General features: G+C 41.0%; 2 protein-coding genes across 2 annotated transcripts; both read right to left on the reverse strand.

Annotated features, from left to right (window-relative positions):
- Positions 1-26,077: 26,077 nt before the first annotated feature.
- LOC311054815 (uncharacterized protein) lies at positions 26,078-39,134 on the reverse strand (the record flags this gene model as incomplete). Its single annotated transcript, XM_084070817.1, is given in 6 exon segments — positions 26,078-27,491; positions 31,528-32,718; positions 32,996-33,819; positions 33,915-35,913; positions 38,011-38,414; positions 38,418-39,134. Coding segments are annotated over 6 exon segments (6,549 nt in total).
- Positions 39,135-41,777: 2,643 nt separating this feature from the next.
- Positions 41,778-51,522, reverse strand: LOC311054816 (uncharacterized protein; the record flags this gene model as incomplete). Its single annotated transcript, XM_084070818.1, has 4 exons — positions 41,778-42,965; positions 46,321-47,638; positions 47,940-48,109; positions 50,149-51,522. The coding sequence occupies 4 exons, from the start codon at positions 51,520-51,522 to the stop codon at positions 41,778-41,780; spliced, it is 4,050 nt and encodes a 1,349-aa protein (XP_083926944.1).
- Positions 51,523-72,089: the final 20,567 nt, after the last annotated feature.

Below are 72,089 nucleotides of genomic sequence, written 5' to 3' on the forward strand. Positions count from 1 at the left end.
GCTGTTTAGTTTGTTCTTTAGTTTCTTTTGAAACACTATGTTGTTGCACAGTCGTGCGGACATAATGCAGTAGGCTACCAACATTTGGTTATTCCTATACCTGTATGAGTGAGCTGGTGACAAATAAAACCTCCCTGACTATTCTTGAAAACAGTGTTGATTTGGTTCATGCAGCAACACTGAAATAAATGGAACCAAATGGACCCTTCCATTTTGTACACACTCAGTTAAATTAACACTGAAGATTGTTCAGTGTAGATTTGGGGTCCCAGAAATTAAAAAAAATCTTATCAAATGGGGGATCGTGACCTAATGCATATCAAACAGGGGATCCTTGATTCTGGGAAACTACAGTGCCACTACAGTGACACTTTTCTAGTGCACTGGTTCTCAACCTAATTTGGGGTCCCCAAATTATTTTGGGAGGTCCCCAGATGATTAGCTTAATATACAACATTGTTCTCTCACTCAACAGTTAAAAGGTAGGGTAAGTGATATTTTTGGGTAAAATGTTTTTTTTTGTTAAAAAGGTTACTCTAAAGTACTCTAATCATTGCTACAAGCGTTTGTTCGGTCACAGGGGTCTCTCCAGCTCTTTAGTAAACAGAATATACGTACATTTTCGGGTAGGTGACAACATTTAAGCCAATCAGGAGAGCACTGAGAATGTCCCCAGTTGAAATGTGATTCTTTTGGGGAAAAGGTTGAGAACCACTGTTCTAGTGGTAGATGTGAGAGTGTCAGACTTTTGTCTTTCAAAAGTATTTTCAAAGTCTTCTATACTATAGTAGACACACAAACACACGTGCACGCACGCATATACCAGTGTGTGGGACGGGGACAATAATTCAGGCCGGGAAGTCTCCCAGGCATGCGCACCACCTTGCCAGCTGCTACAGGACGAGCATCGGAGATTTGGAGACAAATCACCGCCGAATACATTAGGAAGTAGAACAGCAAATGATGTGCATGCATGACTCTCAAGAATAATTAAAGTTTTCTCTCAATTTTGCACCGGCACAATCCTCAAATGATGATGAATATTTTTCAAAACAACACGTGCAAAAAAAAGAATAATTCTAAACCAACCTGGCACTCGTTCACAACAGTTTTAGGATTCCGTCATTCGTTTAAACAAACGACAAAATGTTTTAGCACATTATACAGTATGCAAATGGATAAACGATTATCTACAATCAGCACAATTACCGATTGATAGGGGGTTTAGTAGCACACATTTCTGGGTCGTTGTACAAATTAGTCTCTGTGGGCCCCCTACCCATCTCTGGACAGTCTTCCAAAAACAACTTAAGTCAGCTAAACATTGCGAGAAAGGAGTGTCTGTATCACGAGTGTTTAGGAGAGTGATTCTCAACCTGTGGGGACCGGGGCCGTCTGGTGGGCTCTGAGGGTACTGCAAGAGGGCCCCCAAATAATAGGCAAAACACTAAGGGCCCTATCCACCGCCCTGCACTATCCCTTGGCACTATACCGTTACCCGTTAATTAGGCACAAGGCAGCTGGCGCTGTCCCCAAACGGTATAGCGGCCGCAATGCCCGCTATACATTATGCCGACTCCGTTATTTGTGTCTGGAGGTGTGGCCATGGGCGTGTTGTTGCGCAATCCCTAAAATCTAAAAGCTATCTTGCCCACACACGTTTGGGAAAGCGCATAGACCGCTATGGCAGATTTGTTTGGCAGAGCGCGCCTGCAATGGACATGTTGGGAGTCGGGCCGGGCGCACAACATTCAGAGGTCTCCCTCACTCTTAGTTCTCAACGAATCTCTGTGATTCAACCTTTCCTATATCAGCAGAAGTGAGAGTGTCAATTCGGTTCCCATGGTGATGATGCTGATAGTCTACTCTACTCACTATGGCAGTTTTAGTTTTAAAAAGCCTCTGAGTGTTCGTGTGTTTCCCCCTGTCTGCATGCACCTACATTCAATACAACTTTTGTCTGGGTGTGGGCTATGCAGTATGTGTCATAAGTATACATACTCTTCTGTCTGAGTGTGTCTGTGTAATATGCAGATATATAAATGTGTCTGCTCCATTATGTGCATGGGCTGTGTAACCTGCTGTTAATGCAAGCGTCTATGAGTTGCATTGTGGGAGGAGGTGAATTGCATTGTGGGAGGAGGTGCTCTGCTGTCATCCCTCTAACAGTGTCTTTGTAAATAGATTTCTGGTTCAAATGAGGTGGAACCAGTACTCACATATATTTACTTTAGTACAAGTACCAATACCCTATTGTGGATATACAAGTCTGTTACAGTGCACGTCCAGTTTTTAAAATTTACTTGAGTAAAAAAAAGTACAAAAGTATTGGCATCAAAATATACTAAAAGTAAAAGTACTCATTATGAAGAAGGTCCCATTTCACAAGTTTTCAAATGTATAAAAAATCTTTTGGAAATTTGAAAAGAGGGCTTGTGGATTATTTGAAAACTAAAGTTTTCAAATAATTGTAGTGGAGTAAAAAGTACAATATTTGCCTTCGAGATGTACTGGAGCAGACGTAAGATTATTGGAAATTAGAAATACTCCAGTAAAAAAAAAAAAGTTAAGTTAAGTACAGTACTTAAGTAAATATGCACTTAGTTACTTTCCAGCACTGCTTCAAGGGGACCTGCATGCGTTTCTCTGACTGAAACCCTCTGAGACACCCAGGCTCCGGGCTGCAGAGCAGAGCGCACCGCCAGGTGCTACATCACACAGCGCGTGTGTTCACACGTGCACACACACACACACACACACACACACACACACACACACACACACACACACACACAGCGTGCACGTACGTGCCAGCATTGTGTAGTAAAGTGTCTGTGGAGTCTCTGGGCCCAGGGTGATTAATGGTAATGACACTCATGTGCATAATGCATTATAGTTTATAAGGCCTGCAGCATACTACAAACAAAGTCGTTTTTTGGCTTGGACAGCCGGGCTTCTCGAACCCAACAAAGTTCACCGAGGATGAAAACTGTTCTGTACTCGCTGTTTATTGACCTGCCAAAGCTGAAGGAAAAGTTATGGTTGAAAAAACATTAAAGAAAGGGTCTGGAGTGCTTGGAAGTAAAAAAAAAGTATTGAAGGTGCTCTTTGGTCGGGGACTCAAAACTTGCAACATAAGAAAAAGAAAAACATGGCGAAAAAGTAAAAAAAAAACTATTTTTCAGATCATCATTGAAATGGATTACAAAAAACGTGACGGGGATACAACCCACCACGTAGAGCGGCCCACAGCCTTCTTCAGGGTGTGAGTTCTGGTTCTGGTTCGTTTGGAGTTTGCTGCAGCCTTAAAGGACAACTTTGTTTTTTTACAACCAAGGTTTATATTTTAGCTTGTAATTAAAGTAAATAAAAGATGAGTGTTATTTTTTTTTCATTTACTGCTTCCTATAGTTTTAGCAATTTTCGCGATATTTTTTACAGTGGGCGGGGGCATTCTGTCCGGCATTCTGCCCGCCGTGATCATCCGTTGCATAGTTGTGGCCAGTTGAATGTAGGCTATTTCCGCCAAAAAGCCACAGAAACCCCGGAAAGCCATTCTTCCAGATCGAATTACAAGGGAGAGAAGGGTGTCTTTTTTTGCGATGACATCACCCGCCGCTTCTCTCCTTCACAGAGAGCCAAACAGTGATCCATAGGCGAGCGAACAACGCCATTTAGTGGAAAACCACCGAAACCACAAAATCTCGTCAAACTTGTCAATGGCAGGCTGCCATACCATAGCAGAATCTGGTCACAGAAGCTTGTAGATCAGCTATTTTCACATGTTTTGCCTCTTTCTTATATTATTTGACAATTTGGCCAATGTTTGACCAGTTTTTATAGCATAGTTTGTTGATGCAGTAATGGTCTTTTTCTTGTCTTTCTTTATTTCTTTAGGTATAACAAAAAGGTCTTACAAGTCCTTAAACTGTCACTTCACTGTCATCTGGTGACCCCCCAAAAATCATGTGGGGACCCCCCTGGGGGTCCAGACCCGCAGGTTGGGAACCACTGCTCTATAGTGACCATGCATAAACACAAGGGAACCGTTAAGGATTCGGACCGTTAAAAGAGGGAATCTTTAAGGAACTGGTATCGTCAAAATCTCAAAGGAACCCAACTCACAACATGTGGCAACGCAACATGGTGTGAGCTTGTAGATCTGCTATTTTTGGCACATTTTTTTCCCCCGGAGTAAGCATGCTGGGGCGGGTCAAGTGGTTGAGACATGTATATGACATCTTTATCAGTGTCAAAATGTACAGGGGGAAGCACAAGGCATATTATACATAACACACCTAATACATCAAAACCACTTGTCTAACGTACGGACACGTGCAAGTAACTTATCTGTGGATGACGCTGACATAAATCTGAAGTAAAAGACTTGAGAGAAGATGAAGGTGAGGGGAAGAAAATGAGGGAGAGAGAGATGGAGAGAGGAGAGGAATATCCCCTCATCCCCCCCCTCCCCGTCCTTGTGCAGAGTCTTTTAATAGAGTCATAAATACAGTCAGACGTTCAGGGCCTGGGCGGTGGGTGCTGATGGTGGCTCACTGTGTTCAGCTGCAGGGCTGACATACATTCATGTCACACGGATGGAGCCTTGTCCAGCAGGCAGGCAGACTTGGCCGCTTAAATGGCTGATTTATAGGCTATATACTTGGGTTATGTGCATTGTGTCCATGCAGGCGGCCAGGACTCTGCGCTGGATTTGAAGTCCACTTCTTGAATCTCTTAAGGGTGCAGTACCCATTAATGTTCCAGCAGATGTCGTTATTTTCACCTTAACACATCACCCGCCAAGATATTAAACATAGTTTTGTATCCCCTTGCCAGCGTTTATTACCTTAAATAAACGATCTTTGAAACGCTGTGGAAGCCACGTTGTGTACAAACATGTAAAGGAAAAAAAAGTCTCAGTGGTTTGGGGGAGGAATCCGTGTATCCACTGGAACAATAACATTTCTACCGCGAACACCCATTTTGGGGCTATGGCCCGTTGAAAACTCATTAAAAAAAAAAAAAATGGGGCGGACGGACGTGACAAGGGGTCATTCCTACGCTGTGTTAGAGTGCCCTCTTGGGAAAATAGTAGGGATGTCCGATATTATCGGCCTCCCGATATTATCGGCCGATATTAGCATAAAAATTGATATCGGGAAAATATCGGTATCGGTTTTTGAAAAAAAATGTTTTTTTTTTTTTTTTTTTGCTTTATAAATAAGTTACAGGAGTTCTTACTGTATATGGTGTGTGTGATATGAAATTTGAGCTTACCCTAATCACAATAATCCCCGCATATATCGGTATCGGTTGATATCGGTATCGGTAATTAAGAGTTGGACAATATCGGTATATCGGTTATCGGTAAAAAAGCCAATATCGGACAACCCTAGAAAATAGAACGCATATCTGCGTTCTTGGCGAGCAAGTGATGCATTTAATAGAACGCATATCTGCCTCCTTGGCGGGTAATGTCTTAATTTGTTTTTTTGATTTGTATTTACACAAGAACAATGGCTTCCATCACAGCACGCTAACTTTCCAGGAATAGAAAGCCTGCCATTTCTATTAGCGTCGATTCTCCCATCCATGATGTCACTGGTAGGCAGGTTTCTGAACTGTCCACATCCCTCCTCTAAGACACAGCGACACAAATGGTACCATATTTATAATGAGCATTAGTGAGGAATATTGAAAATGGGTGAAGTCGTCCTTCAAGTACAGTACCTACTCGAGTAAAGGCACTTTGTTACTTTCCACCAACGGACACAGCAGAATGCACGTGAACGTGCACGTGGACATGCATGTGATTTCTGACCGCACGTTCACGGTCACAAATGCGTGGGAGTGAGGCGTGGGTATAGCAGCATTCTGACGCAAGGTTTCTACAACACATCTGATAGAAGTTTACCATTACAAAGAGTTGAATGTACTAGTTTCTAAAACCTGACACAAGTTTAGCATTACAGAGAGTTGAATTTACATGTTTCTAAAACACATCTGATAGAAGTTTACCATTACAAAGGGTTGAATGTACTGCACATGTTTCTAAAACCTGACACAAGTTTACCATTACAAAGAGTTGAATGTATATGCTCACTAACAAGCATGCATTAAATATGCAAAAACTACTTTCTACATTATTGATAAGATGGAGTTTGCATATAGACTGCAGTATAAGACATGAAAGTGGTTCCTCTCGTGTTGTAAAGCAACATCTCTTTGATTGTATGACGCTTTCATTGGATGATAAAGTTATTCATTTCACTTTAGATGATTTTATCTTATTTTGACGACTACAAACGACCTACATATTCCACACTATTCCACTTAATTATGAATTACTCTTTGATATCATCCTATATCACCCGGTTCTCCTCAGTGGCTGGAGCAATTGGTCTGCATTTGCACACAGCCATTGACCATTATTACACCATGTGCACGGAAGATTTGTGTTAAAAATGTGGTCAAAACGATGTAATATTTTGAAACACATGCTACTGTTCTACCTGCATACTGTACGAGAGAGAGAGAGAGAGAGAGAGAGAGAGAGAGAGAGAGAGAGAGAGAGAGAGAGAGAGAGAGAGAGAGAGAGAGAGAGAGAGAGAGAGAGAGAGAGAGAGAGAGATGGACGGGCTTGAGATGAGGTGGAGAAAGAGAGGGGATGAAGATGAAAAGTGAGAGAGACAGGAGAGAGAGAGGGGGGGAAGAGAGAAGAGAGAGAGGGAGAGAGAAAAGAGAAAGGTGGAGAGACAGACAGACAGACAGACAGACAGAGAGGGAGAGGGAGAGAGAGAGAGAGAGAGAGAGAGAGAGAGAGAGAGAGAGAGACAGAGACAGAGAGAGAGACAGAGAGAGAGAGGTGGAGAGCGAGCGAGCGAGAGAGAGAGAAAGAGAGAGATAGATAGAGAGGAGAGGTCTCTCAGTCCACCCACACTTTGTCTATAACTACGCTGATCAGTCATGCAAATTGTATTCAGCACAGCGTGCCGCCCTCAGACGGACGGCCAGACATCAAAGGACGTGCGGTACGCTATGGGAAGTGAAAATGATTGCGAGGTGATTGCCAGGCATGGATGAACATTATCGCTCGCTGCATCCCTAATAAAAACACGCAATAACGTCCACTAAACGTGATGAAGCTGTCACTAAAGCCAGTGGTGTAAAGTAACTGAGTACATGTACTGAAGTACCATACTTAAAGGACAACTTTGGTTTTTTACAACCAAGGTTTATATTTTAGCTTGTAATTAAAGTAAATTAAAGATGAGTGTCATTTTTTTTTTCATTTACTGCTTTCTATAGTTTTGGCAATTTTCGTGATATTTTTTACAGTGGGCGGGGGCATTCTGTCCGGTGGCTAAATATGCCTTTTTTACACAATAAAAAAGGTCCTGTGGTCTTTGATGGCCAGATGTGAGTTATTGGGGGCTAGAAGAGCTACTGTAAATAATAATAAAGAAAACACCGGGTTATTGTGTAAAAAAAGACATATTTAGCCACCGGACAGAATGCCCCCGCCCACTGTAAAAAAGAACGCAAAAATTGCTAAAACTATAGAAAGCAGTAAATTAAAAAAAATGTACACTCATATTTTATTTACTTTAATTACAATCTAAAATATAAGCCTTGGTTGTAAAAAACTAAAGTTGTCCTTTAAGTACAATTTTGAGTTTTTTTTTTTTTTACCTTACTGGATTATTTCCAATTTTCAGTACTTTTACTTCTACTCCACTATACATCTCAGAGGCAGATATTACTTTTACTCCACTACAATTATTTGAAAACTTTAGGTTACTAGTCTTTTCAGATATAAATTATGATATTATAAAACATACATTAACCACTTTAGCCCTATTTTATACCTAGGCTATTTGAAAATAGCAGATCTACAAGCTCACAACGTGTCATCGCGACGCGTTGTGAGCTTGTAGATCGGCTATTTTCAAACATTTTAGTACTTTTAGACCCACTTGGACCGCCTTGCGTTGTAAGAGAACTTGTTTTAAGGGTATCATGTGCACAATAATCCCCCATATCCAAATGTATAGCTGCCATCGACAGTTGACTCGCGATGACTGAGCACTGACAACAGATGGAGGGTGTAGGATTCTGTTGCTGTCGGTCAGAAACGAAACCTCTTATCTCCATGTTATGCGCGTTTCAAGCTTGTAGATTCTGCTAATTTTGCTGTTTTTGAATTTGAATTCTGAATACGCTTTGGACATATGAGGTTTCCACCCGACAGAGACGATTTATGACAGATTGTCATCTATAGGAAGCATAACTCACATGATTTCTCTAGTAAAACAAATAAGGAAAAAAAGGGTGATTTATGTAAAGGGACATCTTTAAATGATTATTTTAATGTCAGTCATTTTGGAATAAGGCTGATATTGGAATAAGTCAGAGATGATGCATTATATACGCGGGTTGATGAAACGATACGAGCGCTCTGAAAGTGGCGAGCTGTGGTGGACAAAGTATACTCAACCGCAGTACTCGCAACGCGCGTATAGTGAGCTTATAGATCTACTTTTTCCACTACATTTGAATTGAATTCATAATGTACTTTTTTCCCCCTAGAAATGCAGTCCAGTCAAAAGTACAATATGTGTCTTTGAGATGCAGTGTAACTAAGTACATTTAATCAAGTATTGTATTAAGTAAACTTTTGAGGTATTTGTACTTGACTTGAGTATTTCCAATATCCAATACTTTTACTTCTACTCCACTACATCTCAGAGGCAAATAGTGTACTTTTACTCCACTACAATTATTTGAAAACTTTAGTTACTAGTTACTTTGTAGATTCTGATTATTATTACAAAACATACATTAACCACTTCTGCCCTATACATTTCGGCCATGTGAAAATAGCCAATCAACAAGCTCACAAAGCGTTGCGATGCGACGCTTTGTGAGCTTGTAGATCAGCTATTTTCAAAAGATTTTTATACATTTGAAAACTTGAAATGGGATTCTGCATTATGAGTGCTTTTATTTGTGGTACTATTTCTAATTTTGATACCAATGCTTTTGTACTTTTACTCAAGTACAATTTAATTCAGGACTTTTACTTGTAACAGCTATTTCTGCACTACAGTAGTGGAGTGAAAGTCATAATTATCCCCCAAAAATACCCAAATACTCAAGTAAAACACAGATCAGTCAAACGGTTGGCAGTCAGTGTTGTGACGGTGGCAGCAGCTAGCCGTGTGACAGCTCTGTTCTCATCTCTAATGACTCATTGGTAATGAGTGTTCAACCTGCTGACAGGTCCATTATGAAGCATGATGATGTGTTACTTCAGGAGAGAGTTCAGTCATTTGAAGGTGGATGATGCATGGAGGACTTTAATACACTGATTCTACACCTTTTCTTTTTATTTGAAGGACTGCCCAAATAAGCAACTACACTTTAGAAGCAAGCCCGGAAAAAATAAAAGAAAAACCCAAAACCCACACAAAGTCGCTTATACAGTAATAAGCAGACATGGCAACACTGTCTGCCATCCACTTCTTTAGCGTTATAGCGCTTGGCATGGACGGCCCCTTAGGCCATGGACCACTGTTGATTTCGTCGACTAAAACTATGACGAAAAATGTTTGTCGCCTGCCTTTTTTCACTGACGAAAACTAAATAAAAACGAAATAAAAACTAAGCTATGACTAAATATATTACTTTATATTTACTTTTTTTTTATTAATACGATTTTGTCAACAAATAAAAACTAGACTAAAATGTTAGTGAGGGACTAGTGGAGAAGAGATGCAGTAGAACTAAAAGACAAGTCATTTTATGTTTGGTTGTGCTCTGGTGTTGCGTTCTGAAAATAGCAGATCTACAAGCTTGTATAGATCTGCTATTTTCAGCATGCAACCAAGTGTAAAATCTGCCATACGACGCCATAAAGGCACCGCCAACATACATTTTAGTCGACTAAATCAACTGTAGATTTAGTCGACTATAATATTATGATATTTAGTCAACTAAAACTAGACTAACAGTAAAACATTTCAGATGACTAAAACATGACTGCAACTAAATGGAATTTTATTCAAAAGACTATATGACTAAAGTTACCATGCCATGATGTAACTCCAAATGTGGGCGAGAAATGAAACGAAGTTGCTCCATTGGTAAGAAATTGATCATTCAAAATGTGCTTTTCGTTGACTCATGTCAGGTATGTTGGAACACATCGACATGTTCTTGATCTTCTTCGGGCAAGAAATTAAACTTTTAAATGAAAAACGTGGATCGTCATTGATTAAAATGTAGCAGCCTCATGTGATTAGTGGGAACGCCCGCCCCCCCCCTCCAATGACCAGGTCCATGCCCGGATTTACAGAGGCCTATGTCTAAAAACATATTGAATGCAAATTATCTCTCTTTCACACACACACACAATAACAGCCACAACACTACCAACATAGTGGTACTCCAACCTGAAAAAAACTACCTCGCAGATTCAACGTGCAAACAAAAACTACGCTACCAACATAGTCGTAGATTCCACCTGAAAACAACCTGGGAAAAAAGCAGCAGAGCAACATCTTTAACCACATCAGCACGCACACAATCAGCATCCAACAAGCATAGGCCACAAGCACCATCCAACAGACTGCAGCATGAAGCAGCTGCAGCATCCAGCAAAGGAAAAGGAAACATTAGGCCGTCACAATTATTACATAATCGCAATAGTTTTTTGGGGGATAACAGTCATAATCATCATAATCGTTTCCATGCTGAAAATGTTTCATATATTAAAAAAATAAATACATTTGGAAATAGCCGATCTACAAGCTCAAAACGCGTTTGAGCTCGTAGATCGCCCATTTCCACTATTCATGTTTTTTTTTAAAGTATAGTTATTGAATTATGCAATATATCTGCATCATATCTGCCCTGTGCAGCTCTTGCAATTATTATTTGAGCGACAATGAATCGTCAAGTTAAACGTCATAATCGTGACAGCCCTAAAGAGGTTCCTACTTTGAGCAGTCTTCCGAGGAAACCCTCCGGCGGGCCAAGGTCTTTGGCGAATTGGCGGAGACCACCAGTGGAGACCGCCGTGGGCCGACCAGACACACGTGTGAATACACACGTGAAATTCCACGGCGGAGGTCCACCGAAGACCAGGGTCAGCAGCGCGGAGGAATCCCCCCCCCCATGCAGACAAATCCATGGATAGAGAGAGAGCTCCATCTCTAAGGGCATCCTCGGGTTGAGCCTTCCAGCTGTGTCGGGGAGGGTGTTATACTGTAGGTGAGAACTACAGTCTCCACTCTGAGAAAGAAAGAAAGAAAGAAAGAAAGAAAGAAAGAAAGAAAGAAAGAAAGAAAGAAAGAGAGAAAGAAAGAAAGAGAGAAAGAAAGAAAGAAAGAAAGAAAGAAATCAAACAAACAAACATTAATTCAAGTGACCGAGAGCCAGATATACGTATATTGTACCCTGTCACAACATACACAAATCAAACTTTATTTATAGAGCATATTTAAAAAACAAAGCTGACCAAAGTCAGCTCCTGTACACGGTTGAGACAAACAAAAATGGTAAATGGTGCATTTATATAGCGCTTTTATCCAAAGCACTTTACATAGATTGTGCATTAATTACATTCACCCATTTTTACAACGATGGAGGAGGAAACCATGCAAGGCACCAACCTGCTCATCAGGAGCAATTAGGGGTTCAGCGTCTTGCTCAAGGACACTTCGACAGTTACTCTGGGGGAGGCCCCCCCCCAGCCCGGGATCGAACTGGGAACCTTGCGGTTTCCAGTTCACTCTAACCGGCCACTCTACCCCTGAGCCACAGCCACCCACCCACAAAGCACATTTGTCTGCGTGCTGTCGGCGCACAGACACATATGTGCATAGTTAAAACACATTAGAGGATCAAGTGCAATCAAAAACCAAAGAGAATAGGTGGGTTTTAACCCATTAGAGACCGGGAACGCCAAGTGTCATTTTCAGATTTCTTTGGCTATTCAAAAATAGCAGATATATAAGCTCATAGCGCGGCACTCGGTGAAACATCGTGAAGATGTCTGCAAATCTTTGAATATATCACCAGACCCTGAATGCGAGGCTAGCGATTCAGGGGGTGGAGCCAGGTTAACAAAAGTGGCATTAAGTCTTAAGCTTTTGATCATCTTGGAGAGCAGGCAGATATTCAACCACAGTGCCACTAGGGGGCATCAACAAAGTAGGCTACTCAACATTATTTGTAATTTGTATTTTCAATTGCTTCTAAAAGCAGATGAGATATTGACTCAACAACAAACGCTATTGTGCGTGGCCATTTAGATGTATCAAAATATTTTCAACATTGCATTTTTTAATTTTCTTAAAAAGGTAGGGCAGTAATCATTGCTATAGAGTGTTTGTTCAGTAACATGAGTCTCCCTGTCTCTCCAGCTCTGTAATAAACAGAACATACATTTTATTTCAGGTAGGTGACAAAGTTTCAGCCAATCAGGAGAGAGTACCCATTTATCAGCTTCATTTTTTAGTGTTCCAGTTCCAATTGTGTCAGCTCATTTCTTTGTGTCATCACTTCAAATTTAACTTGTTTAACCTGTATCCTGTCTGAGTTCTCTATCCTAAAAATGGTATCTTGACCTGAAAATGCATGTTCTGTTTAAAGAGCTGGAGAGACATGGAGACTCCTGTTACTGAACCAACAGACTAAAGCGATGAGTACTGTCAGAATATATCTATTTAACACTTATTTTAACCAAAGAAAATCACTTACTCTACCGTTAAACGTTTGTATTACTGTAAATTATGCCATACTACTGCCATAAAAGTAGAACAGCAGTTACACATTACAATGATAATGTCTAGATTGAGCATTGAGTAGTAGAACAATGGTTCCCAAACTGGGGGTCAGGACCCAAATTATTTTCTCACTCAACTCAACAGTAAACAAACCAACATACAGTATAAGTGTATACAGGATATTTTGCACATTTTACAGTTACTAGTTACTTTGCAGATATACATTACATTATAAAACATACATTTTATACAGCCTATTTTATACCTAGGCTATTTGAAAATAGCAGATCTACAAGCTCACCTTTGTTGATTATTGTGGCCATTCTGGTCCAGTAACCAGGGCTGCCTCCTCCATCTTCCTTGCTCTTAAAGAACAAATCCAGGTTCTTCTCCAGATCTCTCAACTCATCCAGCATCACCTGGAATCCATGAGATTCCCCTTAAGAGATTACTGTCCTGAAACACATATTAGATTAGATTAATATGAGTGTTTATTAAGTGGATGATAACTTGTCTAAGAGTAGTATATTTGACAAATGCTTTTTGGACCAAAAATGTAGGTAATACACCTCGTTATTTGTCCAAAGGTTATTTTTTTCTTCTACATTCATACACTACACACATGGTGACATGTATAATGCCAGTGGTGTAAAGCAGGGGTCTTCAACAGGGGGTCCGGGACCCCTAGGGGGTCCTCAGAGCTATTGTAGGGGGTCCGCCAAATTTTTGTGTGATAGGATTTAGTTTTTTTTACATTAACCACTTGAACCCTAGAATTCCTTTTCTGAGGGGAACATTAGCCGAAAATAGCTGATCTACAAGCTCTCAACGCCTCGCGCTGCGAGGCGTTGAGAGCTTGTAGATTGGCTATTTTTGGTAAAGAGCTATACTGTAGGTGTAGAGGGAAAAATAGCAGACTAAGTAAAAAGAAAAATCTATCTGAAACACGATTTTATACAATATAGAGTAGGGGGTCCCTGCTTCATCTCTCTCTCAGATAGGGGGTCCTTGGCCTGAAAACGTTGAAGACCCCTGGTGTAAAGTAACTAAGAACATTTAAAAATGAGCCTAGTTGCTTTTTTTGGGCTCGTTTTCATAGACATGGCCGCTTGTTTATTTTGCAAAATCTGGCAACACATTGATAACCTGCATTCAGTGGTGTAAAGTAACTAAGTACATTTACTCAAGTACTGTACTTAAGTACAATTTTGAGGTACTTTTACTTTACTGGAGTATTTCCAATTGTCTATACTTTTACTTCTACTCCACTACATCAAATATTGTACTTTTACTCCACTACAATTATTTGAAAACTTGAGTTACTAGTAACTTTGTAGATTTACATTATTACTATTATTATAAAACATACATTAACCACTTTAGCCCCATTTTATACCCAGGCTATTTGAAAACAGCAGATCTATATTTTCTAACATTTTAGTACTTTTACTTGTGGTACTTTAAGTACATTTTGATACCAAATACTTTTGTACTTTTACGTAAGTAAATTTGGAATTCCAGACTTTTACTTGTAACAGAGTACTTCTTCTACATTGCAGTGTTCATACTTTTATTTAAGTAAAACTTTTGAGTACTTTTTCCACCATTATGTGTCAATTTTGGGCTCCTAGACATGAAAAAGTTGTAGAACCACTGAGCTAAGCCATTGGTTCTCAAAGTGGGGTCCGGCAGGGACCCCCAGGGGTCCTTGAGGGAGTTCCAGGGGGTCCCCAGCTAAATGATGGATAGTTAGGAACCAAATGGACCCTTATGGGTCTGCAACTCCCGAGAGTGTACAAATGGAACCGGGTCCATTTGGTTCCATTTTGTACACTCTCAAATTAACATTGATTTTACAATATAAATTGGGGTCCCAGAGATAGAAATGCCATTAAATGGGGGTCTGTAGCCTAAATGCATGTCAAACTGGGGGGTCCTTGAAATTAAAATGGTTGAAAATCACTGCTAAAGAGCCATAAACAATCTTCTCTTAAGGGGGTCCTGGCATATCTTTTCAAATGGGGGTTCGCGGGCTAATAAGTGTCAATTTGGGGGTCCTTGACATGGAAAAGTTTGAGACTAAGCTAACACACACCTGCAGTAAAACTCACCTGTTTGTTGGAACTTCTTTCCACAGTCTGGTCAGTGGTCACACAGTGTGTTTTAACAGCTTGTTTTCACCAGCCTGGTGAGAGTGCAACAATGTAACCAAATGGACCCGTGAGGGTCCATTTGGTTACATTGTTACACTCTCGCCAGCCTGGTAACAACTCTACTCGACGTCCATGAGGAGTAACGTTATATTATGAGTCGTTTATTTCACTAATTACTTCCAAACAAGCAGCGCTTGTTGACAAACCGTTTGTTGTCGTGTTTGGTGTGTGTGTGTGTGTGTGTGTGTGTGTGTGTGTGTGTGTGTGTGTGTGTACGGGAGCGCGCGCGACAATTGGAGTACTGAAGAGAAGAGAGAGAGTAACGTCACGCTTTGACGTCACCGCAAAGGGCGGCAAGATCAAAGGGGCTCCTAATACGCTCGTTACCAGTGTTGCCATGTCTGCTTATAAATGAGCATTTTTTTATATCTTATTGTTTAAGTGTAAAGTCGCTTCATTGGGCTTGCTTTCTAATGTCTTTTAAATCAGTGGTTCCACATTTTTTTCATGTCAATGACCTGGCTAGATTAATATGTATTTGTCGCAGACCCACATCTGAAAATATGTGGTGCCAGGGACCCCCATACAAGATTTGTGTTTTATAGCATAGCAAATAGCAGATCTACAAGCTCTACAAGCAAATAGCAGATCTACAAGCTCACAACGTGTCACGATGTGACACGTTGTGAGCTTGTTGATCTGCTATTTTCAAACAGCTGATGTAAAAGTGGGGGAAAATTAGCCTAGTTGCTTCTTTTTGTCGACACGGCCGCTTGTTTCTTTTGCCAAATCTGGCAACTGATAACCTACATTAAACCAAGGTATATAAAAAGAATTGTTTAATTAAGCCAATTATTTGTCAATTCGCCTGAACAAAAAAGGTAAAATACCTGTTTGAAGGCCTTAACACTAGTTTTGCATTAATTATACAGTTGTCTCCCACTTTTATCGTTTTTGCATTGGCTTTTTGCCTTCTTGGGAGCCCTCGGACTCTCTGAGAACAAATGGAGACATTTTCAGTGTAAATGTAAATATGCTGCTATTATTGCACCTCACCAACAACGTCAGGAATGTTGAACAATCTCTAACTCTCACAAGCCATTCTGCTACTCTCTAATCCATTGATTCTCAAAGTGGGGTCCGGGGACCCCCAGGGGTACTTTAGGGGGTTCCAGGGGGTCCCCAGCTAAATGATGGATAGGAACCAACTGGACCCATGGGTCTGTAACTCTGAGAGTGTACAAATGGAACCAAATGGACCCGTTAGGGTCCATTTGGTTCCATTTGTACACTCTCAGAGTTAAATTAACATTGATTTTACAATATGAATTGGGGTCCCAGAGATAGAGATGCCATTAAATGGGGTCCCTAATGCATGTCAAACTGGGGGTCCTTGATTCTCAACCATATTAAAATGGTTGAGAATCACTGCTAGAGAAGTAAAAATCTTCTCTTATGGGGGTCCCTGACTTATCTTTTCAAATGGGGGTCCGCGGGCTAATAAGTGTCAATTTGGGGGTCCTTGACATGAAAAAGTTTGAGAACCACTGCTCTAATCTATTCCACCTCCCAAAAAGAAAACCTGAGTCCACAGAGCGACCTTGTGGCACCTAAATGCCATGACATCTCTCCCTTTTAGCTAAGCGTTACATTCCTTGGAGCTGTCAAATAGAACCTGTGGCATCATTTAACTTGCCACATGTTTTACATTTACTGAAGTCACTGAAATGCAAAGAATATATACGTTACATTTTCTGGTACATGCATTTCTCTCATGCGACACGCTGTGGGCTTGTAATGCACTATTTTTGGTTAGGAGGTTTGGTGTTGACGGAATAAAATGTGGTCCAAGTACAGAGCCAACTCGGGTCCAGTTTACTAAGTATGTGTAGCAGGGGGAGGCTTTTTAAAGGGAATAATAGTAATAAAATATACAATGCTTTCTAGAGGGAAGGTCCTCTTTAACAATGCAATGCACAGATTTGTAATCGTATAACCAAGGATAAGCATGGAAATAACTTAATAAGACATAGAATGATTTAAAAAAAAGGCTTTCTATTATTTTTCTTTCTGTACATAAAGTATTCCAGCTTTTAAAATACACACTATACACTAAAACCCAACAAGCATAATACATAACCAACACATACAACATCTCCACCTAGATCACAATGAAGAGGAAGGCCATCCTCTACATCGTCAACTTCCTGTTGCCTGTCTTGTTCTTCTTGTGCCTAGACATGGCGTCTTTCCTGATCTCGGAAAGCGGTACGAAGCTGGGCTTTAAGATCACCGTCCTGCTGGCCGTCACAGTTTTACAACTACTTCTCAACGATATCCTGCCTGCCACGTCCAACAGAATGCCAATCATAGGCAATGATCTTGGGATTAGGGCTCGCCCTGAAGCTATTTACTGTATAAGGAATCAAAATTCAAAACTATTTTTGTCTCCGAGCGAGAGTATGTTTCAAGTCTCCATGGGGTGACTAATCCATACCAAAAAAAAGGTCATTTTGGGGGTGAACTATCCCTTTAAGACAATTTATCCCTACGTGAACCAGCCATCCAGCCAACCAGCACGCATGCCTTCTCTTGCACATGACTGCTGTACAGACATTTTCATTTACATTATGGAATATTGATTGATGCGTCATTATAAAAATGTTATGGAACTTTAATTGCACAATTGCACCTTGTCCTCACGCCCATTAGTCATTGTCTTAATAGTCTTGTTTTAATAGAGCACCTTATACACGGAGTTGACCAAAAATAAAGAGCTGCATGCGTGATGTACAGTATAAAGATTGAGTTGAATTGAACTATAAATCAATTGACTGCATGCATGAGGACACAAACCACCTCAAGTGTGTGTGTGCGTGCGTGGGTGTGTGCGTGTGTGCTTACTTCCTTATTGTGTGCACGTATGCGTACGCGCGTGTGTGTTTGTGTGTGCGTGTGCTTACTTCCTTAGTGTGTGTGTGTGTGTGTGTGTGTGTGTGTGTGTGTGTGTGTGTGTGTGTGTGTGTGTGTGTGTGTGTGTGTGTGTGTGTGTGTGTGTGTGTGTGTGTGTGTGCGAGAGAGAGGGAGAGAGAGAGAGAGGGGGGGGGGAGAGTACATGTATGCATAAGTGCATGCATTCAACATGTAATTCATTAATTCTAGTATAGCGCTAGTGTGCACATGCATCACTTACAGATACAGGCCTCTGCATAATTTATACGTGCACTTGTGTAGAAATGTATATTGCACTCTATTAACTCACCTATAGTACAGTAATACCCTAATACCCTATAGAATGATCTGCATCTGTTCTGCCTCATTATGCGTCACAATCTGTCCTGGTGTCAGTCCACTGGCACAGGACCTGACACACAACCTAAAGAGGACAGAACATGGAAGGGACCGGCCAAGAAGATTAGTTTAAAACAATCAATCCGGAATGCATTCCCCAACCACATTAAAGATGCCCCCCTCCCCCCCCCTTCCTTCAAAACCACATCCAAGCACTCAAAACCAAATCAAATCTAAAAATCTTCAGGATAGCCTTTCCCAGCTGAGGACTACAGCAGTTAAGACGTCCCCCCAACCCATGCTTAACCGTTAATCTTTTTTTAGCGGTGCCAGCCGCTCTACCTTTGACTATGTCCGTCCGTATGTCCGTATGTCCGTATGTCCGTATGTCCGTATGTCCGTTTGTCCGTTTGTCCGTTTCAGCACGGGCTTTAAACAGCTATAACTCCAGTTCGCAGCATGCCAGCAAGTCCAAATTTGGTATGTGGACTTAGACCACCAATAGGGACGAGCATTGATTGCTGAAGCCCCGCCCCGCCCTATTATAGCGCCACCAGGAGGCCACTGCCTTTAAACAGCTATAACTCCAGTTTGCAGCATGCCACCAAGTCCAAATTTGGTATGTGGACTTACACCACCAATAGGGACGAGCATTAATTGCTGAAGCCCCGCCCCGCCCTATTATAGCGCCACCAGGAGGCCACTCATCAAAGGCACCGCTTCCTTCACACAGGGTGCGATTTTTAGTCCAGCACTTCTCTTTTTATTCTTTTAGTTTAGAGGCAAACATTGTGAAAATAGCCGATCTACAAGCTCACGACGCCTTGCAGTGCGAGGCGTTGTGCCCAGTGGTGGAAAAAGTACTCGCATTCTTTACTTAAGTAAAAGTACCAATACTGCACTATAAAAATACCCTGTTACAAGTAAAAGTCCAGAATTAAAAATGTACTTGAGTAAAAGTACATTGTAACATTGTGCATTGTAATACATAGTATTGGCATCAAAATGTACTTAAAGTACCAAAAGTAAAAGTAGGCTACTAAATATTTGAAAATAGCAGATCTACAAGCTCGCGACGCGTCACGATGCGTACTGTACTCCTCCTAATAAGTGCTGTCAGTAGGAGGAGTAGTATGGAGAGGCTACGTCCTCCCGGTGGGGGCTCCTCAGGTGATCACACCTGAGGAGCCCCCTGCTGACTGTGATTATATGATGAAAAAGGGTTATACAAGCATATAGTGCAGTAGGAGAGCATCCCCCCCCCGCCCCCCACCCCCCCCCCCCCTCTCTCTCTCTCTCTCTCTCTCTCTCTCTCTCTCTCTCTCTCTCTCTACTGATAAATCCCACTGGATGGCTAAAGGCTTGGCTTTTGCATTAGATCTGTTAGTGCTTCTTTTTTTTTGTTAATTAGGAATTCTCGTTTCCTTTCCTCCAGTCTTCCAAGTCTCTCTTCCTCTCTTTCTTGTCTTTCTCTCTTCATCTGCATAATGTACCATTGAGACTTCAGCTTCTCACTTTGACAAATTTTAGGCTCAAGGCTTTTTTTTTAACACTGCCAGTGCCTGGTGTCTTCACAAGGACGGCAGTGGCTCAGGAGATGGTGGTTCCTTGTTCGATCCCCCTGGGTTCGTGTCGAAGTGTCCTTGAGCAAGACACTGAACACCTAACTGCTCCCGATGGGCAGGTTGGTTCCTTCACCGTGTGTGCGTGTGCGCGAGTGCGTGCGTGTAATCTCTGTGATAACCTAAACATCTTTACATTTTTGACAGCTAATTCACCAGACGTTGTTGTGTTTGATGAAGAGTCCAGAGAAGTGCCTGTATTAGAGATAGCCTGCACCTTTGACCTTAGCCTAGAGGAAGCCTTTATGACCAAGGTCTAGGACACACCCACATGCAAGGTTTCCTCGTGTGTGTGTGTGTGTGTGTGTGTGTGTGTGTGTGTGTGTGTGTGTGTGTGTGTGTGTGTGTGTGTGTGTGTGTGTGTGTGTGTGTGTGTGTGTGTGCGCACGTGTGTGCACGTGTGTGTGTGTGTGTGTGTGTGTGTGTGTGTGTGTGTGTGTGTGTGTGTGTGTGTGTGTGTGTGTGCACAATATACCATTCATGTGATACGCCATTTATTTTTTAATTCTTGTACTGTGGGCATCATGTATTAACATAATCATATGAGATGATTCCCTAGTTTGTGATGCAACCACATTTGAAAATCATATTCATATTTTATAACATCCTGTAGTGTGAGAGGCCATGCAGCTTAACCCATTAAGGCCTGAGGTTCCGATTCTACAAACTTAAATGTCATTCAATTCATGTCAAGGACCACCCAACATTATATATATTTGGCCGTGGATGGATCCCCAGAAGCAAAGATTTGAGTCAAAAATGTATGCTTTAAAAAAATATATATATTCAAAGTTTGCACACATTTTCACTCAACTAAAATCTGGGGATTCTACAAATGTCTTCTAAATATAGTTTTTTTTTAAACTTATGCTGCTATAATCAGTGGTCCTCAATTTTTTTCATGTCAAGGACCCCCCTCAAAATTATATGTATTTGGCCGTGGACCCCATCTCAAAATATTTAGTTCCAGAGACCCCCCAGAAGCAAAGATTTGAGTTAAAAATGTTCGCTTTAAAAAATATACATATTGAAAGATTTTCCGCACATTTTTCACATTATTTTCAAAAAATAGCAGATCTACAAGCTCATAGCGCGGCACTCGGTGCCGCGCTATGAGCTTGTATATCTGCTATTTTTGAATAGCCCAAAGTATAAAATAATGGTTTAAGTGGTTACACACAGATGCCTTCCCGTTCTTAAAGGGGAAATCCACCCATTTTCAATATTTAACTATGTCATTAATATAGCATAAAGGAGTTGTGTGGAAATAAGAAAAAAGTTCCCCCCTTTCTGTGTTGCCTTGAAATGGAGGATTGATTGTGGGTTTAACATTGCAAATTACAACATGATGACTCATCATGTTGTAATTAAAGTTAAAGTTAAATATTGAAAATGGGTGGATTTCCCCTTTAAGGGGTTAAATGACCTTTGTGCTCCGTGCGGTCGTCCCTCTACCTGCTCAGAGGGCAGAGGGGTCGCTGACCTCTGGCACCCACACAGAGAGGCTCAGAGCATTAGAGGGGTTCTCATCTGTTCCTCCAGGAACGTTTTAAGACCCTGCACACGTTCAGAGCACCGTGACCTAGCCCGGCCCGCTCACATCCCTACAGATATACCTGCTGCTGCCATGAATATGTAATACCTCGCCTTCCTTCGTTTTATTTTTGAGAGAGAAAGAGAGCCGAGATCAAACGGACTGGAGGAAGGAGTGCTCCGATTTTTTCCTTCTTTTATTTACTTAAGATTCTAGGCAACTTCAGAGATCAAAAAAAAAAAAAAACTGTTAAACTGTCAAACACCGCCCCTCCACTCCCCCCCCCCCCCCCTCCTCCTCCTCATCAGCAGTTTGTTTCCCCGACCACCAGGCGGTGACGCAGGGGGGACTTCTGAACGTGCCATGCTGAAAATAGGTTGCTTTATTCGGATACATACGTGTCACTGCCCGCCCCTGCCGGTTCTCTGAATTTTTAATTTTAAAATAGGCTCTGTCATGATAAATTGACCTCATATATGAGGTTAAACAACTAAATTATATCCAAACGCTATCTTAACCCATTAAGAACGGGGACGTGTCTGTGTCATTTTAGATTTCTTTGGCTATTCAAAAATAGCAGATATACAAGCTCATAGCGTGGCACCGAGTGCCGCGCTATGAGCTTGTAGATCTGCTATTTTTGAAAAATCGTGAAAAAATATTTTTTATATCTTTTTTTCAAAAAACCTTTTGGATTTAGAAAACATTTTTAGAATCGGCCTCAGGTCTTAATGGGTTAAAAGTAAATTCCGTGCCTCAAAATGGAAGTTTGAGAGCATTTTAAAACCAAAACTAAAAAGTAAAAACTGCCCACAGAAAACAATGGCTGCTCGTTCCATTTTTGTCGGCTGCACTTGGTTCCATTCGGTTTCACTCGAACAGTTCACACGGACGCGCACGGACGCGCACATAGTGTGCGCTTCATTTACGTCCCGGACACCCAGATGTCAAAACATAAACAGTAGGGAAAATACGGATTTCTTTTTTTTTAAATAGCTGGTGTTCAAGCTCACAGCGTGTTGAGTCGCTTAAATAGCGTTTTGTAATAATATAAATGAGCAAAGTAACTTGTAACTACAGCTGTCAAATAATTGTAGTGGAGTAAAAAAGTACACTATTTGCCTCTGAGATGTAGCAGTATAAAGTATCAAAAAAATTAAGTACTCATGGGAAATGCAAGTACCTCAAGAACAAACATACTAAAAATATGTAGTTAACTTTCAACTACTGTGACACTGTCATGAATACGCTCATGAATATGTAATACCTGGCTGCTTCCATTCTGAGAGAGAGAGAGAGGGAGAGAGAGAGAGAGAGAGCTTTGTTCAGTACCGTACATGTAAAACATGCAGCCATATGCTTTCAAAAGTCACCGCTTGACCTTGAATCACAAATTATGCAGAACATACTCTTTATATATATATCACAAATCCCGGACAAAGACGGCATTTGCAGGCATCAGTGTAACGGTGCGTCTATGTGCATGAATCGCTTATCCTTGCTTTTCACCTCTTCCATTCAACATGTGGTCGCTGTCGGAGTTGGCGTCACGCAAACGCAGTGGAAATTGCCGAACTACGAGGTCACAACGCGCCACGTCGTGACCGATCGTGAGCTTATATCTAGGGCAGTGGTTCTCAAAATGTATAACGTCAACGACAACCTTAACTCTGACAGTATACGAATGGAACCAAATGGTTCATTTGGTTTCATTTGTACGCTGTCAGAGTTGTAGATGTGTACGGGTCAATTTAGAACCACAGCCAAGGAACCATGAGAGTAACCCTGTACCCCACTTTGAGAACCACTGATCTAGGGAATACCTTTAATGCTTGTAAGCTTGAAAATGTACTGTTTTCTGCAAAGGTTTTTCCCAGCATGGTGGGGTTTAAGGGGTTAAGTCTGTCTGTGGGTTTTAGAAATATTGAACCAATGAAAAGTACTGCATTAACAAGAGCTTGTGACTAAATTATAACATTGGATCCATTGGAACACGGATTTGTTACTCTGTTTCCTGAAAAGTAACCGTCTTGGACATACAGTATGAGGTTTCCACCCAACAGACAGACAGACAGACAGACAGACAGACAGACAGACAGACAGACAGACAGACAGACAGACAGACAGACAGACAGACAAACAGACAGACAGAGACGGTGTTGGTCTTTGATCATCAAGGACTTCATTAGCTTTCAAATGTTCCGGTTTGCAGAGATAACCTTCAGGTTGAAAGGGGTCACGGATTGAAATGCGTTTCTTGTGCGCCGCCTGCATATTAAATATGGTATTAACACCAGACACCAAAAAATAAAACACATGCCTATCTCTGCTCCATATGTGGTGGACCGGACAGTAACTTGAGTACTGAGTATATTTTTGTATGTTTTGGATGACTTTCACTCCACTACGCTGTACTTTTCACTCCACTATTTGACTTAAACTTTAATTACAAGTTACTTTGTAGATTTAGATTATTATTACGAAACATACATTTACCATTTAACCCCTATTTTTATACTTTGTCAATTTGAAAATAGCCGAGACCTTGTAGATCGGCTTCTATGCAGAAGTGGGACATTCTGCATAACGTATACTTTTACTGTAGAAGACTTTTACATTGTGGTATTGATACTTTTACATTTTCATGTAATTGATCCTATATTATTTGTTTTATTGTTACCTGTATATATGTTTTTTTGTGATGAATCCATTTGGAATTTTGTAACGTATAGCTGTACTTTTAAATTGTCAATAAAATATTAAATATTTTAGTGACATCATGGTTTGGTCATTTCAAACTGTGTTTTTTTTTATTTTTTTTATTAATGGAAGAACAATAGCTTCTATTTCAGCATGCTAACTTTCCCTATAGATACATGTTGTAGTTTCTATTAGCTTGGAATCCCCATCGATGATGTCATTGGTAGGCAGGTTTCTGATTGTCCACAGCCCACGCCAATGAGACAATGAGCGTTTATATTAAGATACGGTTGAACATGGGTGAAGTGGTCCTTTAAGGAAAACAAAATGTGAGTGTACCTTGCAGCACTGCGTTCAGTACAGTAGGTTTCTGACCTCAGGAAGGACATCGGACGTGAACATCTTGCCCATACATTTATTCCATATTCATTAAAATGAATTAACATCTACACGGCTTTGATTTACATATAAATCATTTCTGAATAAAACACACAAGTTCTGCACTTTGTCACGTTTCAACCTTTTTTTGAGAATCAGTGCGGACCTAGCCCCTCGTACCTCCATAAATCTACATCTTAGAAACACACTGGGAACATTGAGCTTTACCCAGTAGGCAGTAGTCTTCATATTTTATTATGGTTTTATTATTGTATTATCAGTGAGTCAGGTGATAACACACCTGACTTCTCCTCTAGGGTTTATAGTTTACCTCTTACCTTGTGGAGTCATAAAAACTATATTTACACTATGTTCATATTTAACATACTGACCTCTGTTAACATCATATTGTCACTGTTGGGCAAAAACCTTGTAATATCCATGTTAAAAAAAAAAGTCCATTACAAGAGTGTTTGCGCAAAAGTAGCAAAAATAGATCTACACGTTTACACAACATGTCAGGATGAGACGGTTGTACAGTTTGTAGATAATGGACGTGTCACAGAGCTTGTAACTAAATAATAACTACATGGATCCATTGGAACACAGGTTATTTTTTCCATTTCCTGAAAAGTATTGTTATTGGACTTACAAGGTTTGCATAGGTTTCCATACTTTAAGTCCTAAATATTGGCCAAATACGAGTTAAACTGTGATGCTACTGAAATCAAATAAGGGATGTGTGATAAATGTTTATTTGGATTTAAATTGAATTTTATTTTCAGATAATATTATTTCATTACAACTCAGAAAAAAATATATCAGTTATATAGCTGAATTATTTTATGTTAGGAGAAGTATGTCAAAAGATAATTCATGAAATGCATTCATTAAAAAACATTTGAGATTAATTCTATATTTTATAAGGAAAATGTGTACATTTTATAGTTAAGTACCTCAACTCCTCAACATAATTAATAATGAGATAATTACATTTATACATGATTAAACCAACAATATTAATAACCATTAAGACCATTCATATAATCATGGTATTATTGTTATACTGATATCAATATATAGGAAATGTATAATAGACAATGGACACTAAATACAATGTATAACATGTTGTGAGCTTGTAAGTTGTACATCAACTGTTTATTTAGAAAATTATGGATTTATTTTTAAGTTTAGAAAAATGCTGGAAAATTTGTTTTTTAAAATGTTTGCCTATAATGACAAGCCGAAAAATAAATGTGTGTTACTAATATACTAACATAAATACATAGACAATCGGTTATAGACAATAGACACTATTATGATCTATAACTCCATAAGTATTGATTATTGATTATAATAGACAACATGTTCCATAACATGGCATCATCCTCTTCATATAGACATGTTGATGACATCACATGTTCATGACATCACAGACACTCTCTTGACTGTTATCACCCTACAGCAATATTAGAAAGTTGTACAATTATTACTCTAACAAAACAAAAATCTCATGCATCCTTGGTATGAAATCTTTTCAGTCTGCGGCCAAACATCTATCAATCTGAGGGTCCTTGGCATGAAAGAAGTCTGATACCTACTGTGTTATATAGATGACAGAGTAACACATATCTTCCCTGGTAACATCTTCACAGGGACAGTTTCATCACCAAGCCAAATGTATGGAAAGAGTGTTTCAGTGAAAGTGTGTGTCAAGGTGTATAGGTGTGTGTTGTGTGTGTGTAAATCAGGATTAGAGAAGGACAGTTTTCCCCTGTTCCAGTCCAGCTGGATTCTGATCCTCCGGGGTTTCTGGTTCACTGAGAGAACATTCTCTGGCCCTGTTGAGTTGCATGCTCTGTATTCACCTCCCCTTAACCTTATTCTCCAGTGTGGACCCCGTCCGTGTCCCTTCCTCCGGTAAGACTCTGCTATCACACCTGCTGACCAGTTTGCATTGTCTCCAACCTCAACATCCCAGCTGTGAGTCCCAGAGTTAAAGCCCTCGGAACCCAGGATATAATAAGGCCAGTAGTCAAACCTCTCTGGGTTGTCAGGAAGCTGCTGTCTTTCTCCACCTCTCACACAGGTCAAATCATCGGAGAGGGTGAGATGTGGATAGGCAGTGTTGGGGTCCAGAATTACAGGAGTGTAGGAGACAATGTCCTTCATCTTGTCCCATACTCTGAAGGTCAGGTTTTTCAGGTGTTTGGCCTCGTCTATCAGAGCTCCTGAGACCGGCTGTCGGTCCTGCAGTGTGAACTGGACAATTTCCACTGTGGTCTTGTAGTTCTGCAGGAATGAGACATGTTCAGCTCTCAGCTCCTTCTCTATGGCTCTGATTGTGTTTGAAATGGTTGATATCTCTCTATTCAGACCCTCAATCCTCTCCTTCATCATCTGACTTTTCTGTTGCTCTTCCTCCCTCAGTGCAGTGATCCTGGCCTCCTCTTCCTCTTCTAGAAACTGATGAAGCTTCTTAAACTGTTCCTTCATCTGTGTCTCTGTGTGCCGGGCTCGCAACTTAATGTGTTCTGCTGTTTGATCACAGTTTGTTTTGACTTTATTAAAGACCTCCAGTTTCTCATATAAAGCCTCCACTGATTTCTGGACTTCCTCCTTGTGATCTAGAGCAGCTTCATCGATGGGTCTGATTCTGTGGTTGGTGTGTTTTTTAGAATCTCGACACACAAGACAAACTGGCTGTTGACATTGCAGACAGAAGAGTTTGAATTTCTCAGCATGCAGACTGCAGAAAACCTCATTTGCTCTCTGACGTTTCTCCTGTATGAAGGTCTCACACAGGTTCTTCAGAGCCAGGTTAAGAGGAGGTTCAACTGAATGTCTCTTCTTACAAACCGGACATTCTTTCATTTGCTTCTTTCTCCACCATTCCTGCAGACAGGCTTGGCAGAAGCTGTGGCTACACGGCAGGATAACAGGATCTTTAAAGATGTCATGACACACAGGACAGGAAAAAACCTCTTCTGTGAAAGACGACTGGGAAGCCATTTTGTCTCTGAGTGAAGCCAGGAAATCAACCAGTCAGTGGTAATACTCCCTCCTCTAGAACGTTCCCTGTAAGTTTACTTTCACTGTGAATCCTGCTTCTTGTTAAAGTCCATTTAATTGACTCAGTCAGCAGCAAGTTTTAGTGGTCTGTAGTGGTGAAAGAAGTATACAGATTGTCTTACTTAAGTAAAAGTAGCAATGCGCCACAATGTAGACATACTCTGTGACAATGATAGGGATCAAAGTGTATACATTTCTATTTGTATGTAACTTACACTGTATTAATACATCTTGTGTTAATCATGGAATATGTTTGCCTCTATGAGAGGCCACTAACAAAAGTGATTAGTTCCTCATACGTTGTGCTTTGACCTATGTACTCATTATATACGTTAAGTGACACGTCTTACGGGACATGTCTGTTATTCATTATACACTGAGCAAACAAGAAACTGTTTGCCCAGCTCTTCTGTTCCTCTTTATGATATGTTATGAAACCATTTCTGTACAATAAAAGGCTTGCACGGGGAAGCGAGAGTTAGATGTCGTTTGGAGATTAGCTGGAGGCTATCTCAGGCTTCTCCGTGCAGCACGTAAAATTCAGCGCTCTGGTGTCTGTCTGTCTTTATTTCATTGGGTTGTTGGTCTGAATGAACGAGCAAGGTATTATCATCAAAGTAAATACCCTACAGACAAGTAAAAGTCCTGTATTCAAAATGACTTTTACTTGAGTAAAAGTACAAAGTTTTGGCGTCAAAATATAACTACAGAACCCAAAGGAAAAGTAGTCATGCAGAACATTTGCAAGATGTGTCAAAGTCTCCAGAAAATAGCTAATCTACAAGCTCTTAGTTCAGCTATGTTCAAATAACAAAAGTAGAAAATAGGACTTCATTTGTTCATGTATGTTTTGTAATAATAATCCAAATATGCAACGCAACTTGTAAATAAAGTTTTCAAATAATTATAATGTAATATAAAAGTGCAATATTTACCTCTGAGATGTAGTCGAGTAGAGGTAGCCTATAAAGTAATGGAAAATGGACTCCAGTAAAGCTCCTCAAAACGTACAGTACTCTTCAGTGTGTCTCCTGTCTCTACTACACACACAGAGTGTAGCAGTGGAAAGTGTGTGTGATCTGAAGGTGAATGTTATCGTATCAGATAGGTGTAGCAACGGGCGTAGCTTTGACACACACCTGGTGCAAAGTTCACACAGGCACGCACATGGATCTCGTGCACTCTCACTCACTCACTCACTCACTCTTGGTTGAAAGATGTTACAATAAAAAAAACGTTTTGGGTGTATAATTTGCCTTTGGAAATGAGTTTTCACAAAGCACTGATATAGCAAATTGACATATTTTTTAATAACTTTTTTTTTTAGAGTTGTTTACACAATATTGCAATAATATCTTGGACCACTTTTTACCGTCTTCATCAAATCTCTTTGCCAAAAATGGCAGATCTACAACATCGCAACATCGCGTCAACACGAGCTTGTAGATCAGCTTTTTTTGTGGCTATTATGCAGAATATGGATGCTATACCATACAAGATTGGAACAAAATACACTGTAATCACTAAAAGAAGTTACACAATACAGCTATAAAGGGATATTTCACTTTCAAACATGTTAGGGATAATTTTAACGTCTACTAAGTCTTTTGTGACTGAGCACCCCAGACAGTTTTAATGTTGCTTGATTCAGTATTTAGATATTTGATATTAATTTTATCGGACACGCCCCCTTCCTAAATAAACCCATTGTAACTTCAAACTCCATTTTAACCATGCTAGATTCATTGAACACATCTGTCCTTGGTTCTGGTAACTGATATTGCCCTTCTAACACACACACACCAAGTTAGCTGTTGTAATATTTTCTTCTGGTTTAATCATTTTATTATCAGTGAGTCAGGTGAAAACATACTTGAATTCTCCTCCAGGGTTCATAGTTTACCTCATAACTCATGGAGTCATAAAAACCTCTGTAATATTTATCATACTCTGTCAACATCATATCGTCACAGTCGGGCATAAACCTCGTTTCCATTACTTTGTCATACAAGAGTGATGCGCAGACACTCGAAATAGCCGATCTACAAGCGAAAATAGTCGATCTACAAGCTCACAACGTGTCACGATGAGAGCTTGTATATAATGGTTAAGTGTGTCACAGAGCGTGTAACTAAATAATAAGTAATGTTTACAAGGTCAAAAATATGGACCAGATATGAGTTAAAATGTGATGCTGCTCTACTCAAATCACAAGGGATTGTGTGATAGATGTTTATTTGTTAAAAATTAAATTTCTTTTCAGACAATATTATTTCATTACAACTCAGAGCAACATATATCAGTTATATTGCTGAATTATTTCATGTCAGAAGTATGTCAAAAGATAATTCATGAAATGCATTCATTAAAAAACATTTGAGATTAATTTATATTTTATGAGGAAACTGTGTACAGCACATTTTATAGTTAAGTACCTCAACTCCTCAACATAATTAATACGAGATAATTACATTTATACATGATTAAACCAACAATATTAATAACCATTAAGACCATTCATACAATCCTGGTATTATTGTAATACTGATATTAATACATAGGAAATGTATAATAGACAATGGACACTAAATACAATGCATAACACGTTGTGAGCTTGTAAGTTGTACATAAACTGTTTATTTAGAAAATTCTGGATTTCTTTTTAAGTTTTTAAGCTTTAAGCTTTTTAAGCAGAAAAATGCTTGAAAATGTGTTTTTTGTTATGTTTGCCTTTAATGACAAGCCCAAAATAAATGTGTGTTACTAATATACTGACATTAATACTGTACATAGACAGTTGATAATGGACAATAGACACTAAATATGATATAACTTCATAAGTATTGATTATTGACTTTAGACAACATAGCATCATCCTCTTCATATAGACATGTTGATGACAACACAGAAACTCTCTTGACTGTTATCACCCTACAGTACTAGAAAGTTGTACAATTATTAATCTAACAAAACAAAACAAACATATCTCATGGTATCCTTGGTATGAAATCTTTTCAGTCTGCGGCCAAATATCTATCAATTTGGGGGTCCATGGCACGTGATTTGGGAGCGTATGGGAGTGCTTGGCAAACCACGTCCCCGGAGTGCCGCTGGAATCCAAACCGCGCCCCCCGACCGACTCCATTGGCTGGATGTTTCCACAATGTATATCTAGCTGATGATGATGATGATGATGGTTAAAATATGCTACGCTAGTCCGATTAATAATACAGAATACGTTTATTAATACGCTAGTCCGTTTATATAGGTTAATAACGGCTTCTCTGCTGGCTATACAGAAAGAGTTTATAAATAGATGGAGACGACCGCCTTGTGCATCCGTTTGCCCACTGTTAACATACGCTTTTTTTATATGAATGGAGAAGTGTTCAACAGTAGAACGAGCGAGTTGAGAAGTTGTTCAGTAAACATTGGACCAGAAAAATAAGTAAATGAAATAACAACACATGACGCTGGTCTAATGTTTACTTATCTACAAGCTCACATCACACAAACGCCTCATCAATCACTATGATGGCATTCAGGCAGTATAGAATTAATTTAAGAGGAGGTGCATGTGAATGGATGGTGTCTAATCACTTTGATGACTCATCTATGCCATTCAGGTGGTATAGAATTATGTTGAGGAAACAGCTTATCATTTGTTCTACTGTTCCACTTCTCCATTCATATAAAAAAAAGCATATTTTAACAGCGGGCAAACGGCTGCGCAAGACGGCCGTCTCCATCTATTTATAAACTCTTTAGGTATAGCCAGCAGAGAAGCAATTATTAACCTATATAAACGGACTAACGTAACGTACTTTAATCATCATCATCATCATCGTCATCTAGATATACAATGTGGAAACAGCCAGCCAATGTAGACGGTCAGGGGTGCAGTTTGGATTTCATCACGCGTCCTTGGCAAGCTGCTGTGTTAGATAGACAACAGAGTTACACTAATCTTCCCGGGTAATAACTTCACAGGGACAGTTTCATCACCGAGCCAAATGTATGGAAAGAGTGTTTCAGTGAAAGTGTGTGTGAAGGTGTGTAGGTGTGTGTTAGTATCAGAAATAGAGAAGGACAGTTTTCCTTGGTTCCAGTGCAGCTGGACTCTGATCCTCCGGGGTTTTCGCTTCACTGAGAGAACAGTGTCTAACCCCGTTGAGCAGCGTGCTCTGTAATCACCTGACCATAACCCTATTGTCCAGTGTTGACCCCCTCTGTCTCCCTTCCTCTGGAAAGACTCTGCTAACACACCTACTGACCAGTTTGCATTTTCTCCAACCTCAACATCCCAGCTGTGAGTCCCTGAGTTAAAGCCCACGGAACCCAGGACGAAGCCATAGCGGTCAAACCTCTCTGGGTTGTCAGGAAGCTGCTGTCTCTCTCCATGTCCCACGCTGGTCAGATCATCAGACAGGGTGTACACCGGATGGGCAGTGTTGGGGTCCAGAATGACAGGAGTGTAGGGGACAATGTCCTTCATCTTGGACCAGACTCTGAAGGTCAGGTTTTTCAGGTGTTTGGCCTCGTCTATCAATGCTCCTGAGACCGGCTGTGGGTCCTGCAGTTTGAGCCGGGCTCTTTCCACTGTGGTCTTGTAGTTCTTCAGGAATGAGACGTGCTCAGCTCTCAGCTCCTCCTCTATGGCTCTGATTGTGTTTGAAAGGGTTAACATCTCTCTGTTCAGACCCTCAATCTTCTCCTTCATCATCTGACTTTTCTGCTGCTCTTCCTTCCTCAGTGCAGTGATCCTGGCCTCCTCTTCCTCTCGTAGAAACTGATGAAGCTTCTTAAAGTGTTCATGCATCTGTGTCTCTGTGTGCCAGGCTCGCACCTTAATGTGTTCTACTGTTTGATCACAGTTTGTTTTGACTTTATTAAAGACCTCCAGTTTCTCATATAAAGGCTCCAGTGATTTCTGGACTTCCTCCTTGTAATCCAGTGCAGCTTCATCGATGGGTCTGATTCTGTGGTTGGTGTGTTTTTTAGAATCTCGACACACAACACACGCTGGCTGTTGACATTCCAGACAGAAGAGTTTGAGTTTCTCGGCATGCAGACTGCAGAGAACCACAGGCGCTCTCTTATGTCTCTCCTGTATGAAGGTCTCACACAGGTTCTTCAGAGCCAGGTTACGAGGAGGTGCCATTGCACAATCGACACTAATTATCTATAATTTATAATGATTGATCATTGACTATATTTGATCCATGACATCATCCTCTTAGTATACACATGTTGATGACATCACAGAAGTCTTGGACCACAGAACCAACACACCGGTTCTCAACATGGGGTCCTGGGACCTACCGGGGATCCAAATGGACTCTCACCGGTCTGTAAATATTTGGTTCCATTTGTACACAGTTACAGTGTAGAATGGGGTCCCAGAGGTCTAAAGGTTGAGAAGTAAAACCACTGATAAAGATTCTATAAAACTGACTGGTATTCATCATCATCATCATCATCCTCATTGTCCTCCATGTTGCTCCTCCACTGGAATCAGGACAACGAGACGCCTGACATCTGTGGAGAATCGTGGCAGGAATCTTGGTGGTCTTCTTCTCAGCTTTGGTCCTCTTGCTCATGATTTCCTCGTTAGCCTGCTTCTTCGTCATAACCGGGTAGCTTGGAAATGTCCTGTCCTGAACAATGCCTTCCTTGTCAGGATTCACACTGATCACTCTGGCCAACTTGAACTGACTTCTCAAGGCATTTTGATCAGCTAGCCAAACAATGTCCCCAACAGCAACATTCCTCTCTCTTGTGTGCCACTTGCTTCTGACAATATCAGCATGGATGGCTCTGGACGCCATGCAGCTGAATATAATTCCCCAGACTTTGAGCTTCACTCTTTTCTTCACCTCGTCTTTGACTTCGCAGGGCCCAAACAGGTCCACGGCGGTGAACTCAAATGGAGCTGCTGGTTCTGCCCGCTCTGGTGGGAGGTCACTCATCATCTGTTGACATTGCTTCGATTTTGCTTTTTGACATGTCACACAGCCATCGATTACTTTCTTGGTTATTCTTCGACTATTAATCACCCAGGCTTTGGCCTGGATGTCAGGCGTGACATCTTGCGCTCTGGGCTCTTCATTTGAAGGTTTTGCCTCCCACTTTGCCTGCTTTGTGGCCTGGCTCTTCAGGTCCAACCATTTGTAAGCAGCTCGCTGGACCCAGGCTATGACTCCAACCAGTCTGGACAAACTGCTGAACTTCTTCACATCCAGAAGACTTTTGTCTTTCGGGCAAGTCTTCCTTCTCTGTGACTGATGAGCAACTCAATTTTCTCAGGTCTCTTCAGCTCCTCAAGTGCGACTTCTGGGAAGAATCTTTTAAGCTGCTCAGGTCTGACTACCCGGTGAACTTTTGCAATCTCATTCAGGCCATAGCACACAAGTTCATGAGCCCTCTCCGTTCCCTTGGAGGTTTTGACTCGAATCCTGAGAAGATATCTCCTTGTGGCTACTTTACTCGTCATGCCACCGACTCCATGCACAACTAGTGTGACCTCTTCACTCCTCAGCTTCAACCTGTCGGCTGCTTGATGGGTTATGTAGTTGGTGTCTGACGCCAGGTCCACCAGGGTTCCAATCTTCTGGCCTGCATTAGCAGTCACTTCCATCAACATCATTAAAACAGGAAGCTCTCGCAGTCCACTTTCCTTTAGAAGACCCATCTGGTCCTTTGTAGAAGTTCCCTTGGAGGTCTTGTTGGTGAACGTCTTCCTGCACCTCTCTGCTACCTCCGGGGAGAGTTCGCTCAAGAACCTTTCCTGTTCCTCAGTTAGGTACTTGTTCCTGCTGTCTTTCCATGGCTTCTCATTGTCGCCTCTCTTAGCTTCTCCTCTTGGGTTTGGGCAGAGAAAGAAGTGGTGATCTGAGGAGCCATCCCTTCTGCAGTCTTTGTTTTTGCAAAGGTAATAATCTTTACAGCCGTCATCATTCCTCTTGTGGCACCCCAAGCATTTCCTGCATGCACCAATCTTCTTAAGAGCCGTTTCCTTTTCTGACAGCTTCAGTCCTTTGAATTTCTTGCAGAAGAAAATCCTGTCTTTGTGCTTCTCTTCTCCACAGATAATACACCCATCTTCAGTGTCATCTTTCTTTGTGGTTTTGGTGGAGGCATATTTCCTGTTCCCTTTCCATTCTGCTTTATCATATTTTTCGGACTTGTCCACTATCCTCAGGTGATCCAGTCTCTCAAAGATATCCTCCTGCTTCTTGAGGAATGTGAGCAACATGTCAAAATGGTTATCTTGAGTGACATTATTGTTGGCATCAACCATGAAGACAAGCCAGTCCCTCTTCACAAATTCAGGAAGCTTGCTCTCAATGGACTTTACCACAAGTGGGTTCTTTAGGGCACCTGTATTTCCAAGATCAGTTAGGTCTGAGAGGGCTTTCTCTACTGTCTGGATTAGGTCTACCACTTTCCTTGGCTGGTTTCCTTTCACAGGTGGGATTTTCTCCAGCTCTTCAATGATTTCCACAGCGATGGTAGACTTATTTCCATACCTGTTTTCCAGCACTCTGAATATGTCTTCAGCTGTGTTGTAGGTCGACAGTCTGAGGTCTTTGGCCATCTTCTCATCCATGCTGTCAAGGAGCTGGACCTTTTTGACCTCTTGTGAACCTGTCGGCTCTCCCTGTCTTTGCAGGCTCTCCCAGTCTTTCTTCCAGCGGTGGAAATCTCTTTTACAGCCACTAAAGGTAGGCAGTTTAGTTGGCTTCATTTTCACAAGTGGCATAAAATGTCTGGTTGGTTCTGTCTTCACAGTGGGGGCTGCTGCACCCTGCCTTTCAACCGTCCGTGCTTTGGCAAACTCAGCCTTTCTAGCTTCGAGATCATTGCTGGCCTTTTTCAGGTCCTTGATATTCTTCCTGAAGTCACTGCCTCCCACTGTGGGGATCCATGGCTCCCAGTCTGACAAAGTTTTGGATGCCTGTTTGATTAGTCTCTCTATTAAAAGTAGATAGACTTCAAAGTTTTCACAGTTAATGCTTTCCACTGGTATTGTGAATGCATATGCACATGCCTTGTCAGCTTCTCTGAATGCAGCGTCCATCTCATCTTGTCCGTACTTGGTCCAGATGTTGGTTTGGACAAGCCTTTTTACTTCATCCAACCTTTTCTCACAGTCGCTGGTGACCTTCTCAAGGTATTCTTCCTGATCTTCATCAAGCTCTGCCACTTCATCCTCCTTTGCCTTGGCTTCAACCTCTGCTAGTAGCCCAGACCTGAAATCATCATTAGCTTCAATGACCCTCCGTGCATCAGCAGATAGATTTGCATATTCTTCTCTGAGCTCTAACTCATTTAAACTGTCTGCTTTCCTGCTGAGGTAGTTGGCCTGCCTGGTGAAGCAGCTTTTTGCGACAGTCCTCTCCTTCTTTAACTGATCCATTGTTTTGACAAGAGCATCCTCCGCCATCTTTGATCAGTGAGAGGTTTTCCTTCCTTTTCAGGTTGTTTGTTTCTTTATCCTGGAAGTTGAGTATTGACTTTCCCAGGTTTCTTCGTTGTTTCCGCAACACTTTTCATCAGCTCCCTTTGCTAGACTTTCTGAAGCCTTTTATCTTCTTGTCCTGTTGCTGGGCTGCTGGTTTACAACTGTCAAGTTCGTCACAGTTCAGCTCCAAACCCAATACAAGGACACAACTCAGTCTTAAACTCAATCAACTTCTTTATTTTTCCAACTCTTATATTTCACTTTTGTTGGTTTCTTTTTGTTGATTGGTCAATCATAGTCAGTCAGACAGACAGACAGACAGACAGACAGACAGGTTGTAAACCTTAAAGACAGAAAGAAAACAAGGTTTAACAACATTGCCGTTTTACAACAAAATTAGGGTATTTTTTTAAACAACTCATATCTCCAACTTAGGGTCTCAAAACAATAAATGCTTTAAAACAATAAATGCTTTAAAACAATTACAGCCCTTAGGCAAACAAAAGTGTCTTTAACCAATCAATGCCTTAAAACAAGTTATTTAAAGTAAATTATTTTAAACATTTTAAATGAATTAAACATTTAAAATGAATAAACCATTTTAAGTCCTCTAAATGGAATAAAGACACATTTTAGGAAATAGCAGACCCACAAACTTGTAGATCGGCTATTTTTCACTTACCATTTTAAGCATGGCAAATTCATGAATTCCAAATTTTAGTAGTCTTACTCAAATAAACCTTAACATGGTCATTTCATGAATGTTCTACATTTTAGTAGTTTTAAATCATAAACAGAATTAACCTTTTTAACTTTGTATTATTTTGCATTTCACACTTTTCTTTCCAAACACAAAAGGAGGACAATGCTACTTAATGTGTGTGCAATGCTGCAATGAGTTCCTTAATTTAAACTTAGCCAGTTAACCATGAACACATTATAAGCCACATTTCAAACACATAAGCAGTATTGCAAAACAAAGTCAATTAAACCAGTTCACCAACCATTGGCATCTTTGGGCTGAACTTCTTGTAGAACTTGGAGTTCCTTCTCTCCTCTTTGAAGTGTGTTTGTATACTGACTGAGCACCTCCATTCCTTTTCAGGTGTTTCTGATCAGGTAATGAGCGGCCATTTTGCTGTTGCATTCTGGGAAATGTAGTGTGGAGCAGGGCAGTAGTAGAGCAGGGGTGTAGTTCAGTTCTGACTACATGGGCCAGTAGGAAGAGGATTTGCCCTAGGCCCTAGGCCACTAAGTCAAAGCTCCCTTTCTGAGTCTTGACTTTACACTCATCATCATCATGTCTAACTATGTTAGACCAGTGTTTCTCAAAGTGGGGTCTGGGGACCCCCAGGGTTCCTTGAGGGGGTTCCAGGGGGTCCCCAGCAATATTATGAACGGAAGAATTACATATTCAGATCATACATTTTAAAGCACTCATGCCCGATTCAAAATAATAATAATAGCCGATCCACAAGCTCACAATGTGTCACGATGCGATGCGTTTAGAGCTTGTAGATCGGCTTTTTGTCGTTTAATTTTCTTTAAGACATTTTTGTTTTTGTTTGCCAAGAATGACATGACCAAAATAGTTTGAACATTTTTTAACTCTCTCGATCACCTCACCTACAGTATTTGAAAGTTGTACAATTATTAATCTAACAAAACAAAACAAAAACATAATGGGGTCCTTGGCATGAACTCTTTTCAGGTGGGGGTTCGGCGGCCAAATCTGTATCAATTTGGGGGTCCTTGACAAGAACAAAGTTTGAGAGCTACTGTGCTAGATAGATTACAGAGTTACACTGATCTTCCCTGGTAACATCGTCACAGGGACAGTTTCATCACCAAGCCAAATGTATGGAAAGAGTGTTTCAGTGAAAGTGTGTGTGAAGGTGTGTAGGTGTGTGTTAGTATCAGGATCATAGAAGGACAGTTTTCCTTGCTTCCAGTGCAGCTGGACTCTGATTCTCCTGGGTTTCTGCTTCACTCAGAGACTCACCCTGTTGAGTAGTTTGCTGTGTATTCACCTGCCAATAACGATATGCTCCACTGTTGACCCCGGCTGTATCCCTTCCTCTGGTAAGACTCTGCTAACACACCTACTGACCAGTATGTACTGTCAGAACCCAGGACCCGGTACAACCGGTCAAACCTCTCTGGGTTGTCAGGAAGCTGCTGTTTCCCTCCACATCTCGCACTGGTCAGATCATCAGACAGGATGAGTTCTGGATAGGAAGTGTTGGGGTCCAGAATGACAGGAGTGTAGGAGACAATGTCCTTCATCTTGTCCCAGACTCTGAAGGTCAGGTTGCCTAGGTGTTTGGCCTCGTCTATCAGAGCTCCTGAGACCGGCTGTGGGTCCTGCAGTTTGAGCTGGACTCTTTCCACTGTGGTCTTGTAGTTTTACAAGAATGAGACGTGTTCAGCTCTCAGCTCCTCCTCTATGGTTTTGATTATGTTTGAAATGGTTGATATCTGTCTGTTCAGACCCTCAATCTTCTCCTTCATCATCTGACTCTTCTGCTGCTCTTCCTTCCTCAGTTCAGTGATCCTGGCCTCCTCTTCCTCTCGTAGAAACTGATGAAGCTTCTTAAACTGTTCATGCATCTGTGTCTCTGTGTGCCAGGCTCGCACCTTAATGTGTTCTGCTGTTTGATCACAGTTTGTTCTAACTTTATTAAAGACCTCCAGTTTCTCATATAAAGGCTCCAGTGATTTCTGGACTTCCTCCTTGTAATCCAGTGCAGCCTCATCGATGGGTCTGATTCTGTGTTTGATGTGTTTTTTAGAATCTCGACACACAACACACACTGGCTGTTGACATTCCAGACAGAAGAGTTTGAATCTCTCAGCATGCAGACTGCAGAGAGCCTCAGTCTCCCTCTGATGTCTCTCCTGTATGAAGGTCTGACACAGGTTCTTCAGAGCCAGGTTATGAGGAGGTTCCATTGAATGTCTCTTCTTACAAACCGGACATTCCTTTATTTGCTTGTCTCTCCACCACTCCTGCAGACAGGCTTTGCAGAAGCTGTGGCTACACGACAGGAGAACAGGATCTTTAAAGATGTCATGACACACAGGACAGGAAAAATCCTCTTCTGTGAAAGACGACTGGGAAGCCATTTTGTCTCTGAGTGAAGCTACAAACACTCTGATTAAGATAGGAAATCAACCAGTCAGTGGTAACACACCCTCTTCTAGAATGTTCCCTGAGGTTTACTTTCACTGTAAATCCTGCTTTTTGTTCAAGTCCATTCAGTTGACTCAGTCAGCACCAGGTTGTAGTGGTCTGTAGTGTTGGAAGAAGTACAAATATGTGCTACTTAAGTAAAAGTAGCAATGTCACAATGCAGAAAAATAAGTAAAAGTCCTGTATTCAAAATTACTTTTATTTGAGTAAAAGTACAAAGGACAAAGTATTGGCATTAACATATAATTACAGTACCAAAAGTAAAAGTATAGTCATACAGCTATTTTCATATAACCCAAGTAGAAAATACGGATTCATTTGTTCATGTATGTTTTGTAATAATAATCCAAATCTGCAACGCAACTTGTAACTAAAGTTTTCAAATAATTATTGTGAAATATAAAAGTACAATGTTTACCTCTGAGATGTATTGGAGTAGAAGTATTGTATTGAGAATTGGACAGACTCCAGTTCATATACAGTCATTTTCAGTGTGTCCTCTCTCTCTCTACCACACACACAGTGTGTCTTCACAGTTGCGTGAGGTACAGTACATCTTATCATATCAGATAAGTGTAGCAGCGGGCGGAGCTTTGACACACACCTGTTACAAAGTTCACACACACACACACACACACACACACACACGCACACGCACACGCACACACACACACACACACACACACACACACACACACACACACACACACGCACACACGCACGCACGCACGCAGGCACGCACGCAGGCACGCACGCACGTGCAACCTGTATCTAATACACAATACTATATGCTCCACATACAGTATTGAACATTGAATGACTATGATATGTCAATTACAGGATCATCTTTTATTCAGTAAATTTGCACAGGCCCAATATAGGGACACCAGGTTGAAAGTGGTTTCAATAAAAACATTTTAGGGTGTAGAATAAAAAAAAAAGAAAAATAACAGATCTACAAGTTCACAACACAACGTGTTGTGTGCTTGTAGATGTGCTATTTTTGGCTATTATTCCTTGCAGAATATGGATGCTCTATTGTACAAGATTGGACAAAAATACACTATAATCACTAAAACAAGTTACACAATACAGCTTCAAAGGGATATTTCACTTTCAAACATGTCATTTTAACGTCTACTCTGGCTTTTGTGTTTCACCCCCGACAGTTTTTAAGTTGCTTGATTCAGTATTTAGATATTTGATATTCATTTTATTAGACATGGCCCCGGTATCAGTGTGGTATACAAGCTCACAACGTGTCACGATGAGACGCGTTGTGAGCTTGTAGATAATGGTTAAGAGTGTCACAGAGCTCGTGACTAAATAATAACTACATGGATCCATTGAAAAACAGGTTATTTTTGCCATTTCCTGAAAAGTAATGTTATTGGACATACAAGGTTTCCAACCAACAGTAACAATATACTTATTGGCCAGATATGTGTTAAAATGTGATGCTACTGAACTGAAATCACAAGGGATGTGTGATAGATGTTTATTTGATTGAAATGTATTTCTTCACAGCGTACAATATTCTTTTCAGATCATATTATTTCATTACAACTCAGAGCAAAATATATCAGTTATATAGCTGAATTCTTGTATGCATTATAAAACAAACATTTGAGATGTATTCTATATGTTATGAGGAAACTGTGTAAAATAGTACAGTACACTAAAGCACAACAGTAAAAGCATATATTAGCAGAGAGTATTACCCCGATACATTTTAAAGTGAAGTACCTTGACTCCTCAACATTATTACTGCAGAGCATGCGTTAAACCAACCAACTAACTAACCATGAAGACCATTCAAATACTCCTGTTATTATTGTTAGCGTCACTATTCTACTGATATTTATAGAAATCTGATGTTAGAGTTTTGTTGTATTTATTCTTTTATGTTTGCTTATAATGACAAACCCAAAATAGGTTGAAAGTCTTGTAATTCTTGTTTGCATTACTACTATACTGATATGAATGCAGAGAAAACTGACAATAGACAATGGACAAATGATCCATAATAACTTTATAATTATTGATTATTGACTATAGACAGTAGATAAAGATCAATAACATGACATCATCCTCTTCATAGACATGTTGATGAAGGTCATAATCATCATCATGTTAGACCAGTGTTTCTCAAAGTGGGGTCTGGGGACCCCCAGCAAAATTATGAACGGAATACATAAGAATGCCTACATTCAGGTCATATATTTAAGCACTTATACCCCATTCAAAATAATAATAATAGCCGATCTGCAAGCTCAAAATGTGTCACGATGCGATGCATTTAGAGCTTGTAGATCAGCTTTTTTGTTGTTGCATTTTCTTTCTGATTTTAGTTTTTGTTTGCCGATAATGGCATGCCCAAAATAGTTTGAAAATTGTTTAACTCTCTCGATCATTCAACCTACAGTATTTGAAAGTTGTACAATTATTAATCTAACAAAACAAAACAAAAACATATCTCATGGGGTCCTTGGCATGAATCTTTTCAGGTGGGGGTCCGCGGACAAATCTGTATCAATTTGGGGGTCCTTTATGAAAAAAGTTTGAGAGCTACTGTGTTAGACAGATGACAGAGTTACACTGATCTTCCCTGGTAACATCTTCACAGGGACAGTATCATTAGAGCTCCAAAAGAATGGAAAAAGTGTTTCAGTGAAAGTGTCAGTGAAGGTGTGTAGGTGTGTGCTAGTATCAGGATCAGAGAAGGACAGTTTTCCTCCGTTCCAGTCCAGCTGGACTCTGATCCTCTGGGGTTTCCGCTTCACTGAGAGAACAGTCTCTGACCCTGATGAGGAACGTGCTCTGTAATCACCTGCCCTTGACCGTATTGTCCAGTATTGACCCTCTTTGTTTCCCTTCCTCTGGAAAGACTCTGCTAACACACCTACGTCCCAGCGTTTACTCAGGGACTCAACATCCCAGCTATGAGTCCCTGAGTTAAAGCCCTCAGAACCCAGGACATAGGGCCAGTAGTCAAACCTCTCTGGGTTGTCAGGAAGCTGCTGTCTCTCTCCACGTCTCAAGCTGGTCAGATCATCGGACAGGGTGTATTCTGGATAGGCAGTGTTGGGGTCCAGAATGACAGGAGTGTAGGAGACAATGTCCTTCATCTTGGACCAGACTCTGAAGGTCAGGTTCTTCAGGTGTTTGGCCTCGTCTATCAACGCTTCTGAGACCGGCTGTGAGTCCTGCAGTTTGAGCCGGCCTCTTTCCGCTGTGGTCTTGTAGTTCTGCAGGAATGAGACGTGTTCAGCTCTCAGCTCCTCCTCTATGGCTCTGATTGTGTTTGAAATGGTTGATATCTGTCTGATCAGACCCTCAATCTTCTCCTTCATCATATGACTCTTCTGCTGCTCTTCCTTCCTCAGTGCAGTGATCCTGGCCTCCTCTTCCTCTCGTAGAAACTGATGAAGCTTCTTAAACTGTTCGTGCATCTGTGTCTCTGTGTCCAGGGCTCGCACCTTAATGTGTTCTGCTGTTTGATCACAGTTTGTTTTAACTTTATTAAAGACCTCCAGTTTCTCATATAAAGGCTCCAGTAATTTCTTGACTTCCTCCTTGTAATCCAGAGCAGCTTCATCGATGGGTCTGATTCTGTGGTTGGTGTGTTTTTTAGAATCTCTACACACAAGACACACTGCCTGTTGACATTCCAGACAGAAGAGTTTGAGTTTCTCGGCATGCAGACTGCAGAGAACCTCAGGCACTCTCTTATGTCTCTTCTGTATGAAGGTCTCACACAGGTTCTTCAGAGCCAGGTCAAGAGGAGGTGCCATTGCACAATCGACACTAATTATCTAAAACTTTATAATGATTGATTATTGATTATATTTCATCCATGACATCATCCTCTTCGTATACACATGTTGATGACATCACAGAAGTCTTGGACCACAGAACCAATCACATTGGTTCTCAACATGAGGTCCTGGGACCTACCGGGGGTCAAAATTGACTCTCACCGATCTGTAACTATTTGGTTCATTTGTACACAGTTACTGTGTAGAATGGTCAAAAGGTTGAGATGTAAAACCACTGATATAGATTCTAAAAAACTGACTGGTATGTATCATCATCATCATCATCATCATCATCATCATCATCATGTCTAACTATGTTAGACCAGTGTTTTTCAAAGTGGGGTCTGGGGACCCCCAGGGCTCCTTGAGGGGGTTCCAGGGGATCCCCAGCAAAATTATATGAACAGAATACATAAGCATGACTACATTCAGATCATACATTTAAGCACTCATTCCCCATTCAAAATAATAGCCGATCTACAAGCTCACAATGTGTCACAATGCGACGTGTTTAGAGCTTGTAAATCGGCTTTTTTGTCGTTACTTTTTGTTTAAGACATTTTTGTTTTTGTTTTCCGATAATGACATGCCCAAAATAGTTTGAACAATCTTTAACTCTCTCCATCACTCCACCTACAGTATTTGAAAGTTGTACAATTATTATTATAACAAAACAAAACAAAACAAAAACATATCTCATGGGGTCCTTGGCATGGAATCTTTTTAGATGGGGGTACCGTGACCAAATTATGTATCAATTTGGAGGTCAATTATAACAATAATAACAAGTTGGACCACTTTTTACTGTCTACACCAAATCTCTTTGGTGTACACAAAATAGACGCAAATAGCAGATCTACAAGCTCACAAGACCTCACAACACAACGTGTTGTGTGCTTGTAGATGTGATATTGTTGGCTATTATTCCCTGCAGAATATGGATGGTCTATCAAACAAGATTGGACAAAAATACAATGTAATCACTACAACAAGTTACACAATACAGCTTCAAATGGATATTTCACTTTCCAACATGTTTGGTGTCATTTTAACGTCTACTCTGGCTTTTGTGTTTCACCCCAGACAGTTTTTAAGTTGCTTGATTCAGTATTTAGATATTTGATATTCATTTCATTAGACATGCCCCTTGTAAACATCCGTTCTTGGTTCTGGTGACTGATATAGACATATGTTTTGTTTACAAGCATTGAGACTGCACACGCAGGTGCCGGTTTCATGTAATCAATTCCGAACAGATCCCTAAACCTGTTGTTTTGGGGAGCGTTGTTTTCTGTTCATTCAACCTCCTCTTGTGAATTGGCTGGTGAGACGCTCCTAGCGAGACATATATACCTCGCCCGCAACGGTAGGGAAGGGTCAAACGGCGCACCCTTTTGTATTTCCCTCCCTGCACAGAGATTAATTAATTTCAGGTAACCATTTCATTTTAGTGAAACGAGTCGAACTTAATCGGTAAGTAAAGTGACGTTGCGCTACTCCCGCACATGGCCGCCAGTCGGGACGAACGGTGCATACATGGGGGGCGGACGGCACGGTCGGATAAAATGTCCTATAACAAGCACATAAGTTACATTTCTGGCATCTAACGCTCATTGATGCTTCAGTAGAATCCTACGAGCAAATGACCATGCTGATAGTCAAATAAATGTATCATGTTAATGTCGCCTCTGTCCATTCCTCAACTTTGTGTTACACATGCGCCGTTCGTCCCTCCCTGTGCATAATGCGCCGAGCGGCGTAATCCGCCGTTCGTCCCTCCCTGCCCTCCCCGGATGTTTTGCTAGCTAGCACAAAAGCTAATGAATATTTTTCAATGGAACCTTCACTGAGAGTTAGCCCACAGATTAGCCTAACAGACAAAATCCATTTACAATCAGCACCAAATAAACACAGCAGTACAAATGGAAAACACTCAAATAGGGTATTTTTTACTACAATGTGGAAATACACAAAAGTGGCTTCAACTCTGCCAATCTTGATCAGAACTGGGAATAAAATTGTCTCTGATGTTTTCGCCCGAAGACGAAGAGGGTAACGTCGCCGGATGTGACAAATTTTAAGTGTAGCATGAAAAAAGGTCCGACTTGCAACCGCCCCTCCGCGCCGTTGGTCCCGGCTGTCCCCTATACTTCACCCACAACGGTATTGCACCCAGAGAACAGCTGAAATACAACCTCACATCGCGTCACAGATTTGACCGTTGATCGTAGGGAGCGCTCCCTCGGCGACTGGAGGTGGGGTTTGGGGGACAACTGCTTTGAGAATCGCTATAATTGTTTACACACAACATAAACCAAGTGCGAGAGATGACATTAAACATCCATACTAAACCTTCTTCCTCCACACTGGGAGAGACACGTGAGTGAGTGCTGTGACCACTTTTACATTGCATCTAATGAGCGGTCGGTTTCTGTTGGCCCCGGCCTCTGCGTGCATACTGGTTCTCAACAGTGTGACGTTGTCTGTAAATGCGTCTATTGTCCTTCTAATGCGTGAGGAGGTGGTGTTTTTATTTATTTATTATTTAGTCCATTTAGTTTGTATGTTTTTTTGGAAAAAAAAAAAACGTAATCAAGCAACTTAAAAACTGTCTGGGGTGCACACAAAACCCAGAGTAGACGTTAAAATACCAAGTTCGCTGCTGTAATATTTTATTATGGTTTAATCATTTTATTATCAGTGAGTCAGTTGATAACACACCTGAATATCCCTCTAGGCCTAGGTTCATAGTTTACTGGTGAGGGAGGTTAACAAAAAAATGTGGACACGGCTGACAAAAGCGCCAATTTTTTTCTACATGCTCTCCATCACCATAAGTTTGATTTTGGAAGGGGAGCCACGTCATCAAGATGGCAGAAGGCGGCCATCTTGGGTTTCAAAGATGTCCACCGTGTAATATCTATAAGTGCCAATATCTCGGCTTCAAAGCCACTTAGAAGGTCAATCTTGGTGTCAAAATATACATTTTCTGGGTCAAGGAATGCAATAAAGCGATTGAGAATACCACTAGATGTTTATTTGTGCCAAGATCAAATAAATATGGTAATTCTAGCAACATATTTACATAATTTTCAACTCGGTTAGCAGTCAGACACATGGAGCATGAAGTGAATTGACATTCAAATTATCTGTCACATTGACAACTGCAAAGATCTGTGCAATTCCAGTGTGCCTTCTTGCATGAGCACCGTGCACCACAACCACGTTTACAACCGCACTTGACCAGTTCATTGCAGGCTTTTGACGCCATCGGTAGAATGCTCCACACAGGAAGCCAGACCTGGTTGTTGTCATCCAATGTCCATCCCCATCCTTCTGGACTGGGTGTCGGCTGCTGGGCCAGTTCAGACGTGGCCCAGATCCCAGACTGGTAGGCAACTCGCTTCACGTGTTGCAACAGTGAATCTTGCGTTGGTGGAATGTGTTCCATCGTTTTGTTCTTCTGGCAGAACAACTCTCGCCGTGCTTCATTGACAGATTCCAAATCACTTGTCTTATCATACATGATGACTGTGAAACGCTCAAGAAGCTGAAAGTGTTGGGCATCTATGGTCACTGAAGTGTATGGATTTTCTGCCATGTAGTTGAAGGCCTGGGTGACCTCAGGGTAGGACTTCCACGCCACCCATGCTGACTTCTTCCCTTTCCCGCAGAATGCTGATGTTGTGTCACAGCCTGTGTAACAGTGGAAGATGGGAAGTGCTGTGGACTTGTCTTTGCCCAGAGCATGGCAGATGGTGTTTATATGAACATAGGTGTAGTTCTTGCCAGTGCCAAAAGCAACCCAGATGTCTGCAGCTGGATACTTGGTGAGCAGGGCATGGAACTTGCCGATGAGGATAACGACAACATCCGTATCCACAGTGCGTATCAAGCAGGTAGAACAGCCATGTTCCAGGGCATCAAGCAGGTGAATCACTATCCTGGTGTCGGCCTCTTCGTGGTTACATGGCACCATGGAGTGGCTGGTGTCTGTGCCGACCACTGTGATGCCAGATGTGATGAAGACCAGCTTGCCCTCTGGCCAGGCGGTGGATGCAATCTTCCCAGAGAGAAAGGTAAAGAGTTCCTGCTTGTTTATAGGATCACGCAGGAAATCTGGCCAATTCCCCGGCAGCTTGTTCTGACCAGCCACCTTCCGTCGTATCCCTTTGCCTCGCTTCTCCCTTGTTGACTCTTTTATGCTGCTGGTGATGTAAGTATCCCAGACCACATCAACTCTTTTGGAGATCTCCAGGTGTTTCATGATGTGGGGAACAAAGACACAACTGGCATATTCGTGAAATGTGGTAATGTTGGTAGTGGACAGGAAGTGCACCACAGCAGCTCCATCGAGTACGTTGACATCAAACGTAGCTGGAGGTTCTTCTTGTGTCTTCTGTGTCAGAATATTTAGCAGATCTGACTTCTTTCCCAGCCGTAGTTTACCTCTGTCAGATAGAGAGGGAGGGTATGGGTGGTTTTCATGTTTAAAGAAGGTGCTCATGTTCCCCTCTCTGTGTTGCATGGCTATATATAACCGGGAGAAGAGTGCCACATCATCTTTCAACATTGAGATCTGCCCTGCCTGCTTGGTCTTGATCTTGAGTGTCGGGCATCTGAAGAGAGGCAGTGAGTTATTTTTGATGGGCTCATGAATAGAGTGTGTGCGGTCCATGATCACTGTCTTATGGTACTTGTTAACTGTTCTCTGCCCACTGATTCCACAGTGTGGACTGTTTTAACCACTGACTCGTCAATCACATTTCGTGTGTCCAACATTAGAAGCTCGTGGCTATCATCTAGGAACGGATTGCCCATCCCACTGATGGTGTGCACAAGCGCTAGTGTTTGAATGTCTTTTGTGTAGCCATTCCTTCTTCATGGTGGTGTTGTTTATTTCCTTTTTCTAATTCATACTCATGCTCAAACTCTTTTAGGAGTCGCGCTTGTTCAGGCCCTGCGATCATCCACCTCTTGAATGCGGAGGGATTCTTTGTCAGTCCAACTGCACCTCCAGAGCCCTTCACCAGATCATTATTCTGCTCATGAGCCTGGTCTATTGGTATGCTTGAGAATCTGTTTGTGGTCTTGGGAACAACCCAATGACCATGTTCTGCAAATTCCTCATGAATGGACGTTGGCAAGCTTCCATTCATGCGGATGTGGACAGGAATCCATCGGGCATAGTTGTGTACATATTTTGCCAGAATTTACCAAATTATCTAATATTGGCTGAATTAGTCACTTATTGTTATTCCCTATAGTTTTATTGCATTCCTTGTCCCAGAAAATGTATATTTTGACACCAAGATTGACCTTCTAAGTGGCTTGGAAGCTGAGATATTGGCTTTTAGTAGATATTGCATGGTGGCCATCTTTGTAATCCAAGATGGCTGCCTTCTGCCATCTTGATGGTGTGGCTCCCCTTCCAAAATGAAACGTATGGTGATGGAGAACATGTAAAAAAAAAATGGCGCTTTTGTCAGCCGTGTCCACATTTTTCAAAAAACTGGCCTTAAGCTACCTAGCTGGAGTCATTAAAACTTCTGTAATATTTAATATACTCTGTCAACATCATATCGTCACTGTAGGGCAGGCACCTTATCTCCATATTTCAACTCTTGTTTTCATGTTTTTTCATTATTCTTTCCATTACTTTGTTATACAAGAGAGTTGCGCAAAAGAAACAAATATAGCCAATCTACAACCTCACAACAAGTCACAATAAGACGTGTAGTGAGTTTGTAGAGGTTGAGACTAAATAATAACTAAATGGATCCATTGGAACACAGGGTTCTTTTTTCCATTTCCTGAAAAGTAATGTTAATGGACATACAAGGTTTTCAACCGACAGTAACAATATAAAATGTCATACTTTAAGTCATAAATATGGAACAGATATGTGTTAAAATGTGATGCTACTGAACTCAAATCACAAGGAATTTGTGATAGATCTTTATTTGATTAAAAAGGATTTCTTCAGAGCATACAATTTTCTTTTCAGATAATATAATTTCATAACAAGTCAGACTAAAATATATCTCATGTAGCTGAATTATTGTCAGGAGAATTACGTCAAAAGACAATTCATGAAATGCATTGATTAAAAAATATCTGAGAATCATTCTATAATGAGGAAACTGTGTAATGTAAAATGTAAGTATACATTTTAGTGTATTACTGCTGAGCTAATCTCTCAAGAACAGATTCCGACCTGCGGTGGAATCTGTCGGAGCGGTTCGTCCTAACCAGTGCGCATTGGATACAAGTGGGCGTGCCTTCAGATCAGGAAGTGGGCCGCGCTTTACCCAATCAAATGTAGTGGGCGGGATTCACGTGTCCATCCACCATGATCCACCCTCCCCCCCTCGAAACTAGCCGAAACTAATTTAACAATAGCGTCCTCGGAGCGGACAAAACCACGGAAAGATATTCACATTTTAAATTACTCTTTCATCATAGAAACAAGTGGGCTTATAACCAAAACCATCCATGTTCTCTGGGAGAAGTGGTGTTAGTGTTCCGTGTAGAAATATTGTTAGTGGGAATGAAAACATGGTCGCACCAACCGGAAGTGATGCGCTATAGGCAGACATGAAACCGGTGTTTCCCTGCGCTCTAGTCTAACATTATACTCCTGCCAGACTCCACAGAATATCAGAAAAGCAGAGGTCGCTGTTTTTCATTTTCTGTGGGGTCTGGCTACGCGAGACTACTGCTGAGCATACATTAACTTGTTCAACTATTTATTTTCAAAATGTTGTCTTTTTTATATTTAGAAAACATTTTGATTATTTTTTTAAACTGTTTGATTTTGATGTTTGAATGTTTTTTTTTTTTTTTTTTTTTTTTACCTGTTTGACTATAATGACATGCCCAAAATAGGTTGAAAGTCTTGTTATTATTGTTAGCATTACTACTATACTAAACTGATAATAGACAATGGACAGTAATTATCTATAATTTATAACTATTGATTATTGACTATATGATCCGTAACATGACATCATCCACTTCATATAGACATGTTGATGACATCACAAGTTGATGATATCACAGAAGTCTTGGACCTCAGAACCAATCACAAAGTTTGAGAGCTACTCTGTTAGATAGATGACAGAGTTACACTGATCTTCCCTGGTAATATCTTCACAGGGACAGTAGTACCATATTTCCAAATGCATGGGAAGAGTGTTTCAGTGAAAGTGTGTGTGAAGGTGTGTAGGTGTGTGTTGGTATCAGGATCAGAGAAGGACAGTTTTCCTTGGTTCCAGTCCAACTGGACTCTGATCCTCTGGGGTTTCCGCTTCACTGAGAAAACAGTGGATGAGTCCGGTGAGGTGCGTGCTCTGTAATCACCTAGGATTAACGCTATTGTCCAGTATTGACCCCCTCTGTCTCCCTTCCTCTGGTAAGACTCTGGTAACACACCTACAACCCAGTATGTATTGTCTCCAACCTCAACATCCCAGCTGTGAGTCCCTGAGTTAAAGCCCTCAGAACCCAAGACATAAGGCCAAAAGTCAAACCTCTCTGGGTTGTCAGGAAGCTGCTGTCTCTCTCCACGTCTCACACTGGTCAGATCATCAGACAGGGTGTATTCTGGATAGGCAGTGTTGGGGTCCAGAATGACAGGAGTGTAGGAAACAATGTCCTTCATCTTGTCCCAGACTCTGAAGGTCAGGTTTCTCAGGTGTTTGGCCTCGTCTATCAGAGCTCCTGAGACCGGCTGTGGGTCCTGCAGTTTTAGTTGGACTCTTTCCACTGTGGTCTTGTAGTTCTGCAGGAATGAGACATGCTCAGCTCTCAGCTCCTCCTCTGTGGCCCTGATTGTGTTTGAAATGGTCGATATCTCTCTGTTCAGACCCTCAATCTTCTCCTTCATCATCTGACTTTTCTGCTGCTCTTCCTCCCTCAGTTCAGTGATTCTGGCCTCCTCTTCCTCTCGTAGAAACTGATGAAGCTTCTTAAACTGTTCCTTCATCTGTGTCTCTGTGTGCCGGGCTCGCACCTTAATATGTTCTGCTGTTTGATCACAGTTTGTTTTAACTTTAGTAAATACCTCCAGTTTCTCCTGTAAAGGCTTCAGTGATTTTTGGACTTCTTCCTTGTAATCCAGTGCAGCTTCATCGATGGGTATGATTATGTGTTTGGTGTGTTTTTTAGAATCTCTACACACAAAGCACGCTGGTTGTTGACATTCCAGACAGAAGAGTTTGAGTTTCTCATTATGCAGACTGCAAAGAACCTCAGTCGCTCTCTGATGACTCTCCTGTATGAAGGTCTCACAAAGGTTCTTCAGAGCCAGGTTAAGAGGAGGTGCCATTGAATTTATCTTCTTACAAACCGGACATTCCTTTATTTCCTTGTCTGTCCACCATTTCTGCAGACAGGCTTGGCAGAAGCTGTGGCTACACGACAGGAGAACAGGATCTTTGAAGATTTCATGACACACGGGACAGGAAAAATCCTCTTCTGTGAAAGACGCCTGGGAAGCCATTTTGTCTCTGAGTGAAGCCAGGAAATCAACCAGTCAGTAGTGGAAACACTCCCTCTTCTAGCATGTTCCCTGAGGTTTACTTTCACTGTGAATCCTCCTTCTTGTTAAAGTCCATTCGGTTGACTCAGTCAGCAGCAGCTTGATTGGTCTGTAGTGGTGGAAGAAGTATACAGATGTTTTACTTAAGTAAAAGTAGCAATGCCACAATGTATAAGTACTCTGTGTATGAAAGTAAAAGTAGTAATGCAGAGTGTTTTTTCAAAGGTTTTCAAAAGTCTCCAGAAAATAGCTGGTCTACACGCTATTTGTAGATCAGCTATATTACTAACAAAATATATTACAGTACAAAATAGGGCTTAGTTGGTTATTGTATGTTTTTTTTTATTAATAATCCAAATCTTTGCGTAACTTAAAGGGAGGGTAAGTGATATTTGGGTGAAAACAAAACTTATTTTGTTAAAAGGTTAAAGCACTATATTGTGATAGTAATCATTGCCGTAGAGTGTTTGTTCAGTAACAAGGGTCTCCCCGTCTCTTCAGCTCTTTAATAAACAGAAAATACATTTTCAGATAGGTGACAAAATGTCAGACAATCAGGAGCGAGTACCCATTTTTATAGTGTTCCAGTTCCAATTGTGTGTCTGCTCATTTCTTTGTGTCATCACCTCCAATTTAACTTTTTTAGCCGCATGCTGAAAGCAGCGCGGCTCTATAAACAGCACTAGTCTTAGTCCGACACCCGAGTGACATTTAGTGACACCTAAGTGTCACTGGCTGTCCTGGCTGTCCTTCACACTTCCCCCCTTTTAAGCCAATGGGGAGACGAAAATGTAATGGACATATTAGTCAACGAATTAGACGAGACGAAAATGTTAGGGCGGGACGAATGGAGAAGAGATCCAATCAAAATTACTCTTTTTGTGGGACTAGTTGGGAAGGGATCCAATCAGAGCGATCCTCATTGTTAAATTAGGTTGATCCACCCGGAAGCAGACCATATTAGGGGCCAGCATGGACGAACACAAATCACAACAAGCCAACGCACGGAGTTACACGATACAAGAGCAGAGAGAGAGAAAGGGAGAGAGCTTCAGGCCGGAGGGTTAGCCTAAATGCTAGCTTGCTTCATTAGACCTAGTTTGGCTATTAAGTTATTATTATTTGGCCATGTTCACACTGACTTCAATCTTAGCTATTGTTGGGAAGACCCGTGTGGTGTCACAAAATGTTGCCACCACTTATATAAAAAACATTAGAGCGTTAATCTGCGACGCTAAATGTTGCCAGGTTTGGCGAGAGAAACAAGCAATCCAAAAAACAAGTAATCAGGTCTATGAAAAGATTGGGGCCAAAAAAGCCTGCCGCATGCGGCTTTATTATGACTTTGGTCATTCTTGTTAATCTGTATCCTGACTGATTTTTCTATCCTGATTGGATCAAATTAGTATCCTGACCTGAAAATACATTTTCTGTTTAATAAAGAGCTGGAGAGACATGGAGACTCCTGTTACTGAACAAACACTCTATAGCAATGATTACTATCAGAATATACAGCTATTTAACACTTATTTTAACCAAAGACAATCACTTACCCTACCTTTAAGTAAAGTGTTCAAATAATTATAGTGAAATATAAAAGTACAATATTTACCTCTAAAACTAGACAAACTCCAGTAAATCACCTCAAAACGTATAGTACTTTTCAGTGTCCTCTCCCCTGTAGCAGTGTGTCGAAGTGGACAGTGTGTCCTCAGTGGAACTTGTGCGTGTGATCTGACGGTAAATCTTATCGTCTCAGATAAGTGTAGCAACAGGCGGAGCTTTGACACACACCTGGTGCAAAGTTCACACACACACACACACACACACACACACACACACACACACACACACACACACACACACACACACACACACACACACACACACACACACACACACAGTATCTTAAACACATCCTGCTATGCTCCACATAAAGGCCCAAACTAGTGACACCATGGTTGAAAGTGGTTACAATAAAAATCATTTTAGGGTATAGAATTTGTCTTTGGAAATGACTGTTCGCAAAGTATAGACATAGCAAATTAAAATATGTGTTAATAACTTTTTTAGAGTCAATGCCCAGTATTGCAATAATAACTTGGAGCGCTTTTTACCGACTACACCATTTTTTTTGTAAAAAAAAGCCGATCTTACAAGCTCATTGGCCAATATTTCTTTTGGCTCATATTCCCTGCAGAATATGGATGCTGGGTTTCAAGTGGTTAACAAAGTCATAGTTTTAGTCGAAACACTGGTGTGAACATCATTATTCCGTTACTGAAAAGAACATACGATGAATGAGAAGTCAGGTGAGTCATCTGATCTCTGCCAGACACCCAAAAGAAGAAGAATAAAAAAAGTAATGATTGGAGTCTCCTCCTTCTCATTCAATAGCATTTAATTATTTTGTTCTGTTCTCTTTCATTTGGAGTACTAAGTTCTGAAAACAATTATTCATGTTGATAGACTGAGTGGTGGTGACTAAGTAATCACTTCTGTTTTTTTTAGTTTTTCAATTTTCAACCTTTCTTCATATATTGGTCCCCCTCATCTCCCCTGGTACAAAAGTGTTGGCATGAACATGTACAGGGAAAAATAAAAAAAGAATAGCAGATATACAAGCTAAGAGCACTCAGTCTTTTTACTGACTGGCCGGAAACATCACACAGCATTTATACACACCCACATTACCACCATGCAATCGCATGACAACACTACCACTGTCAGTGGTGGCGGAGGATTCCATAGTGTAGATTGAGGTCCCAAAAATAAAAAAAAATATATACAAATTCTAATCAAATGGGGATCCGTGGCCAAATGCATAGCAAACTGGACTTATATCAGTGATGATCAATCTTGAAGACATAACCATTCTCCAGTACCTTTATCACCCTCTCTCTCTCCTCCCCACAGCCTCCAGAGGCGTTTCAGACGCTCACAATCTAAGGTCACCCTGAAGGTCACACTGCCCAGGTGTCCCGGCCCCGTTGCTAGGATACAGCTTAATGACGTCGCCTCACATCCACACCGACAGCGTCTGATATTCAGTGGTGGAGACTAACTTTGCAATTGAGTAGATTTACTGCATTTTAAGGTATTTTTTTTAACTTTACTTGAGAATTACATTTGAGCTTGTATTTGTGATATTTTTTTAATAGTCAAAGCAGGGGCGTGCACAGACATTTAGAGGGGCAGGTGCTCAAGTGAAAAAAAAGGGCACCTTCTGTGGCGCCCACAACACGCGCCCGCGCGCGAAGCGCGCGGGCGCAAAATTTTTCGGGTCTAATTTGGGTCTAACTCGGTCTAATTCCGGTCTAATTCGGGTCTAACTCGGTCTAATTCGGGTCTAATTCGGGTCTAATTCGGTTCTGTTTGACCAATATAAATCAACATTTTTTTGAGCCATTTTTACTTTACTTGAGTATTTCCCATTTTCAATACACTTACTTCTACTGTCTCCACTACATCTCAGATGCAAATATTCTACTTTTACTCCACTACAATTATTTGAAAACTTTACTTTGTAGATTTAGTAGATTATTATTACAAAACATACATTTCATCACTTCAGCCCTATACATTTCAGCCATTTGAAAATAGCAGATCTGCAAGCTCATAATGACGCATTGGGAGCTTGTAGATCTGCTATTTTCAAAAGATTTTTATACATTTCAAAACTTGTGAAATGGGATATTCTGCATAATGAGCACTTTTTTTTTTTTACTTAAGTTACTTAACTTTGGTACTTTAAGTACATTTTGATACCAATACTTTTGTAGTTTTACTCAAGTAAATTCTTTTTTGAGTATTTCTACATTGCAGTATTGATACTTTTACTTTTACTAGAAATGTTGTGAGTACTTTTTCCACCACTGGAAAACGCTAATTAAGGCACAGCTGCGCTGAATGAGACTTTCTGCACAACGAGACTAAATGGATGCAAGAAATTGAAGAAAAGAAGAGTGAAGTTATAGTTTGGCATCTGATTTTAGGGGATTAAACAATACACTCGTTGTATTTGTTACCTGGTGGCTGTCAATCAGTGCAAAAACTGAATGAAAGAGAGAAGTGAAAGAAAACCCGCGCAGGGGACGAACACGACTGTGTTGCTTGGCTTCACTCTGCCTGAGTGAGTGGCTGCCTGCTCTGCTCTGCACTGCGCTGCGCGTTCACGTTGAGAGCAGGGAAGGGAGGGGCTGCAGGGCACGTACGAGAGTGCCGCGGGGCACGTGTGGGGATGTTTTTGACGACATTTATAAAGCGCATTTGGGGCATATTAGAAGCTTTTAATCCAGAATTGATCGACGTTACCATGGGCCACATACTGTACACTGTTAAAAAAAAAAAAAAACACTTTAAAAACGAACTTTCAAAAGGGCACATTGCTGTCCAGAGGGCAAACGGCAGGTGCTCTAGCACCACCTAGTGTCTATGTGTGCACGTCCCTGAGTCAAAGAATCTTTGTGTGTTTAATGATCGGGGGGATCGATCATGCTGGAGCCAAATGTTCTGTGACTAGTTGAAAAGGGAAGGAAACAGAAAGTAGCTGGCAGTGGCTGATTTATTTATTTACTTACTCTAGCAGTGAATGAGTTGGGTTAAGGACTACGAATCATGTGTTTGTATTCCTGCGCTGCTCGCACAGAGTGACCTCGGTACATAGAAATACTGTACAGTACAGTACATAGGCTACAGACTGAGCAACTACCTTTGAATGCATTTGAAAAAATGTGCTGCTATTTGTCCCAAAGGTTTTTGGACCAAGTGAATGCAAAGCATTGAAATACTGCTGTCATTCCTTTCAAAGGTTTATCCCAAGCTAACCTTTCCTTTGTGGATGTATAACCATTTCTGACAGCAAATGCACTTATTCTCATGGTTTTGTAAGATAGTTTTGTCTAAGTTGCAATGTAACACAGCTCTGTTTACACATTTCTTTATTCCCATTTAATCGTATGAGCTCCACCCTGGAAAATGTGTGTTTGCTAGACGAATCACAACACGTGATTCATGCACGGACAATGTAAACAGATCTCTAAAGCCTGTGTGTGTGTGTGTGTGTGTGTGTGTGTGTGTGTGTGTGTGTGTGTGTGTGTGTGTGTGTGTGTGTGTGTGTGTGTGTGTGTGTGTGTGCGTGCGTGTGCGTGCGTGCTTGTGCATGTGAGTGAGTGACAGTGGTGGAAAAAGTACTCAAATTCTTTACTTAAGTAAAAGTACCAATGCTGCATTATAAAAAATACTTTGTTACAAGTAAAAGTCCAGAATTCAAAATTTACTTGAGTAAAAGTACAAAAGTATTGGCATCAAATGTACTTAAAGTCCCAAAAGTAAAAGTACTAAAATGTTTGAGAATAGCAGATCTACAAGCTCACAACGCATCGCGCTGCGACGCGTTGTGAGCTTGTAGATCTGCTATTTTCAAGTAGCCTATGTATAAAATAGGGCTAAAGTGGTTAATGTGTGTTTCATAATATCATCATTTATATCTGAGAAGTAACTAGTAACTAAAGTTTTCAAATAATTGTAGTGGAGTAAAAGTACAATATTTGCCTCAGAGATGTAGTGGAGTAGAAGTAAAAGTATCGGAAAGTGGAAATACTCAAGTAAAGTACAAATATCTCAAAATTGTACTTAAGTACAGTACTTAAGTAAATGTACTTACACCACTGGTGAGTGACAACCTCTGGGAGATAGTGTCACTCAGATTGGAGTATAGGACTGAGACCTACGAGCACTGTGATACAACCCACAGGCTAAAATGACACCCCGTCCACCTCAAGGTCACACCCCCTCGTCCACCTCAAGGTGTCAAGGTGCCCCACCCCACCCCCCCAACCCCCCCGGGGGCGTGCGAGTGTGTCCTATCCTCTCATCTCTGTGCTCTCGGGCATGGGGACCAGATTGTGGTTTGTCACCTCCTCAGCATACCTCCTGTAGGCCAGGTCATCCACCAACAGAGAGTGAGAGAGAGAGACAGAGACAGAGACAGAGACAGAGAGAGAGAGAGAGAGAGAGAGAGAGAGAGAGAGAGAGAGAGAGAGAGAGAGGGGGGGGGGGGTAAGGAATGGAGGAATGAACAGGAGGAGAGTGTCTAGAGATCAGTTGGGTCCCTCTGGTGCATGTTGATGCTGCAGCTTTGACCTTCACAGCCAGATCCCACTGTGTGCGTGTGCCCTAATTATGCCGCTTTGACTGGCATCTGGCGTACTCTAACACAGTGTGGTGCGAGGGCACATACATTTCGGGGGGGGGGGGGGGGGGGGGGGGGGGCAGGGGCTAATACAAAAGAAAAGGGGGGGTCTGGGAGTGGGGGGGGGGGCTCTCACCCCATGACACGCGCTGCTATTGCCACCCTGACCTGGCTTGTTTTTTCTTGAAAGTCGGTTTGCAATATTGGAAGTTGCAGGTTGCGTTTTTGTGGCCCTGTTTCTAAAGTGTACTGTATACAATCTATACAGTATACTATAGATCACTCTGAGGAAGGTCGAAAGACCGAAACGTCAGTCAATCTTTTACTTGCACTGTATCAATAAAAGGCTTAAATTGTCCGTGCTGCTCCAGCGTTCTTCTCTTATGCATCTATTGTTCCTACCCTTGTGATGCACCGGACTGGCCGCTTAAGGCTGAGGCGCAACAGTAGAATCCCTTTGTACTGTATAGTTGGTTGGTGTTTGGGCTTGCTTCAGTTGAACCACTTCAACCCAAATGGTTAAGGTGTCGCAATGTGCAACGTTGTGAACTTGTAGATCGCTATTTCTTTTTCTTTTATTATCTTGAACTAAAAAAACAAAAACAAAATGATGGGCTCTCTCACAAGATAAATTGTTGTTTTTTGGTTAAAAAAAAAGAAAAAAGTCTGGATTATTAAGAATTAGATTCAGGTTACGGTTAGTATTAGGCATTAGAGTTATGCCTCAATTTATATTAACACACGCACACACACACACACACACACACACACACACACACACACACACACACACACACACACACACACACACACACACACACACACACACACACACACACACACACACACGCACACACACACACAGACGCACACACACACACCAAGGGGCAAGTCTTAGATATTTACGATGAGGCCGACACGGAAGCTTGTAAATGGCCAGAGTGGCGCTGTTTTACCCTGCACCGACCTGCGGTGTCAGAAAGAATTTATTTTAACGCAAGTGAATGGGTTTTTTGACAAACTTTAGACTAGATTTTCTTACTGTAATAAAAATTGTCATACATTCTATATGCTTCCAGTCGCTAGTTTAAAGTCTCCTTTCAATCATCAGGATATGCGTTTTGCTAAATTATGGTCCTATTTATTATAAAATTGACGATAAAGTAGGCTATTCTCTAGGAGGGGCGGGATGATTTGATTGACAAGCTACACAACCAATAGCATTCATTCCCCGCCCCCCCGCTCTTGATTGACAAGCTACCCAACCAATAATGCTCTGGTCTCATTCTGACGCGTATTGAAAGATGGCGGACCTAGTCTTGGAACAATCGGCTTCATTTTCGGTCTGTAGAAAGCAGCGGAGTGGGTTTGTCCATCTCATTTATACAGTCTATGACACACACACACGCGCACACACACACAGCGGTCTTTTCTCGTATGCACACCACTATGGCAAAATAACTGGCGTCATCATGAGCAGCGCTATCTGCCATCACTTAATTACAAGAGCAGATCAACGTTTGGTTTTAACAATAGCGTCCTTCTTGCAATGTCAGCCCCATCCTGCAGCTTATTCCCCCCTTGTTTCTTTCTATGCTCTGATCCTGCCTTTCTTCTCTTTTATAATCTAGGATTTACATTCCCTTTGTTGTGTTGCTTTTTTCTTAACCAAGGTGCCGTGTCCTCAAATAAGATTATTACTCTCCATCCAATTTAGCATCAAAGGCCTAGTATCCATACTAAGTATTACGGAGCACTGCCTCCGGCGAATTCGTGCTCCGAAGTACAGTATGATGGTGTTTGCACACTGAAAATAGCAGATCTACAAGCTCAGGACCCCGTCGCGCATGCTTGGATATCGTTGCTGTCGGACAGAAACCTCTTATGTCCTTAACTTTTTTGTAAATGAATATACCCTACTTTATCATACTACAGCGTCACACAAAACCATCAAAAGTAGCAGATTCACAAGTGATAAAGTAGGTTTTTTCCTTATCAACCAGATATATAGATATCGATACATGGCAGTACATCACATCGATATTCATATAAGTATTAGAACATTTTCATAAAAGGCGATAAAGAAAAACCAGACTCAGGACACAGGCAGCCATTGGATGTAATGAAATATCTTGTATTCAGACAGAGAGAGTGGGAAGGTTACAGTATCACAGGTTCACGCATCATCGGTCGTCGCCTCTCTCTGCCGTTAAACAGAGAAAGCACTGGACTTTAACAGCGTCCAGTAACATAAACATATGACATCATTGAAGATACATCAAGCGTCCAGCCGTTAGAGGTGTCCTCCTACTATTGGTGGATAGTGATGATTACGTCGTCGTCAGATGAGGATGATGATGGTAGATGATGAAGATGATGAAGATGGTGTGACAGTTTATCTTTGAACAACAGCGTCCACATGTCTCGACTAACACGTTGACCTCGGGTCTGACCTGTCACTGGTCAGTGATGACTTCAGTGGCGCTGAAGGAATTGTTAGCAGAGAAGAACATCGAGATACAGTGTTCTCAAAACAACTGATAGCCACAGAACAGGCCTGTAACTACTTTGACCTTGCATAGACAGAGAAATAGCAGAATAGTACATGACAGAGTTTAAGCCAATATGAGCAGCTATTATATTAATTTGACATTTAAAGCATTTTTAGGGCACTAGACAAATTATGATCAATCAAAATAACTCCATCAAGCCTACATCTTATCATGATTTGGATAGGGTCAAAGGGCAAGCTGATCAAGTCTTGTACCTTGTGACATTATTCAAACCAAATCAGACACAGACAAACCTTACAGTGACTAGGTAAGGACACAGAGATTTCAAATGACTTAGGGGCAAAAATAAATGGTTAGTTATTCAGATAACATACACATTTTTACTTCTTCGAAAGGACTGTATAATTTATTCAGATATTAATTCAAAATTGTACTTCTTCAAAAGGACTGTATAATTTATTCAGATATTAATTCAAAATTGTACTTCTTCAAAAGGACTGTATATAATGGTTATTTATTCAATTAGGAAGCAAAACATGGTTATATTTCATGACATTTTAAGACACCACACAACAAAGTTTTCCCCTTGCAATTTGCAAATAACTTTATTATAATTCAAAAAAATCTCAGCTAATGTACTGTCCCAACAAACCTTTTCAAAACATGTTTAGATTAATCAATTTTCAGCACCGTTAATGACATTGGCAGCTTAGAGATAGAGTGAGAGACAACTGGCCAGTCTGACAATTTCAAATTGAAATCTGACAAGACACCTACGTGTCCGATCCGATTCTGTGCATGTCCAGGAATAGAAAAGTTACCCTCCTCGTTTTGAAGCTGCGGTCCAGTGCTTTATTTAACAAGTTGACCTGTAGGTCCAAGTATTTGAAAATGGAACAATACACTCCTGATACCTGTATTTATTACATCACTTTACACTTTATTTAGGGAAAAACTCACGTGGAATGGTCTTAAAACTCAAGAAATACTTTCCGATTGCATCATGTAGGCATGGGGGCATCAAACATCTATCCAAGACATTAGTTGAAATCTGTAAGATAGATGGAAATCAAATTTACTGTTTGGCATGAGACCTACAGTTGACTATAGTATGAAACAGAGTTTAAAACAGTTTGGAATAAAATTAAAGTTTTAGCCCTGTATGTCACAATTAGCAGGTATTGTGACATTATTGTTGTCCAGGAATTGGATTAATGGAGTGGCTTACATTCTCGTTCTAAAATGAAACAAAGACAAACAAAGCATTAAACATTTAAATCGAATCATTCATCAAACTCCCCTCTATTTGACACCCACATATCTGTAATATAGTGTGTGTCAGAGGATGAATTTGTTGATGAGAAAGAAAAAAATCAAACTGAAAATCAAGAGAAAAAAATGAAAAAAAAAAATCATTTTTTTTTTTAAAAGTTATAATTAAAATATTTAAAATTAAAATATAACAATGAAAAATAAGGAATAAACATCTTTGTTCTGAAGAGTATATTAGAGTTAGGTAAAGTACACCAAAATAAATCGAAATTAATTTTTTTCCAAAAAGAGCAGATCTACCAGCTCAAAAAAATCTTAAGTTAAAATGATAAAATATTTTCAAAACTTTTTAAAATAATTCAAAATGACTTTATAATAAACTTAATATTATAGTTAATTTTTTTCCAATATTGATATTAGAACATATTGAATCGTATTAGGGTTAATTTAACTGAGATGGGTTGAATGAAGTTGAACAATGGAGGCTGTAGGGGCAATCGTTGCTAAGCAACGTGGCAGTTAGGATTACGAGAACTAACACTTCCTGTAAGGAATTATGGGTAAAGTAGTTTTAGAGACCAGAGTGGTAAACTAATTTTAACTGACTGGAGAATGACTGAAATTTGGACTAAGATTGTTAGAGAACGAGCAAGACAGACAAACGCGCATTCAAACATTCACGCATGCCTGCATAGCTGAATCGCTCACACACATAGAAAAGAGAGAAAGATAAACAGAGAACTTTCACCTTACGCTCCCTCACTCACACACTGGCGGATCCACACAGAGAGAGAGAGAGAGAGAGAGAAAACAATCGTTCATTAATACACACAGACATACCGAACATACATATTTCAGCGACAAACTAATTTTGGAATGAGAAATATTTTATCCTGACTGGGTTCAGTATTACTTAATATTTTTCATTATATTAAAAATATTTAAAAGAATCTAAAACTTAGAATGTAAAACTTAGAATTCAAAACTTATTATTATGGCAAAATATATTCACTGGTTCAAAGGAATATAAAATGTATTATTAAGGCATTTAAAACGTATTGTTTAAAGCTCAATATATTAAATGGATGGATGGTTTAACAGTGGTCAACATAAAACCGGTCTGTGTTCAATATATATAACTTTGACTGGTGACAGAAGAAATCAGAGAAAAAAAATATATATATTTAACAAACCATATAAGACAAAACAAACAAACAAAAAAAAATGTACTGACAAAGTAAGTAAAACACAAACTTCAAACGGACGGGCCGATGCAGAAGTTTCTGAATTACAAGGGAGGCAACCTGGCAATGCCGTACGGGAGTATGCAGCTGCCTATTAATGTTTTGTACTCGCGGACTGGGGCCGATGGGTGGTACTAACATAGAAATACAACTGCATACAAATGTGTTACCTGTAGCTAACAGGTAATATGAGGCCAGGGGAAGAGCAACACTGAAGTACCCTTGAACAGCTGATTTGAGACCCGATAAGGCGGACGTTTTATGCCTGTCTATCTAAGGCTAGAACATTAACCCACATACAGCCGATAGGCAGTGTGTAAAGGGGTGGCAGGGGTTAATCTTAGGTCAAATATCAGTATAGAAGGAAAAATGAGTACATTATGACAAACCTGAAATAGTATATATTCATGTAGGCACCACACAGACAACCCCCTCCCACCTAGTGTAAAACTATTATTAGATAAATCTAATCGAACCGAACACCAATGACGTGATAAAGTGGTAATTCGAGGTACAAAAAAATTAATCCATATGTTTATATATATAGTCACGAATACATCGAAACACCCAAGTTTGGATTGTGGGTTATTTCTTGATGCATTTACATAAATATATATATAAATAAAGACAAATAACTGTAAGTAACAGCTGATAGCCAAACATCAGTGTAAAAAAACGTTGAGGATGGATGTGTCTGGTGGTGATCAATATATACAATGGACAAGCCAGAAAATAAAACAACATAAATAAAGACCACTGTATTCTAAATAAGAGGATAATTTATGAGACATTCAGGGAATGTCCTCCCAGGTGATAAAACATTTTGACTTGACTGACTCCCTGGCGGAGCTGTGTTAAACAGTAATTTAAAAACAGGCTGATAATTTATGAGACAAATCGTTCGGTAAAGACAATAAAATAAAATAAAAGGTATACTCATCAGATCAAGGTTCACAGGGAGAAGTTACGTGGAGATCCCAATCACTGGACCATGGTAAAATAAAATAAAAATATATACATACCGAATCAATGGTTCGGGGATCTTGACTCCGATGGCTGGACCATGTGGAATTTGAGACATGTGGAGAGTCAAAGGGCAAGTCCAAAGGTCCAGCGATCGCGTCCAGGTCCAAAACAAAATAAAATAAAATAAAAATGTGATACTGTTCAAAGATAACCTTCATCTGAATAGAAGTGATAAATCGTTACACCCAGGGCTGGTTCGTTTGATACGTATTAAAACATGGTCTGCCAGGGGAAGAGAGTCTGACCGTACAGTTCCGGTCAATAGCTCAGTTCCCCCCGTCCACCCTGTTTTAAACATATCCGGCTTCGATCGGACCAATTGATAAAGTAGGTTTTTTCCTTATCAACCAGATATATAGATATCGATACATGGCAGTACATCACATCGATATTCATATAAGTATTAGAACATTTTCATAAAAGGCGATAAAGAAAAACCAGACTCAGGACACAGGCAGCCATTGGATGTAATGAAATATCTTGTATTCAGACAGAGAGAGTGGGAAGGTTACAGTATCACAGGTTCACGCATCATCGGTCGTCGCCTCTCTCTGCCGTTAAACAGAGAAAGCACTGGACTTTAACAGCGTCCAGTAACATAAACATATGACATCATTGAAGATACATCAAGCGTCCAGCCGTTAGAGGTGTCCTCCTACTATTGGTGGATAGTGATGATTACGTCGTCGTCAGATGAGGATGATGATGGTAGATGATGAAGATGATGAAGATGGTGTGACAGTTTATCTTTGAACAACAGCGTCCACATGTCTCGACTAACACGTTGACCTCGGGTCTGACCTGTCACTGGTCAGTGATGACTTCAGTGGCGCTGAAGGAATTGTTAGCAGAGAAGAACATCGAGATACAGTGTTCTCAAAACAACTGATAGCCACAGAACAGGCCTGTAACTACTTTGACCTTGCATAGACAGAGAAATAGCAGAATAGTACATGACAGAGTTTAAGCCAATATGAGCAGCTATTATATTAATTTGACATTTAAAGCATTTTTAGGGCACTAGACAAATTATGATCAATCAAAATAACTCCATCAACAAGCTCGAAACGCGACGTGAAGCGACACATTTTGATCTTTTGAGAGCTTGTAGGTCTGCTATAGTCTGACAAATTTTAGATTAGTGCGAGGTTAGGTTTAGGCTTTTTCCCCCATATTTTTCTTTTTGTGGTTACGGTTAGTTAATTTAGGAAAAGTTACGGTTTGTGTAGCTATACAGATCATGCAGGTAATGCTAAGGCCATCCAAATGTTAGAATTCTAAAATGTGTGCCACTGCCAACTAAGAATAAAGGAGAGCAGTCCTTTGTTTGGGTACACCCTTGTTTTAGGGTTAAACTATTAAGGTATAGTTTTAAGGCTTTAAGTTTAGATCTAAGGTTGTGTTTCTAAAAACAGCGCTGTAGGAGGAGAGCACAGCGCATCCTTAAGGATCTACATCATCCCGCTCATCCTCTGTTCGTGTGTGGAGGGACCCAGGACACAACCTGAGACACCACAGGACAGAGAGCATCTCCACCTACACAACACGCAACCGTTTTTTTCCTGGTAGTCAATATGACAGATGAACTGAATCAGAGCAGATGAACTAAATCATGATAGATCATGATAAGATGAATTGCACTATTATTTGCACTGCTTTTTTAGACTATGATGTACTTATTTATGATATTTGCCTTTTAAAGAATATGGTAGGATATATGTTGGATTGTAGGATGTACTGTTTGTTTTTCTCTGTCTTGTCTGTACTTTCTGTCTTTTAAAATGCTGAACCTGGGAGCTGAGCTCCAAAGTTTCCTATGCACTTGTGCAAATTGCAAATAAAGGCTATTCTATTCTTTACAAAGCAAGGTCTGAAGCAAGGTCTGTGTTTAAGCAGGCTATGTTGTGTACATTTAGGTTTGAAATGTTATTTAGCTACAGGCTTAGCTTACAGTAGGCTTATAGTTATGACGTGTGCCGTCAGAGCACTCGGGTGGTGCAGTGCTAAAGTGTCTGCCCACGGGTTCAAATCCACGGGGTCCGTGGCCAAATATATAGCAATTTGGGGGACCTTGGCCTGTAAAAAGTTTGAAAACCACTGGCTTAGAAGCAGAGGAGTGACCTGTCCTGGTGTGTCCTTTGAGCTGCTTCTGGGAAGAACCTGGACCAGTCCCCAGATCCCTGCCTGGGTGACAGCAGGCTCATCTGGAAGCAATGAGGTGGGGGGGTGTGGGGGTGTGGGTGGCTGGGTTGGAGGGTGCTAGTGAGGTGTCACACTTTGACAAGGGCAGACAGTACAGCCAAGCATCAAACTGCGAACCTATACCTCTCCTCTGCACTTCTGTTTGTCTGACACTCTCTCTCTCTCTCTCTCTCTCTCTCTCTCTCTCCATATTTCTCTCCCAATCTATTATCAGAGACAGAGGCCGCCACACAGAGACGGATCACTCAAACCTTCAGGAAAACAGCCAGCAGTGTGAGCTGTGTAAACAACACACAAACACACACACACACACACACACACACACACACACACACACACACACACACACACACACACACACACACACACACACACACACACACACACACACACACACACACACACACACACACACACACACACACACACACACACTTTTGTATTACTTGTGAGGACATCAACACTTTAGGAAAGCGATTTTATGAATGTCATTTAAAAATACATATATTTTGGCCGTTTTAACCGAAAGCCTAGAGCCGAAAAACAGCAGATCTACAAGCTCACAACGCGCCGCGCTGCGACGCGTTGTGAGCTTATAGATCGGCTGTTTTTCGGTGCATGAGACTGGCGCGCAACTAAGTATAAATCATGTTTAACTCTAATTCCAATCCCTAAACCTAACCTCTAAATGTCTAATCCTAACCTGAATGTTTTTCTAACTATATAAAACAACCATTTGTCTTGTGAGGACCAGGAAAACGGTCCTCACAATGTATATTTCTTCAAATTCTACTAAAATTGGTCCTCGCAAGTATAGTAATACAAACACACACACAGCCTTTTTCTGCAGATTTCTTAGGCTAAAACAACATTTCACACACTTGACATTTCATGTTCAGTTTCACAACGGCAGGCTTTCACTTTTTCTTCACAGCGCTGGCTGCTGCTTGTGAGGCAGTTTTATTTTCGTAGATTAAAGGAAAGAATTAGGACTTTCCTCCACCCACGGAAACCTCTTATCTCCATATTCTTTTGTAAATGAATGCCCTACGTGATCATACTACAGCCTCAGACAAGAGCATCAAAAGTAGCAGATCTACAAGCTGGAAACAACACGTTTTGAGCTATTTTTGAATTTGAATCCTTAAAAGTTTTGGACATAACATGAGGTTTCCACCCGACAGAGACGATTTACTTTACTTTATGTGCTGTAACGATATGTTTTAACAACAATTCGAAACGTATCACGATACTTGGTTGTCGATATGATACATGAACGATACAGGTTAATTTAGAACGATACGATACTTTTCAATTCAGTGATTTAGTCGATACGATACATGAACGATACAGAACAGGTTAATTTAGAACGATACGATTCCATTAAATGATTTAAAATCGATATAGTAACTATTTATTTACCCCAAAATTCTGCGTGAAAAATAAATACCTGGATACTGGATAAAAACCCCTCTTTCCTTTTTTCTTCTTAAAAGTACTTAGTATTGATAAAATTGATTATTTGCATTGCAGAACGATTCGATACGATTATTTGCATTGCAAAATGATTCGATACAATATTTTGCTGTTTGCATATCGATATAGTAGATAGTTGAAAATTCAAAACGATTTTTCGATGCAGTTACTATATCGTTACACCTCTACGTGCTGTGATTAAAGTACAATTTGAAGGCATATTCACTTCACATGCACTTCACGTGACTAAGTATATTTTTCTATACTTTCTACATCTTCACCACAGAGGCAAATAATGTACTTTTTACGCCGTTACAATTATCAGAAAACTTTAGCTACAAGCTACTTTGTACTGTAGATTATCATTACAACATGTACATGAATCAATTAAACCCATTTCATATTTTGTCTATTTAAAGACAGCCTATCTACGAGCTCACAACGCGTTGTGATGTTAACACAGTGTGAGCTTCTAGATCTGCTATTTGACAAAATGATAAAAAAAATAAACAATGGGACGTGCTGATGCTGAATAATGACTACTTAAACTTTCTGGCACTTTACGCTTATTTTGATGCCAATACTTTAGTACTTTTTACTCAAGTAGACTTTTGAATACAGGACTTTTACTCAGTAAACAGTATTTCTGCATTGTGATATTGCTACTGTACCTACCAAAAGAACGGTTCACGGCGGTTTTCAGATTAAAGAAGGGACTTAGGTGTTGACTTGCCTTCAGTCATGTACGTGACATCTCATAATAGGTATGCCAGCGCTGTGATGAGGAATTCAACACTGAATAACTTGTCTGTACTCCCAGGACAATAACTCACGACTACACACACACACACACACACACACACACACACACACACACACACACACACACACACACACACACACACACACACACACACACACACACACACACACTAACTCACACACACACACACACACACACACACACACACACACACACACACACACACACACACACACACACACTCACACACACTGTGAAATAGATGAGAGACGTCTGCCCCCAAAACAAACAGCCGTGTCATCAATCTTACTGCTCAGGTCGCTGCGCGCTCACGCGCGTGCGTGTGTGTGTGTGTGTGTGTGTGTGTGTGTGTGTGTGTGTGTGTGTGTGTGTGTGTGTGTGTGTGTGTGTGTGTGTGTGTGTGTGTGTGTGCGCGCGCGTGTGCGTGTGTGTGTGTGTGTGTGCGTGTGTGTGTGGATAGATAGGTCTTTTATTGATCCCTGGAGGAGAATTCAGTTGTCACAGCAGCTCTGCGGTGCGATGCACAGAGACAGAGACAAATAAGAGAGAGATTAATGTACAAGCTTCAGTGAAGAGGAGCCTAAACATAATAACAATACATAGAGGTACAGTAGTAGTAGAAATAAGATAGCAATAAGATACATGCAGTATGATACTTGGCCCTTGGTTGGGAGCTTTGTAGATTGGGCTATTTTTGGCAAAGATATTTGGTTGATGTTGTTGATGAACTGAATACATAGGACCACAATGGAAACAAGTGACCAGGACTTTTTTGTGTTATCCTTTTAGCCCAAATGTCTGACTGTACCTCGTGCTATTTACCTTTCTGTCTAATAGAGTATTCGATCAATCAATCGATCAATAGTGTAGAGGGGAAACAGTGGGGGGGCTAGTATAGATCCCAGGTGGAATCCAGTCTAACCAAGTATATAGGTTTAAAGGAGTCGCTCACCCAAACAATGACCTATTTTCTATCAATTACACACCCCATGAAGACTTAAATTCATGGATACATCGCATTCCTGAGCCAATAATTAGATGACCAGCGGAGTAGGAGACTCAATGGAGACTCACAGAGTCTCCTACTGACCAGCCACCCCGTCATCAAATTATTGGCTCAGGAATGCGACAAAACCAAAACAAATTCCATGAATTCAAGGCTTCATGGGGTGTGTAATTGATAGAAAATAAGTAATTTTTGAGGTGAACTACTCCTTTAAAGCCAAGCCCCGAGAACCGCTGTGGATTAGTGTTGCTGCCGTCGCCCGCTGGTCAAAACTGGGATTGCAAGAATTAAAAATGCTACTGCGCGCGCTTCTACTGTTTGAAACCCTAACGTGCGCCTGCTCGGTGCTTAAAGTCTTCCGCATTTGGGCAGCAACATTGGGTGCCCAAATGCAGAAGAAGGATAAGGATAAGGATAATTCCTTTTAACAGGTCGTTCATGAAAGTCCTTGCGGTCTTGTTTCCAATGAGAACCTGTGAGCAATTAGGGGTTAAGAGTCTTGCTCAGGGACAAATTTCATTTCATCGACACATACTGTATGCTGACCTGGCCTGGAATCGAACCTGGGGCAACCAGGGCCTCTGGCTCCCTAGGCGGGTTCACTAACCATTCAGCTATGGCCGCCCCTGAAGAGGGTACTTCCAGGAAGAAGAGGGTAGTTCCAGGAAGAATAGGGTACTTCCAGGAAGAAGAGGATACTTCCGGGTGTTTAATGCGCTGGGTGAGCAACTTCATCATTGAAATGAATAGCTGGGGGCGGGGCCTCTAGATATACGGTATCATAACTCTATGGTTAAAGAGGTAGAGGACTGGTCTGGTCGTGCACGTGTGTGTGTGTGTGCGTGCATGTGAGCGTGTTCACGCGCGTGCGTGTGTGTGTGTGATCTCTTTGCTCAGAAACAGTAAGATGAGGCCTGTAAAGTCCAATAAAAGTGATTAAAACAGAAGGGGGGATACAGACTACAGAGACACAGAGGGGGGAAATCATAATCACTTTCACCTTCATCTCTCTCTCTCTCTCTCTCGTCTCTCTCTCTCTCTCTCTCTCTCTCTCTCTCTCTCTCTCTCTCTCTCTCTCTCTCTCTCTCTCTCTCTCTCTCTCTCTCTCTCTCTCTCTCTCTCTCTCTCTCTCTCTCTCTCTCTCTCTCTCTCTCTCTCTCTCTCTCAGAGTGTGATTACCTACAGTAATACCTGCAGGAGAGAATGGAATTGACACAGTGGATTGGACAAACACAGCGGCAGTAACTCACAGCACAGAACAGGGTGATCCCAGATAGATAATTGGGTGCAATGTGTCCCTGTGCCCCCCCGGGGTGGTGCTTTTGATTTGGACCCGGGCCTGCATGGGTTTTGGGATGAGCATGGTGTCTGTCTGGGGATTGCAATCAAACGGAGTCAGTAATTATTACCAGAGGTGGAGGAAGTACTCAGATTTTCTATTTAACCAATTAAGACCTGAGGCCGATACTACAAAATGTCTTCTATATCAGTGGTTCTAAAAGTTTTTCATGTCAAGGACCACCGAAAATATTTCTGTGCCAGGGACCCCCAGAAGCAAATATTTGAGTTACAAATGTTGTCTAGAAATGTCATGATTTTTCAAAGATAGCAGATCTACAAGCTCGAAGTGTCGCTGTGTCGCGCAATGAGCTTGTTTATCTGCGTTCCAGGTCTTAATAGGTTAAAGGGATATTTCACTTTCAAAAAAAGTTTTGGTAATTTTATCGTCTACTCAGGCTTTTGTGAGCCCCCCAGACAGTTTTTAAGTTGCTTGATTCAGAAACATTTTTTTGAAAGTGAAATATCCCTTTAAGTAAAAAAAAGCAAAAATAAATACCAGAAATACAAAGGTGTCGTGTGTTTCAAGTATAAAATCTGCAAAATTCATAGGCAAAGATCGTCCCTGCCCTCCCGCAAAAGCAGCAGATCTACAAACTCGAAACGTGACGCTTTGTGCCGCATCTGCTTTTGTGTGACACTGTAGTGTGATCAAGTAGGGTGTTCCTTTACGAAAGAAAACACAAAAAGTTAAAACATCGAGATCAGAGGTTTCTACCCCGACAGCAACAATATCTGTCTATCTCTCCCCACAGTTCTGTATGTGTGCATGTGTGTGTGCAATGGAGAAATTCACACGCACGCACGCACGCAATTTACAACAACAATAAAATGGATGCTCCCACTACATACGGTACCAGTGGCGTGCACAGACATTTTGAGGGGCAGGTGCCCATGTAAAAAAAAAAAGGGCACCTTGCACGGCGCACGGAACCGCCGGCTGCCTTAGTAGTGTGAGATTTATAGAAGAAAATTGCAACGCACATTTTGGGGAATTGTTAATATATTAGAAGCTTTTAATCCAGAATTGATCGATGTCACCATGGGCTACATACTGTAAACCAGGGGTCTTCAACGTCACCTATACCTCTTTGCCAAAAATAGCCGATCTACAAGCCCACAACGCCTCACAGCGCGAGGCGTTGTGGGCTTGTAGATCAGCTATCTTTATCTAAAGTTCTCCTCAGAAGAGGGATGCTAGGTTTTCGAGTGGTTATGGTAAAAAGAGAAATCATATCACACAAAGATTTGGCGGACCCCCTGTAGTAACTCTGAGGACCCCCTTGAGGTCCCGGACCCTCTGTTGAAGACCCCTGCTGTAAACTGAAAAAAAAAAATCTTTTTTTTTCTTTTTTCAAAAGGGCACTTCTGGTCAAGAGGGCAAAGGGCAGGTGCTCTAGCACCACCTAGAGTCTATCTGTGCACGTCCCTGGCACGCACGCACGCACGCAATTTACAACAACAATAAAATGGA

Source organism: Gymnoscopelus microlampas (assembly GCF_963454915.1).
Source record: "Gymnoscopelus microlampas genome assembly, chromosome: 11".
Classification (NCBI taxonomy): Eukaryota; Metazoa; Chordata; class Actinopteri; order Myctophiformes; family Myctophidae; genus Gymnoscopelus; species Gymnoscopelus microlampas.